The sequence below is a fragment of the Dermacentor albipictus genome, chromosome 2 (assembly GCF_038994185.2).
Source record: "Dermacentor albipictus isolate Rhodes 1998 colony chromosome 2, USDA_Dalb.pri_finalv2, whole genome shotgun sequence".
Classification (NCBI taxonomy): Eukaryota; Metazoa; Arthropoda; class Arachnida; order Ixodida; family Ixodidae; genus Dermacentor; species Dermacentor albipictus.
In genome coordinates, this window is record NC_091822.1 from 172,461,130 (window position 1) to 172,533,218 (window position 72,089).

General features: G+C 47.0%; 1 protein-coding gene, 1 long non-coding RNA gene and 1 pseudogene across 2 annotated transcripts; 1 reads left to right on the plus strand and 2 right to left on the minus strand.

The window, feature by feature from the left end:
• Nucleotides 1-3,182: 3,182 nt before the first annotated feature.
• Nucleotides 3,183-15,043, minus strand: LOC135900881 (endothelin-converting enzyme-like 1). Its single transcript, XM_065430475.1, has 3 exons — nucleotides 14,509-15,043; nucleotides 10,681-10,868; nucleotides 3,183-7,414 (listed from the first exon to the last, which is right to left on the minus strand). The coding sequence occupies exons 1-3, from the start codon at nucleotides 14,948-14,950 to the stop codon at nucleotides 5,495-5,497; spliced, it is 2,550 nt and encodes an 849-aa protein (XP_065286547.1). The 5' UTR covers nucleotides 14,951-15,043; the 3' UTR covers nucleotides 3,183-5,494.
• Nucleotides 15,044-18,327: 3,284 nt separating this feature from the next.
• LOC135900917 (uncharacterized) lies at nucleotides 18,328-51,366 on the plus strand. The gene is made up of 4 exons (XR_010563977.1): nucleotides 18,328-18,511; nucleotides 18,789-18,977; nucleotides 37,029-37,201; nucleotides 49,991-51,366. It is a non-coding gene; the product is annotated as an uncharacterized lncRNA (long non-coding RNA).
• Nucleotides 30,962-32,028, minus strand: LOC135900916 (peptidyl-prolyl cis-trans isomerase NIMA-interacting 1 pseudogene; annotated as a pseudogene).
• Nucleotides 51,367-72,089: the final 20,723 nt, after the last annotated feature.

The window sequence follows — 72,089 nt, forward strand, 5'->3', positions numbered from 1 at the left end:
AAGCTATATTTTCCGCCTGGCAGTTTGCCAAGCTAATGGCGTCGAAGTCATTTTTGCAAACATTAGGAAAAATCACAGTTTTTCCACGGCCTATTACACAAAAGAATGTATAGCGGAACTCTCGTACTGGGAGCCATGTGCCAGAGACACGCACCAGCCTGTGCAGCTGTAGCAACGCCTTCATTTCAACCGGCACCAGCCTGTGCAGCTGTAGCAACGCCTTCATTTCAACCGTGACCCGATGTCGCCATATTTCTGCAACGCAGAGAAACTCCCTTATGAATTGCAAAAGGGCCATTAGACTCAGTTGCGCAATATCCGCTGTTTAGAGAGTAATTCCGGGCACACAGATGGTGGGAGTTCTGCTCGCACGTTGCGTATACAAAGTTCAGATATAATCTCCGCAGTGCAGGCAAGCAGGCTATTTGCACTAATTGCAGTTCTCTTTTTTTTTTTTGCTTAAGTTGCTACAAGTCATTCTAATGAATAATTTTAAATAAATGCGCGCATACATGATTCATGCATAAACCGAAGCTTACACGTGGGCATTTCATTCTCGGGTGCTCATAAACGATTACCACATGCGCCTCTTTTGCAATGAGCAGGAGGAAAGAAAGAGGAAATAAAACGATAAGTATATATATATATATATATATATATATATATATATATATATATATATATATATATATATATATATATATATATATATATATATATATATATATATATATATATATATATAATGGGCGTCGGTTTCACACACGCTGGTCAGAGCACTCCAAATAGATAAGAGCACGATTCCGAACTTGTTTTGTTAGTACATGAAGTCTGGGTATAGAATTGTGCTAATTCCAAAAGCGTATATATTAAAAGCAGAAAATACTAAAGCAACTAACAATTCCAAGTCGAGTAAGAGTCACAAAGTGTTGAGAACGGCACTGGTGGAATGGTGCAAGCTTCTTGTAGCTCAACCTAAGTTATAGTGGCTGAAGTTGCGTGTACTCGTACTGTGACAAAAATTTTGCTATTTCTTGGTAAATACGACGACTCTTCGTTTCTTTAAGTTCGCCTCTTATATAAGGAGCAATTGATTGGCCGCTCAGGGCACTCGAAGACGATGAAAAGCGAGAAAACAGGAAGTGCCGCCCGCGGGCGCGTATCGGTAAGTGGAAGCCATAGGAGCGCATCGAGTGAAACCATCGCCAGAGTGATTCCAATAAACCGGATGGAGTATGGGGAGCGAAACGGAAAAGAAAGTGGGCCGATGGCTACAGAAAAAAAAAACATTCAAGAAACGCGCACCTAAAAAGTGAAGATCACTTCCAGCTAAACGGAAACGCCATTTGAAAAAGCCCACGTGATCACGCTGCAGAGGGGAAGTAAGCTACGAGGTGCGAAGAGCAGGCAGAGGAGGGTGCTGTATAGAGAGCCCTGAGGGCGAGTAAATGGGGAAGACAGCACCCGTGACAGGATTCGAGGGGGCCACCCACTGACGATTCCAGAGGAGCCTCGATGGCGAGGTTTAGGTCAGACATGGGAAAGCGCGTGGATGTCAAAGTATAAAACGCAGCCACCGCGACTTTCCATTAAGGCAACGGAGTCAACGAAATAAAAAGAAAAGAAACGCTCAGCAGTAATGACGACGAGATTCTTCACTTTGCCTTTTCACTTCGTTTCACATGCACTAAGCGGTGCCCGAGGATTTTGCCAGCAATATAACATTTAACGAATAGTGGCGTTTGAGAAAAAAACGTGCGTTGTCAAACAACGTGAAATGCCGAGTTAAGGCGAACAAGGATCACGATAGGCGTTTAGGCAGATGAAGCAAGCACAATCTTCGTGATACTGTTATGTAGTCAATTTTGTGCGTCCGTACGTCCGTATATTGTGCGTCCGTACGCCCGTATATATATATATATATATATATATATATATATATATATATATATATAATGCGCTGAAACAATGCATACTAAAGGACGCGACTCTTTCATTTTGCAGCAGAAATCTGAAGGTCGCCGTGGTAACAATTATTGTGTGACTGCTAAACCTAGGAGGACGAAAAAACACTCAAAGAAATGAAGCTGAACACCACAGAGTTCTTGCCAACTATTTTATTGGGAAGAGGCACCACCTTTACCCATTCGTACGTAGGTGACATTCTTCCTGTATATATTACCCAGTGTATCTTCCCAATGAAACTGTTAGAAGTAAAGCGCTGCGGTCTTGACCTCTGTCTTTATTCTGTTTGTTCCTTCACGCTCTTGGATTTAGCAATATAGTACCAAAATGCGCAAGCGTTTACTCGATCGTTTTCTTTGATATTTGCTTAGATAAATATCTTTGCTACGAGTGACCCGCGTTTACCGTGTAACATTGACCCTTAGGCAAACACTTTGTTTCAAGGATTGAAAAAAAGCACAAGATATTTATTCTTTTTTACCAGTTACATGTGATTTTTTTACAAGTTACTCACAATGAGAGCTTTAGTGCAGTTCATTAGAGCAGTAAGGGAGAAAAGGGCAATCCGTATGACGGGGTGTAAAAGGGAGAGGTGAGGACCTATCCCAAGCACCAAAATACAGAAGATGCGGTAAGAACAAGCACAGAATAAAAATGAATCGGGTCTAAATGACCCCATTGTCGTTGAGACGTGCATATTCATTACACGTCCTTCACTTTACTCGCAACACCGGACCGGTTGAAAGATGATCCTCGTGTTCCGCTCTCTTGTATGCGCCGGTATTCGCTGCTTTACACCCACACGCCACATGGTAAATGAACACGGTAAATGCGACCTCCCGGTATGCCGTCGTCAGACTCGGCAACTTAACTAGCGCCCATGAGACCCACGTGGACAGAGCACCTTCCGGTGTTCAGGATCAACCCCCTAGCTTGACGAGGGGCGCGTCGTGAGCCAGGCTTATACCAGGCTAACGAATTCACATGCTTCCACGCATAAACGGCGCGCGCTCGTTTCCCGCTTGCACAACTGCATTAAGAAACCCGGCCCGCTGCAGCTGCATAGCGTCCTGAAACTCGCTTTGTTTGGCGCTGCGTGGACAACGATAAAATTTTAATCGCACGCCACGCCCAAGGTAGCCGGCGTCTGACAGGGCTATGCGAAGATAGTTTAGCTTTACAAGAACAGTCAGTGTCATAGTCGCAGTACAAATCTGTAAAGAAAAAACTATTTCATTATTTATTTTTTGCTTGCTTACGGGAAAATGAATGCTTACGGGCGTATGAGCCATTGATGACGATAGTTTTTCTTCACAGAGAACAAAAATGCGCGGAACCATAGCCATATTCAGCTTCGCTGCAAAATATCGACTGCGACACACGCGACACTGTATTCCGGTTTAATTACAGAAACTATAAACGACATGCCTTTCTATATATATTTAAGTCAGCTAAGTCGGTAAGCAAGAACGAACTTGCGTTGTTATTCCGCTGTATATGCCACTTCGGTGAGAGCAGCCATGGCAACGTGCAATAGCACACTTGCTATTCCATATGGCATTCCGCAGAACTAATGGCAGAAAGCTATGCTAGTTGGATATCTGATAAATGATGCATTTCCAGTGCTTCGAAAGAAACAAAGAAATCGGAGAGTAGAAGAGAACAGGACAGGGAGGACGCTGGTGTTCAACTGTTGAAGACAAGTTGTGTGCCAGCGTTCTCCACGTCCTGTTTAGTGGTGTGGAGGACAGCGCTCCCCGATATTTTCTTTTCCTTCCGAACCCAGCAGGGACTTTTCAATAAAGACGTCTTTCCACTCTCTCTTTTCCGAAGCGCTATAAATAAAACCGTTGCTGATAAAACTATTTAGGCAATGTCATTTGCAACGCCATCACGTGGTGCGCAAGCCACATTGAACGGCGCAGTAATTAATTTCCGTGTTAGTGTATTTTGTTCAGTTATGCTACGGTAGCACATGGAAAAGTCAAGCTCTTCGAGTCAAGCTCACATATGCAGGGTTGCTTCTTTGTTCTTGAATGATTCACCGAGAAACCGAGAAATTACTTGCACGGCAACACACACACGCCTGATATGACTGTCATTTTCTCAGCGTGTCTTCCTGTAGAATAGCTTCGCTACCGGAGTGGTTGAATGCCACGTATACGGTGAACAGCAAGCTCGTATCATTTCGCAACAAGCCGTCCGGTTGCTTGGCAGTTCTCTCACAATATCAGTGCAGTCATCTAGTACACAAGCTTGATGACGGGTACGAAATATGTGCGATGATCACTAAAACTAACGAAGTTCACACAAGAACGCGCACGACAAAAACTGTTTACATTCCCGCAACAATGCGCTTTTAGTGAGTCCTAAGTGAGTCCTTTTCGCAGAGCCCTAATGCGTAAGCCACAATAACTAGCTACTTTGAACGCGGAGAACGACACGGTGTGTTTAGCATAATCCCGTACAGCTAGCAAGTGTAAAGTCACCATGTTGAAAAGTCGCTATGAACCTGTAGCGCCACTGCTAGTGTGTGTGGTAGCCATGAAGACAGTTTGCCCTGCACACGGTGGAGAACACGCTCGGCGTCCGGCTAGACGGTCGCGATATTCGCCGATTCCTCGGCTGGGTTCAGTGCGTCCGCTTCCATGGCCAGGCTAGCTTTCTGAATAAATCTGGCCGCTCATCGCACCTCAGCCGGAACCTAAATGGAAACCAGAACTTGATAATTAGAACGCGAACAAGAACCGGCTCGGCCCCGCCAGCGACTCAAGCCCCGCCCGCAGCTATGGACCAGCAGGAACAACAGCGGCGCCTGCCGAAGATAGACAACCCTTGGCGTTTGCAACTGTGATCCTGCCGTTCCCACAGTCATATACCGTGCGATTCGCGCAGGTAGACGCACAGTTGTACGCCGGTGGCGTGTCGTCGCAGCTCTGGAGATAGCTGCTTCTCAAGCGACAAATCCCCACGTGTATACGAAGGCCTCAAGACCGCTTTCTTTCTACACTTGGGCGTACCAGTTCCCCATCAACTACGCAGCATGTCACAGCCTCCTTTAACGGCTGATGCTTCTGAAGGAACCGGTCAACCTAAGTCATCCTACAGTACGAATTGATAAACGAACGAGATACAGTACGAGTTGATAAACGGCCGTGGGTGGGCACGAGCAGGCACTCCTCGAATAAATGTGTAGGACTCCATTGCGACGTAAGCTTTTGTTACCCATGTACTCGGAGCATACGAATTCAACGACACAATTGGCGCTTAAATTGATCTGAGAAAGCCTGGTAAGCGTAATGTGCAGTTCATTAAAAAAAGCACTTACGAGGTAGGCACTCTCACTAATGACGTTGTCTCTGCAGGCAACGCGGTAAACGAGGAAATAACACTTCGGAGTCAGTTACAATATGCAAATAAATAAAAAACGTGCAGTGCAGGGTGCGGCGATCGGTAAAAGCAAAGGTGAGACACTATGGAGTGAGACACTTGCCGCTGCGTGCACGATCACGTTGAGTTAAGGCCACGGTCAAGGCACTTGGCAGCGTTCCGGCGGGTTCATGGGCGCGTCCGGGGCACACCGGAAGGCATCGGCGAATGCCGCGACGTTGCGAAGTGCCGCATCGCAAATGCCCGAGCCGATGCGACCATTCTCACAGAGCGCGAAGCAGAGGGACACAAACAGGAGCTGGGCTCCGGTGAAGCGCTCCAGGCCTGGCAGAAGCACGGGCAGAGGATCGTCGTCCACGTAGGCGTCGAAGAGCGCGGCCGCCGTGACAGCCATGGCTGCGGTGGCCTTGGCGTGCAGCTGGCTGGATTCCGCCGCCACGCACACCATCATATTCCGGAAACGACCAACGGTGTCAAAACCGACGTCGTCTGTGCTGTACGCCTCAACCAGGAGCTGTCCCAATGCCGAAGCGACCTGGCCGCCAAGTCCGCCGAAATTTACCGCAGTCACGAGGCTGACGTCGAAGATGGGAAACGACAGAGCCACGGGCAAGAGCTGGAAGGTGCGCGTCTCGTGGAAAAGTGCCAGCAGCGCGACCGAGTCAATGGCCTCGATGACCGTCGAGTCGCTCGCGCTCTCCGGAAGCAGCGTCGACTTTCGCCAATTTTCGACGAACGAGTCTGTCGTCATGTCGTAGCCAACGATTCCGGGCGTTCGGTCTTCGGCGTCGAAGCCGAGCAAGTCCCGCGACAGCGCCGACCAGTCGGCGACGAACTGGACGCCCTCACGGTAGAGCGGCCACGAAACGAGGCGGCGGAAGAGCGCCTCGACCACGTGATTGGCCACGCGCTCCGCGTCCGCGCGGGTGCTGCCTCGCATCACCTCTTCCATGTAACGGAGAAACACGGCTCGGCGAGAAAAGGCGTACGCGGCGCCGACGCAAAACGCGCCGTGGTAGGCCACCGCCCGTCTCGCGCTGCCGCGGTGGAAGTTGACGATCAGCTCGCGGCTGGCGTACAGGGCAGCCACCTGTACCACGGCCCAAGAGGTCAAATAGTGCGCCTGCGTTTCACCCATAGACTCCCAGACGCTGAAGAATTCGACCACGTAGTCGTGCGCCGTCGTCACGAATTCCAAGTTGCGCACATGCAACGTCAGGTTGCTGAGGGCGGCCTTCCAGCGATGTCCTGCGAGCGGGAAGTACGTCGCTTCGGACAGCACTTGGCGCGGAGTCCGAAGCGAGTAGGACGTCGTCAGGTTGCGGCGAATGATGTCCTCGACGAGCAGAGTTTCCGCAACGTTAGCCTCGCCGTGGTCGCCGTTTCCAAAAGCTTTTCTTAGTGTGTTGAAGTAGGTGTCGAAGGCCGCGCCCTCGCTCGGTCGCCGCTGTACAAGGTGCCGGAAAGCCCTGCCGGGGTTCACCAGCAGCGTCGTGCGCTCTTCGGACAAGCGAGGCGTTAGGCGCAGGATGACGTCCCAGCCGAGCCTCAACGAGGCGTACAGGAGCGTGTGCACCAGGTCTACATCGGCGGGATCCGAATGCCTAGGCCATGCGATGCCAGCCTCGGTCAGAGCCCGCTTGACAGAGACGACTTCGTCCGCGTGGCCCCGCAGCACGTTCACGCAGCTGCGATACACAGCGGCGGCCCTCTGGACGCTGTTCTGTCCCGAGGAAGGCACCTCGATGTCGAACAGGTGCCGCCTCATGCGTTCCACAGCTCGCACGTACAGAGTCTCGCGCACACTCAGCTCGCTGTTGCGTTCCCAGCGACCGCACACAAAGCGCGTGAAGTTGTGGCAGGGACTGACCGTGGTGTCGACGGAAGACAGCAGCAGCTTCGCGTACTCGCGGCACTCGTGCGACTGGCACACGTCTCCGGCGGGAGCGGACCTCTTGGCGAAGAGCACCGCCATGAGCAGGGTCGCTCCGATGGAGGTTGTTATGTGCGCGCCGATGATGACCATAGCGAACGGTTGCAGCGTCGGCCGTGGATTTACCTGAAACGAGCGCGCACGAGTTATGGCTTCAAGCGTGGCCGCGGTACGCGTGCTTTGTGCTGTGCCTGGCTCAGTGTGCACGTGGTTTTTCAACATTCGCTTGAAGCTGTAGAAATGGCGCTTGGCTGTACGAATCATTATGCGCCACATTAAACAGTGTCCCAAAACTTGCTCCACAGATCTTATTCTTTGCTTTACCGTACACTACCAAAATTACTGACACAAGTCAATAATCCCGGACCAGGACGAACCAGGACAATAGTCCCGGACCAGGATGAATTTTTCTTCAACTCTGAGGCTTTTCTTTCGAGGAACCCGAATGGGTTTCCTTTGTAGCAATTGCTACGAACGGGTGGATGTCTGGTTATTCCCTTTATTAAGTCAATAATCACTGCACGTATTCGTCGAGCATTGCTTCATATTTTTAATTTAATACTTAAGTATATATACTTAAATACACTATCTCGAGGCTTCCTTGCTCAAATCATATACATAATTTGAGCAAAGTGCTCATATATATATATATATATATATATATATATATATATATATATATGTCCTGTGTTAGAGCCAATCTCTAACACAGGACACTCCTTTCCGTAATAGAAGTTTCTCGAACGTTATCGCTGGTTTGATCCGTTTCGTGACCGAAACTCGTGTAATCAGAATGTATGCACGACACTAATTGTGTGGTGGTTCCTGTAAGGCAAGCCGGCACCATGCAGCGGTTCTGCTGGAACCTTCCACGAGTAATGTTCGACGAGACGAATCGACGCGCTTGACCCGCAGACCAGAATAAAACGATCGACGAGTGCGCTAACCACTATCATTGTGGCGAGTGTCACTATTTTTGATGGACACAGTTTCGCTTGATAAACAGTTTCGTGACTTGCGTTGCTCCACTGTAGTTGTACATCATCACTACAATGAATGAATGAGTGAATGAATGAATGAATGAATGAATGAATGAATGAATGAATGAATGAATGAATGAATGAATGAATGAATAGATAGATAGATAGATAGATAGATAGATAGATAGATAGATAGATAGATAGATAGATAGATAGATAGATAGATAGATAGATAGATAGATAGATAGATAGATAGATAGATAGATAGATAGATAGATAGATAGATAGATAGATAGATAGATAGATAGATAGATAGATAGATAGATAGATAGATAGATAGATAGATAGATAGATAGATAGATAGATAATGGGTGTGCGTTCAATTACAGGTCACGTGATCACATTTCCATGTGTGTACGTTAACGAACACCCCGGTAACCAAATTAATCCAGGGCTCTCCACTACGGCGCGCGCCCTCTCATAGCCCCATAATTCATAGCCCCAAACAAACCAAGATGGCCTGCTTCTTTTTTTTTTTACTTTTCCAAGGCCTTTGAAAAAGTTAATCACGCCTTACTACTGTTTAAACTCTACTCACTCAATCTCGACTTACCTACTGTCTTGGCTCGAATGCTTTCTAACAAACCGCCTGCGGTACGTCGCAATTAATGGTCATAACTCATCTGAAATAAATGTAACATCGGGAGTACCCCAGTGTTCAGTTCTAGGCCCACTTTTGTTTTTAATATATATTAAAGATTTGCCTAACTGCGTTTCTTCTGGGCATTTGTTTGCCGACGCCTGTGAACATTACAGAGAAATACCTAATGATGGCGATAAAAATATCTTGCAGACAGACTTAAATAACATTGCAAGTTGGTGCGTAACTGACTCATGAATTTAAATCCTAACAAATGCAAACTATAGAGTGTTTCTCGGCAGTACGATAGCTCCTCAACGTACAAACTAGGTGACATCGAACTCGACCATGTATCATCTTACCGGTACTTGGGGGTTACTACTACCTACAATACAATATGGAATAGTCATATTAATACGATCAGCAACAGTGCTAACTGCACATTAGCACTTACGACGTAACGTTAATAAAGCTACACCTCCGCTCAAAATGCTTCCATACAAAACCCTGGTGCACTCGAAGTTAGAATACGTCGCTGCACTCTAGAACCCTCATCACGCAAATTTAATTAGGTCTCTAGAATTATTTCATAATAACGCCGCACGATTCATTCTTTTCTAATTACTATCGTGCATGAAGTATAACAGCAATAAACAAGCCCTATCACTGCGTCGTATTTCCGCCTTTGCCTCTTTCATAAGGTCTTCCATCATTCATCACTACGTGCCGAGCTTATCACGCCATCCACTTATCGCTCATCACGGATTAACCATAAACACAAAGTGAAAGGCATTTTTTGCAACACAAACATTGTATTTTTCCTTCCTACCGCACACATCAAACGATTGGAACCACCTACCTGACGACATTGTTTCCATTTCTGATCATTCTCTTTTCTACCATTCTTTATCTGCGCACCTGCACTGTGGTAGCCTTGCTTAATCATCTCGTGTATCTCTCCTGCCCACTCCTTTCTTTTTCTTTTTACGTGTGTCGCGATGTCTGCAATATTTTTTTTTTGCTTTCTCAAGGTATTTTTTTTCTTTCTCCTGTTTTCTTTTCTCCCTTTCCCAAATTTCTCTTACGCTCATACTTTGCCACCAGTATTTTATAATATGCTGTGTTTCATTTCTGTTCAGTTCTGTTATATTTGTTTTTGTACCATTCTGTTATATTTCATTTCACTTTTACAATATGTCGCTAATACTGTATAACGCTGCACGTTTCATTCTGTTTTTTTTTTCTTTCTTTATACATTGTCACCCCCTCACCTCTGCAATGCCTCGGCGATTGAGGGTATCGAAAATAAATAAACAAAATAAATTGCACTGCGGCCAAATGCCATGAAACAAGCATTTGTCAAGGGCGTGCAAAGGTCTTCCCAACCTAAGCTATGAGGCTTGTCGTGGACGCGAGTTCACAAACGAATTCTGTGGAAGGAGACGTGCCAGGGTCCGGTACTGTGTCTTTAGACTCGGTTTTGGTCGGCTTGAGCTTCTTTTATTTTTCCCCTACAAGCAGGGAGACGCGCTTCACAACCGAGCATCACTCGGCCGTACAGCGCATTCGGGGAAAGCCGCGAGACTACACCACCACCAAAAATAACGTACAGCGCGAAGGACAAGGACAGCGATAGACGACATACACAGCGACATATAGCGCTGTGTATGTCGTCTATCGCTGTCCTTGTCCTTCGCGCTGTACGTTATTTTTGATCATGAATTACCAACTAGCCAAAGCAACCACCCTAGTATACCACCCCGCTCACGCACGGGTATGGGCTGGAAGTGGCCCTGCGGCGCCTGCCTGTGGCCGCTGTCTGGGCCCGTCGCCGACCTGGCCGCGCTCAGCTCCGTGCTGGGCATCACGGGCGACACTCGGTTCCCGCCTCGGCCCGCGCGAGGTCCGTCGGCCGTGCTGCTTCGCGACGAACGCGCCGCTGTCCTGCTCAAGGTCAGGCCTGCGAGAAAGTGGAAAGATCGGGGATCACTCGATGTAGGGTTTTCTTCCGCTAACGCATTTGTATTCGCTTTAAATCTTGGAGGAAGTGCCGGCATAGAACGCACCCAGGTTCTTTTATGCGAAGCATACTAGCCGCACAACCACGCTCTTCCTTGCTGCGCCGCGCGCGGCCGCGTAGCTACCATATGACATCATAACAGCTGCAAAAGCGGAGGCTCAACTCGTGCGCTCGCTTGCGGCCGCGTAGCTACATAGCCGGGTCTCAGCTCGTGCGCTCGCCTGCATGAGGTGTTTCTTCGTCTAGCCGAACCAAATATAGCCAAGCAACAGCAGTTCACCAGGCTAAACAGTGGTTCAACAACTAAAATAAAGGCTAGTATGCTTCGCATCCTGGGCTTAACCTTACCTAAGCTACAGCCATTTTTTTTCTTTTTCTTTTTTTCTGTTTGCTGTTTTCGTGAAATGTTACCAGATGGCGCTTGAGTATTTATGACAACGTATGAGATGGCGTATGAGATGACAACGCATGACATGACAGATGGCGTTTGAGTATTCATGACGTACAAAAGCGCAGTTCACAATAAGGGATCAGAAAATTTGGTTGTGGGAGTTCATAGTCTTTTTTTTATTGTTTAACCTAGGTAAGACATTAGGCAGTATAATAGCAAGAGCTTGATGGCGCAACCCACCACCCCGTTCCAAAGGGGACGCTCATAACATCCATCCATCCATCCATCCATCCATCCATCCATCCATCCATCCATCCATCCATCCATCCATCCATCCATCCATCCAATATAGAAAGTCGCAGTTTCGCCCGAAAGTCGCAGCATCAATTGCGATACCAAAATAGTAGACAACTACGAAGTAAGGATAGTAGTTTTATCAGCCGCATAAACTTGTAAACATTCGCTTACTAAATAAATGAATAAGCGTGCTGTCGCAGGCGCGCAAGCAAAGATGAACAGATCTCACTCAATTACCGCGGAAACTCGCTGTCAAAGTTATAAAGGACGCCTAACCTTCGCCTTTAAGAGTGGAACGCGCTAGCATTAAAAGATCCCCGACTGCGTCTCACGCTTCACGGCAAGTGGAGTGTATGTAACCGTAATGTTTACTGGAATACATTCGCCGCGAACGCTATGCACAAAAGCGGGCTTTCTGGTAGAAACACGGCCTCTGCCGCCATCGGGCATCGAACCCGGGACCAGAGGTGTCGTTCTACCATCAGTGCTAAACAAAAATGCCGGCATATATGGCAGCGTGAGGCCGATATAGTCAACTACAAGCGCAGGAACATCGGTTAAGGAAATCAGGCCCCATATTCACAAAAGTTCTTACGCTAGAATAGCTCGTAAGAGAAAATTTTAGCTAATCCTGGCATTAGACACGTCGTTACCGATGGTGACTGGCCAGTGGTATCCCTTACGAAAGAAAGCCTTCGTGAATTCGACCGCAGTTCTGAAGAAATTCTAAAGATGGAGAGATTTCCCCGTGAGAAAAAATTTTTCCCCACCGTGAGTATAGCATGACTTTTCAAAAAAGTAAAGAAAAAAATACGAGTTTTTTTAGAAACAAACTTCATCCAACTTCACATGAAACTACCTCGATCTTGCGAATCTCTGCGGATCTGGGACCCTATTCACAAACAAATCTCTTACGCTGAAACTGTTCTTAAGAGCCAGTCACTTGTGATTTCGGACATATTAGCGAGGACAGTCTGCCAATGAGGAATGCACTTATGAAAAAAAAATATACGTGGCTCTGCTATCGCAAACACCAGAGACCAGCGGAGCTGGAGGAAGTTAAGGCTTCAGAAAAATTCATGCCGTCTTCCTCTGTGGGGGTTTCGGTTGGGACGGTGCGTCATTTGAGGCGCCCGCCACAACAGAAGCGATTTGCCGAGAAACCATATGCGTCGGTGTACTGTGCCAGACGCTGCACTGATGCGACGCGGCGGCAACCACCGCGCCTTAGCTCTGATGCATGCTAGCTCCGACGCCGTGTACTTGGTAGCTTCTTGAAATCCGCCAAAGCGAGCCCGCAGGCTTTTATAGGAGAGCAATGACGTCACACCACCTGTGTCGCCGCCACGCCGCTACTTCTCCCCCGCTAGGCTCCACCCACCCTCGCCGCGTCGCTATGCTGCCCGATGCTGCTTTTATACTCTGCTTTCACTTTCCCTCGCTGAAGCTGCGAACGTCAATAGAAACCCAAAGAGGTTCCAAAAGCTCCACTGCAAAAATATCTTCCGAGTTCGGCTCTTGAGTTAGTGGATCAAGTTCTGTTACAATAGCAACTTTTTTAGACGAAAAATGATAGGAATGTTAAAAAAATAAAAAGAAAGTTAACGCGGGCTTAGAACACGAGATATCACCTTGATTCTAAAAAACTACATAGCACACAATATTTCAGAGAAAGCTCATACGCCAGAAAAGGCTTTCTTTAAGACCGTCAGTACATGTTTATCATTATCATGTCATTCATACCGAAAGCTTGATCAAATGGGGACATTCTTCTAGGACCAACAAATACAATGAGACCACTTACGCGATAACCCCAATTACAGTATGAACCTTAACCAGCTACGCCTGACTAGTGGTGCACGCGATACGGCTGAGTGATGCACGTGGAGAGTATCGCTAGTTGCGCAGTGCTTAGAGAATACTTAAACATACCTGTCAATATCAGTAACAAAGGGAATCGTAATGCATCACCACACATACTTCACGTGAGCAAGGTGAGAGACCGGAAAGAAACGCTTCTGACACAATTATAGTGGTTCGACACGGACCCTTGCTGAGATGCATACTAATGAGAGATAATACTGCGCTAAATTCATTATGATCAAGTTCCGGCGACTGCTACGAGATTTGCGAAGAGCTTCTCCTGTAATTATACGGAACCGCATTTTAATGCGACAGCGTTAAGGAGCTCGTGTCGCAGAAAAGCCGGTGTCGTTGGCGTCGGCGGCGTTGGTCGTGAGCTATAAATCCCAGAAGGCACTTCCTAAATAAAAAATATCTTGCAAGAAGGGCTGGTGGGAATCGAACCAGGGTCTCCGGGGTGTGAGACGGAGGCGCTACCACTCAGCCACGAGTTCGTTCCTTCAAAACGGGGCAAAATTGCCTCTAGTGAATGCGGTGTTTCCTTAGAAACGTACCGTAGAAGGTTATACTGCGGTGTATATAGGTAATTATGGTCATGTAACTTACAGAAGTCGCAGTTTCACGAGTAGCGAAGTACGCTTCCGCTAAATTTCTTCTGCGCTCTGCGCACACGCAGAGCCATCTTGAGGCAAACACAGAAGACCCCCTCCTCGCAATGTACGGCGCTGCCCCGACACATCGCGCGCCACTCGCCCCATGACCGCGTCGGCCTTCATGGCGCGTCGGGGCCCGGCTATCTCTGCCGATCGCGACATTTGGCTGGCGTAGCGCGTTTGAGTAGGCGGTGCGAACGGGATGCGATAACGCTATCGCGTTACACTCTTGAAAGCGAAGCTTAAGCGTCCTCCAATTTTTTCTTCCTTTTCTTGCTTTATCTTTTTCGTGGAGGAAGAAGCCCGTATTCGAGGTAATCCATGGAAGTGAATCCGTCCGCTCGATTTCGCGACGTTAGCAGTAACATACTCGTACCTGTCATATGTAACCTGGAAGGCCCATCCAGTGTCGCAGCGCCGGGGTTGTGGTAGTGCGGTGCGTCCGGCGCTGCGTGCTCCTTGAGCGATCCCGTTTCTCCAGTCCCCGGCCCGACGGAGGTTGCCGGACACGAGGACGCCTTGACGGCTGGCCTCGGCACGTCGGTGCCGCCTGCGCTGTCATCGAGGACGTGCTGGGAACGCCCAAAAGGCGTCGCGTCATCTCGCGGCCCGTCTTCTCTTCGGTGACGAGCGTCTTCGTCCCTGCCGTGCTCGGAAACCTCGCCGACCCGGGGCGAGTCTCTTGGGGCGATTGCCGCGGCAGCCGCGCTATGTTCCTCCGCGCCTTGGGGCGTCTTGGGCGCTTTTATCTTCCTGCCCCTCGCCATCTTCCTCCGCACCGGGGTCTCGGCCGTGTGTGAAGGCTGCTCAGGATCCATCGGTGGTCGGCGCTATACGTACAACCGAGGCGACGAGTGATCTAGGCTGGCTTGCCGAATCCGAAGACCTATTCTCCTCGCGCGCTTTCTTCTTCTCCTTCGTCTGCTCACACGCTTCTTTCCCCTCGTCTTCTAGGTCTTCTTCTCGACATTTTTAAGCCTGGCAGGAAATTATGTGGGTCCCGAGCGCTGTGGGCATCTGCTTAAGGCAAAGCTTTCTTGCTTGTTTGTAAGTAGCGCTGTTCTTTTTTTATTTTTGAGACTATTTGCAAGTATACACACAGCACGTTGCAGTTGAACACGTTCTCACCGGGAAACGCCTCTCTCAACGTAAACTTGTATCCCTCGAACGCCGCGAGATACGTCCGATCAAAACCACGCAGACTACATGGCACACACTATAGTAACCGAACTAATGTCGTCCTATACACAGTGTTCTTCAGCAGCTTTTGCACCCGTAAACGACACGGTTCCGTTACGCTGCAGTGTCATCACTGTGCATCCACACCACCATGGAAGAAGGAAATAATAGGCCGGACACGTGGTATAAATGTTAGAGCGCGCGGTAGGTCTTAGCACTCACCGTTGATTTTTTTTTTTTCGGTACACATTGGTCCATGGCATTCGAAATAATTTGAAACTGTTCAAACAAACAAAAACGCGGCCACCAAACGTTCGTGGGCACACGAACGTTTATGCTCCACTAATTTCTGATATTGCATCACCCCGTCTACCCTACATAGGAGTGACCACAGCTTAAAGGTAATTTATTAACCACGTCCATACGGCATTCAGCAATCTTGTTGGTTTGTATTACATACCATCTGTCAGGTATTTTCTTGCAGTTCGACTGGTCTTTCTTTACCGGGCGGCGCATATATTCCTTCACTTAATGTCAGCGGCAAACTCAACGTTTACCCCGTATTCCCTCCCTGCATTCTGTAAGTGTATGTGACAGAGATTGAATGTAGGGGATACTCACGACTCGTTTCTTCTTACTCTTAATGCTTTATGCAATCATGTGCGAACTGGAAGAAATTGTGTGGAACGCTTGATAACGTGCATGAAAATGTTTCTATGATTGACGAAGTGACGCTGTCTTGCCTTGAGCATGCGCAGATAGGTTTTTATGTCTTCATTTTCGCCACTGTACGACCTCCCAATTGATAAACGGTGTTTGGGCGGTCTTTTTTTTTTTCTACCTGAGTCTGTGCTAGCACGCCTGCCTTTCCCGTGATAACCAGACCGCAATATTGAAAACACAAACAGAAGGAGTGCGAAAGTAAAGTCGTTCAGTCAACAGCATCATGTGTCTCATTCGATCATTCATAATGTGAAAACGAACAAAATTATAAGCGTCAACGGCATCCGCAAACAGCTTCATCTGCTCGTTGACACGTGATATCCTCCACACCGATGTTTATGACAGCGAAAGTCATTTCTCGCTCGCAGGGAGGACGATTACTATCACAGTCCCTGTAGCTATAAATCATCACCCATGATCGTTCCATATCTTCTTACAATTTAAATTGCGTCTCAGCGCGACTGCTTTTGTAAATGCGGAACGAAGCATCGTAAATCATCGCGCTGTCACGGATGTTGCGAGCATAAATTGTACGGACGTTTCTTTCAAATCAGAGCCACGGGTGGACCATCAGTGTCAAGAAGAACAAAGCGCCTTTCTATAATACAGTGATACCAATGAAGCAAGTGCTTCTGAGAGCCTTCAAGGCATGTGTCCTTTTAAAGACTTCGTGGCAAAAACTTCTTCATGGAATCACAGGGGGAAGGGTATTATGCTGAAGTTTAACTGCATACTCTGAATTGAGGAAAGCGATAAACTGGGCTAGTTTGTATTCATTCATTTTTAAATGCGCCGAGCGAAACTAACCACGGCAAGTAACACAAACACACACACCAGACAGGACGAGAGAGTGCTCTCTCGTGGCTGCATCGCGCATAGCGACTGGTCAGTAACCCAAAGTTCCAGGGGAGGCATTTGCAGACCTTCTCGTCTCTCGTATGTCCAGTGATACCACAAATGGCGACGTTCCGGCCTTCTTTGACAAGTCAAATGCTTCCTATGGTCCTGGCTGCCATATGGACGAGGCAAATTTCACTCTTTAGGAGCTGCGACACGCTTTCAGCCTCTCCAAACGCCGCACAGCCCCAGGGGAAGACGGTGTGACATAACAAGCATTGCGGAACATTGATAAGAGTTTTCATGACCGTATATTGAACGACTATATAGAAGTATCGAGTACCTGCGTAAGCTCTGCCGAATTGAAATCGTCCCTATTTTAAAGCCCGAGCGTCCTGCAAGACATCTCAAGTCCTACCGGTCAATATCCCTCACTTCAAATGTCATCAAGTTTATGGAGCGAATGGTCCTGTTTCGCCTAGATGTCAGGCTAGAGAAGCTGATTCTTTTCGCTGATAATAGACAATCAAACATCGAACTTGTATATTAAATGTCTCCGATCAAGGTTTTATCAGCTTTCCCCCGGGCACAGCCTATATACAGAAAATCCAGGGACAACGTTCTGCACTCTACTATATGTATGATTACGAAAATTCAGCGCCAACACAATAATAATAATAATAATATTTGGGGTTTTACGTGCCAAAACCACTTTCTGATTATGAGGCACGCCGTAGTGGAGGACTCCGGAAATTTTGACCACCTGGGGTTCTTTAACGTGCACCTAAATCTAAGCACACGGGTGTTTTCGCATTTCGCCCCCATCGAAATGCGGCCGCCGTGGCCGGGATTAGCGCCAACACAAGGGACAAAGAGGGAAATGCACTTTTCTCTGTTTTTTCATCTTCTTTTAAACCTGAGGTTAAAGTATTACGCGTAGTACTTTTAAACGTTTTCGATAAGTTTCTTTTTTTTTCGCGCTTTCTTCCTTCTTTTATCTGTTTCGACAATCGTTACTGCCGGTCTGCCACTGGGAATAATCTTAGGGTTTTTTTTTAATTCTTAGCTGCGCTCGCCATTCTTTTCATCCTAAACTGACGTACTATATATACTAAAGATATCGCGACTCCCACTTACCCTTTCCTCTTCTTTTAGATTAGATTAATTCCTGCTAAGTGCACCCACTCGACGTCCCATAACTAGAAGCTGACAGGACGCCAAGTACCACTCAGACTACACGAAAAAGGCGATATTGAATTAAAGCGTGCCGTAAAAGCCCACTGCCGTTGCGCGGCCCCTGGCGTGCGATCGAAGTAAGTTCCAAATTACATCACCACTAATCAAGTCAAAGGATAAATGTACTTTAATTCCATTTACCTCCCACCACGTTGCTCATTTCATGCGGTTCCGCCGTCTCAAGCGCAGAAAAGGAGAAAGAAACTTCCCAATTCTCAAACTGCACTGACAGGGACATGCCACGCGAGCAGTCGTGTGTGGAGGCCTTCGGACGTGCTTGCAAGCACGGAGTCTGCTTCAGTGTCTCCGTGCCGACGTAGTGGGACGCTAAAGGTCCCGTTATGAGACAGTGCCGTTAATTCTGCAAGAAGGCAGTAGCAGTCATCAGAGTTCCTGTGTGGTGTGTGAGTAACCGTATTTTGCAGCCTCGTAATCAGTGGACTATGCGTGCACGGATGTTCATAATCACGCGTTTTCAGCGCCAACTAAAGATGCGTGTCATACATGCGTACGTGTGTAAGGCTACTACCGAACGTATGGCTGCTTTGTGTACAGCGTCCATCAGATGTAGATACGCTTCCTACTTTCGATTGTGTAACTATCTCTGCTTTATATATATATTACTTGTGAATTATCCCAGGCAATACATATTACAATCAAGATAATTTTGCCACTGCGCAGCGTACACCAGCCTTATGTGGACAGCAGACAGGCAAATTGGCAAGAGGCAAGCAACTCGTAGCATGACCGGCTATACACACGAGGCTGCGGTGCATGTAAGGATCCACGAATTGCTGACAGCCTCCTCCTTTTCTTCCTCTGCAAGGGATCATCAGTTCCCACCTGCGGTGATGCCATCTACTGATGCTTGTACGTATAGTTACTTTTATTAAATATGCTTTTAAAATGTTGGTGCCTGCAGGACACGCCGAATACTCCTCTTCTCAGTCATGTAGTACAATGTACAAGATGTTTTGAAGACGCATGCGCATCAAAGAATTCTTTTTCGATGGGGCAGACGTAGGAAGACAATATAGAGACTCTCTTAGACCACCCAGCACGTGGACACTGGAAGCCGAACAGGGCCCACACCCAGATTTATACATAAAGCTAGTCTCAAAGGAAATTCTAGAGTCAACACGGCATTGCCTCAAACACAAAAATTTTTCCCATTCTCAGCAGCAATTAAAGAACTCGCGGAAAGAAATTATATTGTAATAGATGCAGCAGACAAAGGCGGCAGTATCGTAATCTGACCTATCGAAAAGTACAAAAGTGAGGCCTCCAAACAGCTGAGCAACCACACACGTTACAGAAAACTCAGCTCTAACCCAATTTGAAACTATACAGCAATTTCGTTCAAAGCACAATAGCGGAGCTGCTGTCGTTCGAACTAATCACGCAATCTGAATATCGCTTCATGATATCCAAGAACAAAGAAGCAGGCCGCTTTTACTTTCTTAAAATACACAAAGTTCTCCTAGAAGAAATATTCACCGCAGAAATTAAAGGCCGACCTACAGTGTCTAATAACAACACACCTACCGAGTCACTAGCTACATTTTTAGATCGCCGCCTGTCAAACATCCTCACCACCCTCCCATCTATTTTTCAAGACACGCCCCACTTCTTTCGAATTATCGATGGCATTAACGCTAACCAAATCCTTTCCGACCGCGCTATTCTAGTCATTTTAGATGTTCCTGCCCTTCACACAAACATACACATGAGTGAGGGAATTGAAGCCGTATCGAAATCCCACGCAGTCAATCCCCAAGCGCCCATTCTTGAAGTTTACCTGTCGCTCCTTAGGTTACTTCTTACGCTCAACTATTTCGATTCTATTCTATTCACTACGTGCAAAGTTTTGGCACTACCATGGGAACACCATTCGCTCCCACGTATTCCACTGTTTTCATGGGAAGCTTGGAGCAAACCTGATAAAGTCATAGCCTTTAAAACTCCACACCTATCTGCGTTACATTGAAGGCACATTTATAACATGGGAACACGGCACAAGCGCGTTAACCGGCTTAATTAGCCATTTCAACCACTTTCACCCGGGTATTAAATTTACTGCCCACCACTCTCATAGTCAAATCAACTTCCTCGACACGACGGTCTACACAGGAAATGGAAAACTGAGAACGAAACTTTACCGGAAGCCTACGGACAACCAGCAACATTTATATTACAACAGTCATCACCTGCGACACTGCAAGCAAGAAATTTCTGTCGGACAAGCGAAAGGAATAAGAAAAATTTGCAGCGAGTATAACGATTATATCCACCGCCTGAATGACCTTAAAGCAACGCTAGCAGAAAGAAACTATCCACAAATTCCTCTCGACAGAGCTTATGACGTCGCGTCAATATTGTAGAGGCAGTCGGAATTAGCTAAGAAACAGCCTACACCAGAATATGAGGGACCACCAGCCTTTATAACAAAATATTCTAATGCCCTCCCAAACATAAACAACATCCTACAAAAATGCCACCAAATATTATCAAGTAACGAGCGTCTGAGAAAAGCGTTCTCGGTGGTACCAAGGGTGACCTATTGCCGCAACAGAAACTTTAAAGACATGTTAGTGCACACGAAAGTCAACCAACATCATTCCCCCGTAATAAAAGCATGTTGTCGCCCCAGGTGCAAAACCTGCATGCACCTTCAAAGTGACATTGAAATTGAAAGTACCGCAAATAGTTATACACACGAAGTGAAAACCAGCTTTACTTGCGCTAGTTCCGATGTGGTTTATATGCTTGAATTTTCCTGTCATAAGAAACAATATATCGGTGAAACGGGACAATCAATGAATGTCAAGTTAAACGGGCATCGCGCGGACACAGCTAAAAAGCTTCCCAAAGGCGTCGCCAAGCGTTTCAACCAAATAGGTCATAACTTTGATGAACTTAAACTCTACGTCCTACAGTCAAATTTCCGTTCTGCGCAAGAGAGAAAATACAGAGAATCATACCTCATCCATAAGTTCAAAAGAATGCAACCAATAGGCATAAACGTTTGAAAGGTAGCTTTAGAATCTATTCGCTATGCTATATTTCAAACTATTGGCAACAGCACTTAGTTATTTTTATTGGGTTGCTTAGTATCTTAGTATCTATCACACGGCCAGCTGACACACGGCGCTACCTCACATTCCTCCACACACGTTGAATACACTTAGCTCTTCAATCCTACACCCTTCCCGCTAACAGACCCTGGCCGACTCCCTCTCCCTTTTAGAAGAACGTACCTATATATATATATATATATATATATATATATATATATATATATATATATATATATATATATATATATATATATATATATATATATATACATATGTATATATATATATATATATATATATATATATATATATATATATATATATATATATATATATATATATATATATATATATATATATATATATATATATATATATATATATATATGCGGGTCCAATGCCCTGTGAGAATCAGTTCAGGCGAAGTGTTCACTGGTGTTTTCGAGACACGCATCCATTCTTTAGCTACAATGTACAAGTACAAGGCAAACGACCGAGTTGGACACATCTTCATCGGAAAATACCTCCGTCAACGTAAAATTGTGGCGCCCCGACATGCAGTTCCCACGCGCGACGACGATGCAATGGTAATGAATACCGAGGAGGGCGATGGTATGACAAGGACGGTACGATGAAAATAGTATGACAAAATAGCACGATGAAAACAGTACGACAAAGAAGAAATAATGACTACGAAATGAAGGCCAAGAAGTGACGACAACGGCATAATGATGACGGTAGCACAATTACTAATACAAGACGACCACGCAGTGACAATGCCAAAACGATGATCACGGCATGACAACGAATAAATAACGACGGTGGGAATGAACAGCCTCTCTTATTTGGCTGTATACTTTCTGAACCAGTTCTCGAGAGTGCCGCGTGCGTTGCTCCACGAGTTCACGTCGTGCAAGTGGCCGAGGGTCGTCGTGCAAGTGGCCAAACGTGACACGTCTTGTGGCCCCTGCGAAAAAAAGGACAAAGTGTCACAACGAATGAGCTCCTGCGGGCAATTCTACTGCGGGCAATTAAGCCTTTCCGACAAATGGACCAGTAGCAAATGAGAGAATATTTTCCTTTACAAAATAATCGCTATCGTGGTATACTACACGGTTTATTACACCATTTTTTGCACGCACTAATACTTTTAAGTATAGCTTTTTCCCTAAAACAATTGAAGCCTGGAATTCGCTACCAGGAACCAACCGTTCCCTCCCATAAAATGAATTCTTGTCTGTACTCCCTCAACACTGCGCCTAAACTTTCTTTGTTGCCTATTGTATTTCTTTCATGTATTGTATTATCCACTCCTGCTATAGCCCCAGCAGGGGCTGCAGTATGTGTAAATAAATAAATAAATAAACAATGGAATGGAAGTTGTGAGTTCTTTTCTTTTTTTTTCTTTTTCTTTTCAGGATATTTGTCCCAAGTGAAAACCGCTCGAACGAGAGCAATTTAGCTCGTTACAAGCATTTGCCAACGTGCACTGACAATTTTTCGTGAACCTTAACTGCGCTAGGTACGAGACACCGAGGTAGAAGAAGACGGGACACCCGCCGAGGTTGCTCAGTGGCTATGGTGTTGGGCTGCTGAGCACGAGGTCGCGGGATCGAATCCCGGCTACGGCGGCTGCATTTCGATGGAGGCGAATGCAAAAATACCCGTGTACTTAGATTTAGGCGCACGTTAAAAAACCACAGGTGGTCGAAATTTCCGGAGTCCTCCACTACGGCGTGCGTCATAATTAGAAAGTGCTTTTGGCACGTAAAACCCCATAATTTAAGAAAACGGGACGAGCGCAGACTAACAACTGGTTTATTGAAGTCACACAATGCTGCCTCTTCGAACAATGCACAAGCCCAAGCCAGACCATAGCCGCGTAACCATACAACATTGAAGTCGATGAGGATAGCAATAAGGGCTTGTTGGTACGGCATATCTTATTTTGTTATATCGCAAGCTTGACACGGACAACAGAAGCTGTTTTAAAAGAGAATAAATCTGTTGTTGAAAATACGGCTGTGTGTGTCAGATGTGCCTTCTGTTGTCCGTGTCAAGCTTTCGCTATAACAAAGTAACATATAACGCTCCCTCGCCAAGCCCCTATCTACACCAAAAAATCAAGCTCTTGAAAAGATACACTGACGGTTCGCTGACGCACCTATCTGGGTCATGTCTTGCTATCAAGAAAGCTTCCAAGATTTCAGGTGCACTTTAGTCCTTTGCTCGTCTTCTTCTACCTCGGTGTCTCGTGCCTAGTGCAGTTCAAGTTCACATCAAAATGTCTTACCAACTAGCCTCCCAACACACTGTCCTTGAGTGCCCCGACAGGCATTATGGGCGGCAAACTTGTGCCTCGCCCCCTTCTGCCAACTTCCGTAACAGTTGCAATTAAAGCGGGGAATATCTACCTCCGTGCACCGCGAATAAAATAGATCTGCGCCATGTCGTCTGCTACTAAAATCTCCCGTGATGCTCGCACTTGCTAAATTGCGAGTGCTGGAATACCGCGAACTCGCGTTGAGCTGGTATTGCATCGAGTCGAATCGAAGAACGCAGCAAAGGCGGCGCCCGCTGCGCTGTCAAATTGAGTACAAAAGTGATGCACTGCCTGAACTAGTGCAGGAAGTGCAGCCAAATGAACTACACCAGAACGCAACGAAACGACGACGAAGGCGTGTTTGTTAAGGTATGAGGTATTACGTGCCAAAACCACTTTCTGATTATGAGGCACGCCGTAGCGGAGGACTCCGGAAATTTTGACCCCCTGGGGTTCTTTCACGTACACCTAAATCTAAATACACGGGTGTTTTCGCATTTCGCCCCCATCGAAATGCGGCCGCCGTGGCCGGCATTCGATCCCGCGACCTCGTGCTTAGCAGTCCAACACCATAGCCACTAAGCAACCACGGCGGGTGGCGTGTTTGTGCTCGAGTTCATGTTTGTGCTTACATGGATCACCTGCCACCCCAGACCACGTCGCCTTGCGCTGTTCCGGGTTCGTACCGGTTGGCGCTGTATCCTAAACCGGCTAATCGTGCAAGACAGCAGCCAGCATCCCTTATAGAGAACGAAGAGACAAGAAATGCTTCGTTTAAAACACATGTGTACCGTGCATCTGAAAAGCAACAACATAAGCAAGCATTCAGTGCCGACTAAAGATTCCCAGGGTAGTAAAATCATTCCAGAACCCTCACTAAAGCGCCATCTCATAACCCGTTTGTATATTTGGGATGCTAAACTGTCATTCAGTCAATCAAAGTCACCAAAGCGAGGGAAACAGGCTGAGAAATGAGCGATAAAGACGCACCATTCGCAGCAATTTTGGCTCGACAAACCAGTACGCGTCCTGGCGGGTCGTGGCTGAACACTGATAAGGCGAACAATGTTTGCGTCCATCCGTGAAAATTGATGAGGCAGGCACCGACCTGAAGAAATGGAAGATCGATTGGGGTCTGTTCCTTGCTGATGACATGCAATACAGCGCAAAGAAAGTCGAGCTCTGCTAAGCGGATCGTGACAGATACCCAGCAACTAAAGTTATCGTACAAGAACGGTAATAGAGTGCGCGAACCCGGAGTTCGACATCAACTAAATCTAAGCGCTTTTAAAACAAAAATATGCGGGAAACGAGAAAGGACTCTTGACTATGAGATTTTAAAGAATACGAAGAATGTGTAAGTCGGAGTGACGACAGAAAAAAAAAATTGATAAAGGAATTGAACAGTTCGGGGATGACAAGTGGCTTTGAAAGAACGGAACGTTCAAGAAGCGCTGGCAAAGAACATTTTCTATGTAGCATAACGTGCAAATAAGTAACGTGTACTTTGTTGAACACATTCTGTCATGTCTAGCGGCTTAAAGAATAATCCACGGCCGTATAGGCAAGCGGCATAATAGTGAAGTGAACTAAAGAAGGTTCACAAAATCCTCGGAAACGGCAGCGTGCGATGCGATGTGGTCTGACATTTAAAAAATCCGAAATATGGAATACAGGAGAATACAAAATGTAGAAAAGGTGGAAATGAAGAAGTACGTTGACAGCGTCTCACCAATTCCGTGCAATTGGTCCTACTGTTTTATCAACGAGCACGGGCATTCAAAAGGTAGAAACAGAGTCCGAAATCCATGACGATGTATCTCGAGTGACTATTCATCAAAATGGCTTCTCTTCATTATTGCATCTGTGAACGTATTATTCAAAACCATGAGCTTATTATGAGGCACATGGTTTTGGGGAGGTCTTCGGGTTAATTTTCCCACCTGGGGTTCTTTAAAGTACACCCTATGCACGGTACACGAGCGTGTTTGCATTTTGCCCCCATAATAATGCGGTCGCCGCGGCCGGAATAGAACCCTCGACCTCGAGCTCAGCAGCGTAACGCCATGGAAACTGGGATACCCCGGTGGGTTCCACATTCGACAACAGTCTTTCCAGAAAGTGCGTCGTAGAAAACGACGATTTCTCTATCCTTTCATTGCTCTTTTTTCGATCGTTACGATTACCACGGCTTCTTGTCTAAGCTTGCAACATCACCCAGGCGATGATGTAAGAAACGTTAAAAAACTTCCCAGACAACCTAAATTATTCTGAAGAGGATGGCCGTTACGAGTCAACGACTACGCATGGGAAGATTGGCAGCCACTTCGCTGTTTTCATCGGCATTGCGCTCTGCTGGCGCCAGTGCGTGCGCCATTTACCGGCCACTGAGCGTCCGTTGAGGAGCGCCGTTATAGTCCTGGCTAATGTGTGGAGTTATTGAGGCTTACCGAACCTTGTCTCGCAGGAATGGATGCAGTTAAGAGCGCACTGACCCTCGACCAAAGCTCGAAATGCAGCCTCCGGATTCGCTGAGCTGAACGACGACGGAGGAGCTGAAAGGTTAATTAATATAGCGTGCGCAGGGGCTTTCACTATTTATCGCCCAATCCGATCCAAGTATAGTAACAATAGTGACTTCGGGAAGAACTGCCTCAATTTCTCCACGTGTTGCCCCCTTGAGTGCTTCCATTGGACGAGATGTAGTAGGAAGAGCGCTTCAACCGTGATTGCGACGTTGATTTAAAACGCCGTAATTGAGCAGCTCATCCTCGTTAGCTGCACGTCGTAAAACGTCGTCCGCATGCTTGCACCGAAACCTACAGCTTTACGTCCAACTGTCTGCGCACAATCCCTCGCTCATTCAAGTTAATGAGTAAAAGCGAATAAATTGTCTACGATCCGTGGTGCCCGCGCTTCGCCGATCGAGAAATTCCTCGAAGGAATGCTAACGGTAAAAGCTAAATAAACTTGTTCATTAATTAGATCAACATTTCGGTGATCTGTAGTGTTTGTTTTGCTCCAAGCAGGCTCGTTAAAGGATGAAATTCTTATCCGCGATATAATTCTCACTTTTCCATTCTATCCCGAATTCCAACTATGGCACTGGTTTCATCGTGGTATATGGCGTCGATGATTTTGTTATTCCCTAACTATTGACAAGCTAAATGCTTGTGAACGAGGAGACATTATACAGGCACAAAAACAGCAGACGACTGCTCTTCCTCTACTTCTCTATTCGTCACACACTTCAAACAAAACTATTTGCAAATGTAATTACGAACTTGTCGATTATTATTGTCGATTATTAATTACGAACTTGTCGATGTCGAAATTATGACCAGTAATAATGATAACTTTATTAGCCCCCATGCAATGTTGCAAGCAGCACCACTGAATCTTTGTGACGTAGCAGTTTACAATATTCTCGCGCTCGTGCAGAAAGAGCTGGTGGGTAGCATGCTAATATACGCTTCCCAAGGCGCCTCCCGCTAAACGCAGCCTCCGCGTCATGACGTCGTACTAGAAGGCCATATTTTTCGAATTCGCCATGACGTCAACATTGATGGGATATCGGTGCACCAACGCCGTCGTCTCTGATCGGCTCAAAACGTCAACAACGCGCAATTCATATGGCGAAATTCTGTATCGTCCAGGACATCACCTAAGGGTCTCCGTATCGAACGCGCACTCTAGTCCTCGCGCATGTCTTGTACGGTCCAATGTGTTGCGGCGTAGCTGTGAAACAGAGCACAGCCAACAAATCGAGGTAAAAAAAAAAACTGCCCGGGACTGTACTTGTTGTAAGATGAGACGAGACGAAATAATTCGTTTCCGGGGGTCGGAATGGTCGGAAGGCTGAGGAAGAAGCATCCGCTGTTGCAGCAAAGCCACTTTTGCGGTGGCAACGAGAAACGCGATGATCAAAACGACAGGTTTAGGGAATACGATGATGCAGAAACCCGAGCTTGACATGCATCCCCCGAAGCATGGTACAGCCAGGGACATCTATTTGCAAGATGTGCCACACAGAAGGGCAGCGCATGCCCAACGAGCGGACGAACAGAGGGAGTCCTGTTCTTACAGCGAGGTCAGTTGAGAGCCGGAAATGCATTTTCCCTCGGGCGCGCAGCACTGGCGATATTTCGCATGGGCTGCAGCTCCTTATTACGCCTTGCAGAGTCTTCGTAGCATAACTTCCGCGGGAGACGATGTACAGCTTGTGATCATCATCCTCCTGACATTTCCTGAAGGACCTTTTTGTATGGGTGTTTTCAGCTTTGCACACTTACGTACTCGCAGGTCTCTTTGTTGCCTTTGAATGTCCTGCGTTTCTTTTCTTGCTATGATATTATTATGTTCAAGCATTTGCTTTGAGCGGCCATGGGCAGCCATCTTCAGAGCAGAAGGTATTACGTGGCTGCTTGGTTGCTTTCAACAAAAACAAAATAAAGTTTTAATTAGATTTTGCGTTTGTTTGTTTGTTCGCTTGTTTGTTTGTTTGTTTGTTTGTTTGTTTGTTTGTTTGTTTGTTTGTTTGTTTGTTTGTTTGTTTGTTTGTTTGTTTGTTTGTTTGTTTGTTTGTTTGTGTGCGTGCGTGCGTGCGTGCCTGTGGGTGGGTGTGTATGTGCGTGCGTGTGCGCGTGTGTGTGCGCGCGTATGCGAGCATGTGCGCGCATGCGTGCGTGCGCGTATGCCTGTGTGTGTAAAAAAAGTGTTGACAGATCCGTTGGTGTGGCTGCACACGCTCAGATACCAGTACGTGTATCTCAACGCAAGCGTTCTCATTAGCCGTTGCGCGCCAAGCCGAAAGCTTACCGTTCGAACGCTCTACACACACCCACAACCTCCCTGTAGACTGTGCAGCGGCCACTTGATGGAACTGGGCGGCCGTGACTGGGTTGAAGAACCATCACTAGCTCAGCCTGATAAAAATAAAGGTAGCGCCATGCTCTAACAGGATGATCGAATGGGGTGTGATTGCGTCCAGAGGCGCACTGAGCGCATGTACTAGCTGCTGACATGCCGTCGCAAGATCAGCGCGAAAGCATAAATCGATGAAACGTGGAGCCATGTTTTCGTGTTCAGACGGCACTGCGGGGCCCCGCTAGGGTGGCTTCTGTGCACGTCATTCTGTGCCGCTCCTAAGTAAATTGGTTACGGCAGGCACGCCTCGTCCTTGTGGTGGCGCGTAACTTGATTAGGCCGGTTATTGGTCATCGCGAGGCTCCGACAGCGTGAAATGCCTTATAATGCCCAAGTTACACGGTTCACTCACGCAAGAAACGGAATCAAAGCGAGAGCCAAACAAGCGAACAACCACTGCGAACTGGCTTACCTTCATTAGAGTGACTGGATCGTGTTCGAGCTATATTGAAGGTGGTACGTCTCAAGTACGAGCTTCCCTACAAGACCTGAACTGTTGGTAGAAATACGAAAGGGCCTTGTATGTGCGTGTACGCTTGTGTAGCAGTGATTAGGAATTGCGATGTGTGCGTGTTTCTGCAGACTTCGTAAACGGCATCGCAAGGCCGGCACGTAGAGCTTCGTTGCTTAGAACGGAGCAGCGGTCAGTCGTAGCTCGGTCACGGCACCATTCGCTGATTGCGTTCGCAAAACTGCATCTGCAATCAGGTGAAAAAAAATTGTGCCAAGCAAAGCTTGTGAATATCCTGCTCTGTGAACGCGAAATTCAAAGCTCCAAAGTTCCAAAATGTAGTCTGAATTTGCGTTTGCAGACTCCTCAGCATGCGGTCGTCTGGTCAAGAGGGCTTGCCCTGGGCTGTGAAAGAAAAATACTTTTTTTTTTGCTTCACTCCCTATCCACAAGCTTTTTCTACTAGTTGTTCATGCACAGTCTAGTTCATTCAAATATTCCTATTCAGGGTTAGGATTCTTGCAGTGGAGACGGCACCCAGATCGGTAAAAGGTACATGGCATGTATAGTTATCAATGCATGGCAATATTTTAGTTTTAAATTATAGCGACTCAGGTGGAAACGTGATCAGATCACTTCTACTTATTCATACTCATTCTCTCTCTCTCTTTCTCTCTCTCTCTCTCTATCCCTCAAAATGTTTGTCTTTTTATCTCATTTTCTTACTGCGCGATGTATTTCCGCTGGTGTTTTGGCATGCTCTGTGTTTCACGAAACTCGGCTTATTCGCACTGATGACGGCTGTCTGTGCGCCGTAGGAGGGACATGTGACCGGCAAGCGAGAGCTGTGTTGTCGTGTTTGCTGGCGAGGAGGCTCATGCACTGTCCTAAGAATAAGGGCGCGCGGGATTCTGTTTTTATGCGAAGCATATTACGAGGGCTCAACCCAGCTCCTCAGGCGCGGCGGTGTCGCCTTGAAACCACGTGACACCGTGACGTCACGACAAAGGAGAAGTGGCTTCGGCTCAACTCTTGCAAGATGGGCTGGGTGGGAATCGAACCAGGGTCTCCGGAGTGTGAGACGGAGACGCTACCACTGAGCCACGAGTACGATGCTTTAAAGCGGTACAAAAGCGCCTCTAGTGAATGCGGTGTTGCCTTAGAAACGAGCTGTTTCTAAGGCTCAGGCGTGCGTCGCTTGCTCAGGCGCACATTTCGTTGCCGCGCCGAACGCTGCGTTGCTCGACGCTCACCGCGTCCAATGCGGGGCGTCCAAGGCTAAGCAGAGTAACGCATGAGTTGTTTCTTCGTCTAGCCGAACCAAATATAGCCAAGCAACAGCAGTTCACCAAGCTAAACAGTGGTTCAACAACTAAAATAAAGGCTAGTATGCTTCGCATCCTGGGCTTAACCTTACCTAAGCCACAGCCATTTTTACGTTTCAGTCAAGTGAAATTTGGGGCTGGACCAACTTGAAATATGAAGCTGGCCCACCCCGAAATTGAAAGTTGGTCAACCCTGAATTTCACTTGACCCACCGCTGCCATAAGCTTCCCCATATATTTTCTATGGAGCCATCCCTATGGGTATTCTCTCTGATCAGCTTTTTATCGGTTTAAATCGTTCGTAATGGCTTATAAAGCTGCCAGTCAAATATATTCACACTAATTTAACAAGTAAATGTCTTCACAAATGACACATTTTTGTGCAGATAAAAGGCATTACACTTGTCGCGTGACGGAGCTGGGTTACTCGGCAAAGAATGCTTACGCATTAATAAACTCGAAGTTCAAAGCGCATCCACAGCTGCTTACTAGTGCCCGCTAGTACCTAATGCTCGGTGCATAAACGCCCTTATGCTCAAGTCCTATCACAAGCAGACACATTGCGGTACGTACAATTAGACGATATGCGCATTTGAGCGCAACTCGATCGGGTTACAAGCTAGCGGTGAAATTCTAGCACAACCACACGCAGCGACGCGCCCATGAATATTTACGGCGTGAATTTAGCATCGAGACACGTGTAATGTAATGCATGATGTACACCCGTGAGTAAATGTATGTGGACCACAGGGTCATCGAAAAAAGGGAATGCACAGCTCCGCTGCTTTATTGCACACCACATGACTCAACGAGCAGTCGCATAAGACCACTCAGCACCGCAAAAAAAAAAAAAGAAAAGAAGAAGAACACGAAGAGAGAACACACCAACCAAACCTTGAATTCGATACATGAAACAGCAGTTACACGTGTATGCGAACACGGCGATGTCTTCTCGCAAGGCACCTGCTGAGTGTGAAGCACTCGGGCCAGCCCCAAACGGAGAGTCGTTCTTAACCCTCGGCATCTTGCTGCGCAGGACCTGTCAGGAGACGCACTCGGTCGGCCCAACCATTGGCCCAACACGCTGTGTCGGCCTGGAGCTGTCAAAAGTCACTGTGCAGCCGAGGGCAGGAAAAGTCCTAGGCGGTCCGCAGGATGAGGTGAACGCCGGACTCGGTGAATACGGGCTCGGAGAGCTCGCCCACATTCAACGCGAAGGCTGCCTCCTCGAAGCCCTTCTGAGTCGCGCCACGGCCGAACATACCTAAGTCGCCCTTCCTCTTGGCCGAGCTGCAGTCGCTGTACTGGCTGGCCAGCTCTTCGAACGTCATCTTGCCGGATATTATCTGCTCGCGGAAGCGTTTGATGAGCGCGAGCGCCTCGTCCCGCGTCCGGGTGACCTTTTGCTCGCGCCAAGAGAAAGGCCGGCGCGATTGATGGTGCTTGACGAGTAAGTGCGAACACCAAACATGCTCAAATCCGATCAGTCCCAGGAATCCGGCTTGTGCAGGTTGTTCGGGAAAGTCCCACTGGCTCTCCTTGGTTAGCGTGTTCAGATAATACACTTCGCCCGTCGATCGACTCATCCGCTCTTCCCAGCCCGCCGGTAAGGCACGCAAATCGCCGGCGTCTGCCATCTTTGAAGCTTTCTGATCTAATTAGTACTCCAACTTCCTACAAACACAAACGTTTAAGTACTTCTAAAAAGAAATAAGTTCAATCAAATATCTATTGCGCCACTTTCGTCAGAACATTAAACTAATCTTTTTTTACTTGTTTCAACTCGAGCGATAAATGTTAGCTTTTACAGTCCTCCTCTGCTTGCGCTTTGTTCAAAAGAACCTGCGCGCGCGCTGGGTCATTGTAATTATGGTGTTATTGCACAGATTGTTACTCTGGGTGTACTAAATGCGAAATAATAAATATAAGGTTCGTAATCGAATTCTAAAAAAAGTAACAAAACGCACACGCAGCAGCTGTATCTGTTGCATAAAATGAGCCCCGCAGCAATCGCATGCGATGCGCGCGCCAACTGTAGACGTAGCGGAGATCACGCCTGTATAGTATTTGAGATTGGGCATGATTGCGCCACGTACTTAATTTCATTTTTGGAGACGCTACCATTCTACGGATTCTATTCGAAAATTGCTTCATGCCGCGCTCTTTTGCGTGCATACTACGATAATTCTTTAAAAACAAAACTTATCTATGTTATCATGCGAAACATCTGGAAAACAGTTTCACGAAGGACACCACAGCGTCAGTGCCACATGAGAATGTATGGTTTTGGGGCGCTTTGTAAGTGAAATGTGGCGGTCTTTGTAAATTCATTTCATTATTTTCTCTTACTCATTGAAGAATATGCACCCCGTTATGTTCGTGGCCACAACATAGTTAAGCCCAGGGGTCGCCGCAGTTACTGAAGTCGCTGTAAGGCAAAAGTGAAAAATAAAAATATGCGTAATATTTTGAGTAACTTACATGGGAACATAGCTTTCATTCACGTTTCCAAGGCAACATTAGAAATGTTTCTTGAAATCCATCAGGCAAATTTCAGATGAAGATGTTGAAAAATAACGCTATGTAGCTCAACTGGTGTGTTTCAAGCTTACGGCCTACGGCTACGGGTCCAAACAGTACGGGACACACTTTTAGTGTGTTTTCATGGATAAATAAAGAATTTGAATTTGAATATTACAAAAAAAGGGGGGGGGATATGAACGCTGTGCTCTACAGGGTGTCCCATTAACTTGTGCCAATATTTTAAAAACGAAAGGCACGTCGGAAACGAATCGAACCGAACGCATACTATTCGCGATAGCCTTAGTACCTCAGGCATATTTTCCCTTTCCTCGTGACTTGTTAATTAATTTAATTACCCAATTTTTTCATTATTGGCTGAGGACCCCAAGTACGATACGCAGATTTGCAGAGCACTTTCAGAAACCACTGATCGAGTTGTTTCCTGTAGGATACGTCTCACGTAGCGTTCTTTTTTTTTTCCAGGTTGCAAAAAAAAAAGCTCGCGAAATATGAAAAAAATCCACGTGATGTAGCGATTGCGTAATGGTATCGTGCTGCTCTCAAGCGTTCGTTCGGTGAGCATGGTCGGTTACATCGTGACTGGCGACGGGGAAGCGGCAGGGAGTTCTGTATCTCCTCGGCGGTGCTCCGCCAGCAGGATGATTTGCGCCGTCATCCGACTCAAGTTCCCTTCACTAAGCTCCTAAAAGTACCTTGTCTATGCAAGCGGGAGATCACCGTCTTTCCGATTCTGGTTTGTTTGTTTGTTTGTTTGTTTGTTTGTTTGTTTGTTTGTTTGTTTGTTTGTTTGTTTGTTTGTTTGTTTGTTTGTTTTTATAGTCAGGGATCCCAAGATAATTGACTTTGTAACCATTTCTTTTCCCTGGCGATAATTGAAGCCTGTAGGTCCAGTTGATATCGTGCTGCGTGGTATCTGCATGTTTAGCGAGTGCATTCGTAGCGATCTTTTTTCTCTTGACGCCGCTCATGTGCTCCTTGAGGCGCCTCTCTAAAATGCCGCTTCCGCCAACGTAAACGTGATCGCAGTCTGCGCAGGATGTCCTATAAATAACGCCGGGGATAACTTATCCTTGACGTTTATCAGCTCGTGGCGTAGCTTGTGGCGAGGAACTTGGGCAACTTGCACGTTATACGTACGTAGGGTACACGCCAAAGCTTCGCTGACACCGGGAACACATGGAATGAACAATTTCGGTTGGCGTTTTGTTTATTCTGTCTAATGTGTTACAAGTCATGAAAGGCGAAGCAGATATGCAGATATAGAGGGGAAAAAAACGAAAAATACATGCAAGCAGACGACGAACTCAGCGCAGCTACGTACAGAGACTATGAGGACAACCGATGACCAATACGTGCTTAGGTCTTCTTATGACTCCCCCTTATTTTTTGTGGTTATGCTTCAAGAGTGTCAGGTGGGACTCCCTCCTAAGCTTTCTTTTTTCAAGTTTTCGTGTGAGAAAAAAAGAAAGAGCTGGGCACAAGCGATAACATTCTTGTGCGGATCTGTATATATTAAGGACACCTTGAATACAATGCCACAAAAAAGAATCGCGAGGGTGTAGCGATGAGATGAGATAGAGTATGAAGAGCTGAGGCTGGAGCTCCGAAAAGACGGTGCCGACTATTCAAAGATTTGTCCGACCCGGAACCGTGAATTATGCATAAATGAATGTTCAGTGAGTCTCACTTAAACTTTTCCAAGGCCTCACTTTGCGCAGAAGTAATCGGAGACGAAAAGAAGATCGCATCAAGGTAACTGCTTAGACCCCCCCCACCCCTGTCTTATCATGTAAAATATGCATTTCTGTGAGCGAAGGTGTCCTGATCAAAGAAGAAATAATTAAGAAAAAAAACCCACGGTATATCAAACAGAAACAACATGTACTTGGAAGCCAAAATCAAATGACTCGCTCAAACTCTAGATGTTCAGATCGATGATAATAGATTGCTTCCATTTTCGTCGACTCGATAACGTCGTTACATATTCTGTCAGAAACTCTGTCGTTTCTTATTTCTCGTTTTTCGTCGCTCGATACTCCAACAAGAACGTATATATGCTGTCGGAACGCACAGCGGCACAGCTTCTAAAGCTCAAAAATCAGGGTTCACGATGCACGCTACGTGCACAAATGACTAGGAATATACGGCCTGCTGATGCAGAAATGTAAGACCCAGAACAGCGCCTTGTAGAACTCCGCGACCCGTCTGCCTCAAAAGCACCAAGAACTTTACCGATTCCTTTTATCGAGCTTTGTTTGTCGATAGCCTCGCGCTGATCGGAGTATCGTCAGGGCCACACCAATATTTTATTCCCACGGTGATGAATTTATGCGTGTTACTTCGAAGCACCAATCGATCGTTCCTGGAGACTTTCGATTGATCGGTAAAAAAAAAAAGAAAACAGTTTCTCAAAGCAACACAGTGGGATTTGCGGGACGCCGTACATAAGGTTCTGGATTAGTTTTGACTGCTTGAGTTCGTTTTTTGCCGTTCACCTATAGAGCACGGTGCTCGAGTGGTTTTGTATTACACTCTTATCGGATTTCAGCCGCCGCGGGCTTGGAATTGAAACGTGACCGCTTATTTTCTTAGCAGTGAAACGCCATAGCACATCTACCACTATGCTACGGATATTGCTAACCTGACGCTATGCGGAATGCCAGAGCAGCGTAGACGTCAATGGAGGCAGCACACGAAGTACTAGAAGCGCCTGCTCGTGGCACTTCCTTGTCAGCAGTTCTACTTTTAGGGAATACGTATTGTGGTGGGTCTTATTTTCACTTTTTATGCAGTGTAATACAATGAAGACAGTCAATTTTGAAAACAAACGAGCTGTACCATTTCGTACTGTTTCCCAGTGAGCCCCTTATCAACCCCATATACGAAACAGCGCGTACCCCCGTTATTGGCGCTCTGCCTATTGCAGATTAGTGCACGGATAAGCAGCCGCGTTCAATAAGGCAAGAAGAAGAAAAGGCAGTGAAAACCCGGATAGGAATAAAAGAGGAGTGTTAAAAAGTGCAAAGCGGCACACAAATTATCAAGAGACTTTATGATGATACCCCTTAAATACTAGATTCTACACTTACGCATGCACAGTGAAAGAATATTAACGGGAAGCATACACTTAGAAATATACTTATACTACGCGCCATTACCTCTCGCGTGCGCTAATAATAGCGCATTACGTCGAAGCTCTCTTGGTCGACGTGGCATACGTTATTCACCGTAGCTTGACATGTTCCGAGAAATTAGTTCACCCATATTACGTGCTGAGTGTACAAAGAACCAAAAAAGAAGAAACCTTTCTCTTTTTTTTTTTCAAGCTGGAAATAAATCGCCAGCCGTTCTATTGGTTTCCTATCAATTCGTTGAAAGTCGCACACACTGTTCGGTACGCTTTCTTTTCCACGTCGCGAGCAGCCGCCCCTCTGAAAGCAAAGCATAGGGACGACAAACCACCGCAGCTCAGTAATAGAAAAGAACTTTGCCTGAAAAGTGCTTTTCAAAAAGGTTGATTCTCGTTCTTTGTGGAAAGAAATGAAATATCCAAAGCTAGCCAAATGAAGTCGATGTGCAACCACGAGCCTCTGCATCGCTCTTTCCCCTTCGTCTTTCCTGCTTCCTCGCCTTACTCGTGAAGCTTTTGAATATGTGGTACATACAGCTCCTTCTTCGCGATCCCCGGAGAAATCAAGCCGAATCGCGGCTGGCAATATTACAAAATGATGATGAGGAGAGAAAGAGAGAGAGAGAGAGAGAGAGAGAGCACGGCTGTTCGACCAAGAAGAGGTTGCCGTCTCTACAGGCTTCCTTCCAGCGAGTGGATCACGAAAACAGCGCAGTAAGGTGAAGGCTACAGACGCAGGCGTCCACCGTGAAAGCAAACGTGCGTTGTGTTTCTATGTAATTTCCTTCGAGTATTTAGACGTTTGCTCGCCTTTTCATTGAATGTAATCGACGCTGAGGTCTGATTATGTTAAGAATATTCTATCGAGGCGACGAACACGCAGAGCCATGCGCGTTTGCAACAAACTCAATTATTTCAATTCATTAAGAGCAATAGAGTACAAATTTTAGTGATATGCTGCAGATGTTAGCCTGGCTGGTCCCCTGGCATGCTACTCCAGGTGCTGGGTGACAATTACGGTACACACAGGGATCACGCAACAGCACATAGCGTTATACAAACACACTGGAGATATTCACGTGGTTTTGTTGAGACTTGTGGCCCGCATGGACATACGCAGCGCTTTCGGGGCGTGTAACGCGCAGGTGCTGCTTTGCCTCGGACCGAGAATGTGCCGCAGTTCCAAGCTTGAGTCGCGTCGCAGGTGTATTGCCGCCTTCGAAGGCTGTCTCCCTGACAAGCATAGCGGCTTCAACCGCGCGGAACGTGTCGAAGGTCATCATCAGAGGCGTTGCAGACAGGGCACACTGGCGAGACCGTGAGTTGAATCTTGCACTTGAAGTGGCTCGCGTAGGCCACGTTGAGTCTGGTGCGGTGTAGGCATGTTATGACTTTTCTATTGAGACCTTGAGAGCTATGGAAAGAAGAATGATAGGTGTAACGTTAAGGGATAAGAAAAGAGCAGATTGGGTGAGGGAACAAACGCGAGTTAATGACATCTTAGTTGAAATCAAGAAAAAGAAATGGGCATGGGCAGGACATGTAATGAGGAGGGAAGATAACCGATGGTCATTAAGGGTTACGGACTGGATTCCAAGGGAAGGGAAGCGTAGCAGGGGCCGGCAGAAAGTTAGGTGGGCGGATGAGATTAAGAAGTTTGCAGGGACGGCATGGCCACAATTAGTACATGACCGGGGTTGTTGGAGAAATATGGGGGAGGCCTTTGCCCTGCAGTGGGCGTAACCAGACTGATGATGATGATGATGATGATGATGATGATGATGATGATGATGATGATTGAGATTTCGCGACATATAAAAGTCATAAGGATGGGTGAATACTATATAGAGGTCCGTAATAGTGGCGTGTATTTTTTTAGAGGGGCCGCTGTAAACGCCAGGCGCGTGCGGATACCAGTGTCGCCACGTCTTTTCTCGAGACAGGTATATGTGGACATTTTCTCTCGAAGTGTCACTGCGCAGCTTTGGTAGCACAGTCAGCCTGAACGTGGAACGTCATTCATAGATCTGTAGATGTTTGTGCATAAGTATTTACAAACTCCCCAAGAGAATCCCGTCTGACCCTCTGGAACAAGCCTTTATATTTAGCGGGCATGAAAGGGAACAGTTTCCAATACATAAATCACCAGCTGCCATCGCGCTTGCATTAAAGGTAATTACAGTTGTACAAATTATGTTCGAGCAAAATGTGGAAGGAATGGTGCATACATGACTGGACTTCATTAGCTCTTACATGTCACGCGCCCATTAAGTGCGCTTATTTTCCCTTCTTCTTTGTGTGCGTGTGTGTGTTTTATAATGGAAAACCATGACTACTCCGACCTTACACACTGCACAAGTGTTACACCTCGTTATAACGAAACCACTTTATCCGTAATAATGTTTTCTTCAATGCTCTACGGCGTCCCGGCCGCAGTGCATGATTTTTTATACAGGATTATTATTAGAACCGCAGTGAGCGTGAACTCAGCTTCGTGCGAAGCGGCAAATCCGGGACAGATCGCGCGCGATGCAACACACGCCGTCACGTTTTGCGCTTATTTGTATCAATCTGTAAGGGCAGGAAGTGCGGTGGAGGTGACTACCTTCACCGCACCTGTTGCCGCAGCTGTATACTGACGAGACCGTCTGTAAAGTCACTCCGCCTGCCAGTAATTCCAGCACAAGGGATTCGCGACAGAACGAAATTTCGCCATAGTAGACACACGGTCCCTGGAATCTCAAGGTCTATCTGCACGCTTTCCCGCACAACCACACACCGCGCACGTACGGCAAATTTATTTTCAAAAATAAATCATAGGCTTTTACGCGCGAAAATCAATGCATGCTTATGAGTCACGCCGTAGTACTGCGGATTAGGAACGCTGAATGGATCGATAGTATAAATTAGTTAACTAATTTTGACCGTCTGCGGTTCTTTAACGTGCATCTAAATCCAAGTACACGGGTGTTTTTGCATTTCTTCCCCATCGAAATGCGGCTTCCGTCGCTAGGATTTGATCCCGCGACCTCGTGCTTAGCAGCGCTACAGCGAAGCCTCTAATCAACCACGGCGGATATACGAACGAGGAAGCGTCGCCATATAAGTCGGATAGACCGGCTTGCGTTCTTGGCCGGCGATTTGGTGACAAAAGAAAGGCTTGACCGTATAGACTTCGCGCAGTTTTTCATAACCAACGGAATCGCCCAACCGCTGCCAGGCAGACAGTGTTATTAAATTTCACTCGACGCGTTATGAAGCCGGAGTGTTCAATATTGCGTCCTCTGGCACCGAGACGCTATATAAGCCGTGGGCTGCAGGCGCGCCTCATTTGCACGAACTCTAGCCGGAATAGATCTGCATTATAACTACACTGCGCGCGCACGCGCGTTGTTGAGGAACAACAACGCGGGTCGCGCGAATGTTCGGTGCCGCCCGAGAAAAATCAACCGACGCGTGCCCGAGCGATTGACGCAAAAACCATAGCGTGAGCTGCGATGAAAATTGAGGCGCATACGCGTCGCTGGCAGTCGCGTGCAATATGGTTCCATTAGGAGACGCACGCACACGCATAAAAAAGAAAGAGAGAGAAAAAGAAAACAGAGGTCATGAAATGGTTTACGCAGCGATATTGAAAACTCTGACTCGATGAAATGGCTCGGAACTGAACAACAGCCCACGGCTGAAATGAACAGTCGACTTCCCTTTCACGTCCGCGCCAGGAAAATAAGCTTCAAGCGGGACAAAAAAAAATATATGTGCTTTGAATTTCCTCTGCTCTTTCGTGCCGTAATGATTATAGCTCTGAAGTAAACAGCTCAGCGTATACTTACTGCACGCAGGGGCAGGAATTCGCTATGTAGATATTAAGAAACACGGCACATCTGATATTCGCCATGTGTCTTATTAGGAATGCCTGCTAAAATTGATATGGAAATATCTAATATACATGACATTAGCAGCTACTTCAAAAAGCAATGCGATTATGTACTGTCATTTAGGGTTAGAGAAAAACATGGTTTCGTGGGATGGAAAGCTTATTTACCGCGAAACGCAGAGATGAAGAGACGTCACACTGAAGGCAGATTATATACGCCCTTTACTCTGATCTATGGAAAGGCTATATGTATGCATATCGATAGGTGTATTTTTCTGGCATTCAATACAAGCAAAGCTGTGAGAGAAAAAAAAAGAAGCTCTCAACAAATGGGTTCAAGTCTGCATACCCATACTATAGGCGCAAGGTAACACAGTGGTCGGGAATGCACCTCTAGGGTCCCGCCTGGGCGCCAGTAAAAGTTTTTAGGAGAACGGTACTTCTTTCGTTGAGACGAAAAAATGATCAGAGTACATCGTTCGGTCGCGATGAGTGAAATCTCAGTGGAAATCTCACGCGCAGCTCGTAATTGGCTGTTTCGCGAGAAGCTGTACGCAGACAGGGGTCGCAGGGAGGGGCTTAACCATCTGATTTATATCCGAAAAGCTGTATCTTCTTCACATGTTATATGTATTCACTCTGTGAGGGCGTGAACTGCCAGCCATCTTTCCTTTCCATTCTTGATATCCCCGTTCCCACGTGCATGCAGGATAGCCGAGCGCCCTTGTCCTTGTCTTTGTCCCCTTGTCCCTTGTCCTTCTTTTTCTTTTCTCTCTTTTTATATTTTCCGATATTTGGCTTTCTTTTTATTTATTTATTTATTTATTTATTTATTTATTTATTTATTTACATGGTGTAACAGGAGAGATCGGTGCCTACAGGTGGCACCGGCTTCGTCTCGTTTCTTGGCAAAGAAAAATGTTCTCACAACATACGCAGCAAAATGTTATATTCCTATGCTGTATAAAGCCTCGTTCGCGTATGAACTGAATCACAGTTTTGTGCTGCCTAGTCGTTGTTTTACTTTAGTCCTTGAGATCTGTCATTTTGTTTCAATTCCGCACTCTTCCCTTCCATTCCTCGTATAATCCGCTTTTACGTTTCCATCATGCCCCTCCGTCTTCAAGAGTTAGCAGGCTACGGAAAGAAAACAGCTATACAGCGCACGAACCACAATGGGCACCAAGGCAACGACGACACTGCAGCGTTGAAATAACAACAACTTTATTGGGAAATGCGATATATATACACGTGATCGTGATACGTATACTCAACACCGGATATCTGCAGTCCATCAGTTTATCGCGCAGCGCCTGAAGATTGATCTGAGAAATTTCAGTTCTTTATTAGATAACAAAAGGGACAATGAGCGACATCCCACTCGCCTGATTTATGAATCATTTCGCCTTTCATTAGTTCACGCACGTGCTTGCTTTTATGACTGCCGATTATTCCTGCTTCATGGAAAAGTGGCTGTTATGACAGTGTAACACAAGAAGTCCATCATCATTTGTCTTCTTCTTTCTTTCTTTTTTTTGCTATTGCGTTCTCTGAATCTTTCACTAATGCATTTGCTTCGCGTATGGGATACATGTGTCGTCTCCGCTTTGGTTCCTGTCTTTGCTTGTGCGCAGTTTTCTTTCCGTATTGAAGCACCAATAAGCTCAAGTCTGTACTCTTCTGGAGTAAGCAGGCGTTATCGTGCCTTACGATGGCCAGTTGTCAGCCTTCTCATTAACTTCTTTTCCTCTGTCAGTTTCTATGCATGCGTTTACAAATCAAATTCACAGGTTCTCTTATGTTGTCCCTTGGACACCTTGAAGGCGAAAGCGCAAGTGCCGAATTACGTACACAAACCTATTAATTCGCTTAATCTACTTCACTTAGTCATTCCCTTAATTTGTTTACTCATCTTCTTAGTTCACTTAGCTAGTCATCCCCCTCAATTCGCTTAGTGCACCTCGCTTAGTCACCCCTCTTAATTTCAAGGTCGAGGTTTCGAGTCCCACCCAAGGTCGGGTGTTTGAATGGCTTAACTGCCTCTATTGAATACACTATGCCTTAACTAACGTCGCCTTCATGAACACCAAAGGTCGTGGGTCCGACTCCCACAAATGGTAGGGGTTCGACTCCCACCAAAGGTCGAGGGTTCGTAGCCTTTTTGTACCTCTTGTGTCGTCGACGCGTTTTTGCTCAAGGTCGACTGACTGATGAGACATATAAGCCTTTCGCCTTAATAATAACAGGCGTCTACCTATTCATCATAGGAAAACAACTGCCGCAAAACCATCTTATTCTACCTATTCGTGAAGTTACATCAAAACCACTATGACTAAATAGAGAGGCGGTGGATAAAGACATATATTCCATCTAAGCTGAGGAAGTGATAAGAATGTGTCGATGGTGTATAAGCAGACCTTCTAAAAAAATAGTGCAAGTAAACAATTTCTACTGAGATCAGTGTCAAGACTACATAATTCTCTTAGTGGCATTTTTTTTCGTATTACTTTTCCGATCGGAACAAACAACAATGACCCAAGAGGAAAGCAAACTCCTCGGGGACCTTGAAGACAGGGAGGGAATTGATTAAGCATGCTAGCCATCGCGTGGTAAGCCCAACCATGGATAAATAAACGCTCGAGGCGAAAGTAAACGTTGGTGGTATAAGTTAGTCAAGCGCACCGCCTGACTCCAGATCTGCAGTTTGGCTTCGTTCGTGTGCATTGCGCCGAGGAGCCAGATCTCTAAGGATGCACTGAACGGGTGAAAGGCAATCCGAGCAAAGGCGGTTCTATGCACAGAAGCATTGCTCCCCTTTTTTTGTTTTTTTTTTGTTTCTCGCTGGACTTCCCTGTTTACGGAAGCCCAGGAATATATTCAGTTTGACGATCCCAAAGAGACCGCCAAATTTGGCGAACAAGAATTACCTTGTAAGCAAGCTTTGTAGGGCATTTTTCGTTTACAATGAAAAAAAAAACAATGCAACTACATTGGTACAGAAACACAGACCGTCGTATGGTATCTGTTCTGCCGAGATAGCTTTGTGGATATCTCGACTTCTGAGCGTGAGGTCGTGGGCTCGACTCTCCGTCGCAGCTCTGGCATTCGATCAGGCGCGTAATAGTAAGAAAGAAAGAAAACTCTGGATAACTCCAGTGTGTCCCACCGGTCGTTCATTCGTTCGTTTTCTCTATAGATAACGACGAAACCTTTTCCACGTCAGGCACGTAGCTTCTGTTAGCTCTGAAACTCATCAGCCATCGCAATTCTCGATGTAAGACTTAACGTTGCGCAAGGCATTAAGGGGCCGACAGGACAGGCTGTAGACACATCAAGCTGAGCACATACGTCGACACAAATAAAGCGATGGCGACGCATTTGCGCGGGTACTGCTCGAGAGACCGGATCGAAGATGACGCAGTCAAGTGGGTGCATTCATCTGGGTGTAGTCTTCAGGCGCAGCTCCTTGTAGGTACCTTCTTCATTATTTAGCCTAATCTGCGTCTTCATATCTATCTATCTATCTATCTATCTATCTATCTATCTATCTATCTATCTATCTATCTATCTATCTATCTATCTATCTATCTATCTATCTATATATATATATATATATACATATATATATATATATATATATATATATATATATATATATATATATATATATATGTGTGTGTGTGTGTGTGTGTGTGTGTGTGTGTGTGTGTGTGTGTGTGTGTGTGTGTGTGTGTGTTTTCACTATTTCGCAACGTGGCTCGCTAACAGCGCACATTCAGGCATGCTTGGCAACGAATTCTCACAGCTATACGTCGATCCACTTGTTCCTGCCGAGCACCCAACACTTCCAGGTTGTAACGTGATTTCTACACAACACTGGGTGAGAGGGACGCGCACGCACGCACAACAGTTCTTACTGTTGCTGGGGAAAAGCAACTGGCCGAGCTATATGGCATTAACGTTTGGCTACCTGAAGTTTACGAACACTCTCTACCGGAAAGTACGAAACTGCTTGCATGCTTAGTAAATGCAAAGTTGGTGCGTATAGACACAATGGGCAATGTGCAGGAACAATAAATAAAACATAGCATGACGGCATGTACCCGCTTCTCTGTCATGACGTCACGACACATACAGCTCCTGGGAAACGAAACTTCTTGGTTGCTGCCTTTGAGGCCTCGCAAGTGAACGCTACGCGTCAGCTTTTTAGCATGAAAATGTGCTACGCACATTCGATACAGAAAACAAGCCATGGTTTCAGAACGGCCTATAGTGCCTGTTGCGGCCCCTATTATGCCTAAAATGAGGCTTTAAGTGCCTGAAATTTTTAATAAAGGTGTAAGATTTTTTTAGTGCCATAAATGCGGCCTCTAGCCATATAGCTTTCACCACCACAGGGTGCAAACTCCTACCGGGCCTCCGATGGGGTGACGGTAAAATGCGTCGTTAAAGGATTACAGACTGCTGCCTTAAAAGAGAGAGAGAGAGTTAGAGAGAAAGAGTTACAGTGACGTTTCACTTCGTGAACGCGGATTACGCGCAAGGTCATGGGTGCTATTCCTTTTTCCTGCGTTGCGCGTAGAATGTCTTAAACGTGATTTTATTGTGTGTAAGTGTGGCGGTTTCTTCAAGGCTTGTTGTTCATTTTGTGTGCTTTATATCAGTTTTTTAAATATTTATAATATGTAGGTTACCATTAGAAAAGATGGTAGGGCACTGTGAGGAAATGCACAGTTTTTATTACTTCAAGCAGTTTGGTAATGTGCTATTCACACTATTCATTTTCCCCTTCTTCCTCTTCTGGAGTCTCCTGGGCACCCCAAGCCCGCGCCTTTTCCCGGACTTGCTCGGCTCGTTCCCGGCGCTTGGCCAAGACTTCGGGGCTGGTCGACTCGCGCTCAGCCTGCCGCCGCTTGCGTCGCTACTCCGTCCTTCTCGCTCGGCTTCTCGATCAGGAGACGAACCCAGTGCGGCCACAGCGGGCAGAGAACCCGTAGCAATTGCTAGAGGAGATCAACCCAGCGCACCTCCACCTACTCTCCTTCTCCGCGACGCCTCGCTTTCTTTCTGCTTCCCCGCTTCGCTCAACACCATCTACACTTCCCTCTAGGCGTCATTCCTTTGCCACGCGCTCAGCGCGCTCCTTCAACACCTCCGGGCGCCTTCCTCCTCCAGCGTGCGCTTCCCTCGCGGTGACGCACATAATTCCGCCGATTTCACAGACGGCGCACAAAAATGCGCGCAAAAATGAAAACGTAAAGGATCGACGATGGTTGTCTGTAGCGGCTGGCTGACCTTAATTTTATTTTATTTTGTATTAGCGATAGACGGAGCGTGTTCCTTTCAAGTGTAAATTAGATAAAAGGTTTATGCTGGGTGCACAATTTCATTACGCCACAGAAACTTTTTTTGGAAAATATTCATATTTAAAGAAAGCATTGTAAAAATTCCACGTAGAAACGTTGAGAAACTATGAAGGTTATTCAAAGTGGTATCTCGTGGCCCTGCCGTAGTCATTGGCTTCATTCGCTGCAACGACTCGGTCGCCGCGAAGATGTGTTCCGCTACAATTCTGTATATGAAAGCGAGGTAAATACCTGGTAGCGAAGCTTCCATCGGAGCCCATACGTTCGAAACGTGGCGGCTTATAAGAGACGTTCATTTGAGGGATCGCCAGCATTTTGTGCGCAGGCGCGAGTAAGAGCGGGCGCGAGAGAGAAAATCTGGGGGCTTTTGCTCATTCAATATATGACACTGCCTAGGTACTACCGCGAAGGTTTCCTAGCACGTATTGTAGGCGTTTGTCCCTATAGGCGTGCCGGCATTGCGAAGTGGGGTCGAGTTTGTTTACTGTCGGACGTTGGCGTCCGGCGCTGTAATATAGGCGAAGCAGCGGGCATTGACGCCCGATTTGGCGACCGCTGTGTCGGACAGACGTATCGCACCTGCGGCGCTCGTGCTAAGTCAGTCGTGGCGGATCATAGCTTTCTCGCGCCTTACGGTGATGTACCTTGTAAATAACATCACAGATGTTTTTTTTTTTTTTTTTGTGGGAGCAGTAGCGTCCGTAGTAGAGCCCGGGCCGCATATACTGAAAAAAGTCGCTGGGCGCGGTAGTGCTTAACTTAGCGTCACAAGTTGGCGGCTGGACGTATTTATTCAATCGTTTTTTTTTTGTTTTTTTTACTAATTGTAACAACGTGTCATTATTTCGCATTATTGGCGGCGCCTTCACGACACCAAAGCTAGAACCCGAACTGGTCCGTGGTTTGGAGCTCGCCGAGGCCTGCGCGTGCCAGGGGTGTATAAGATCGGCTGCCCGCGACAGCGGACAGCCAACTTTTTAATGCAAACACCCCCGGCCGGCACGCTTCGGGCTCCACGGCCCCAACTCACGGGCCGCCCTGCTTCCAGCTTTGACACCCCCGCTACACCTTGGGTGTCCTGGAGATCCTGCGCCGCCTGCTTTATATTATAATCTCAGGTGCTCTCCTGAGGCCTCCACTTGGGGGTTACATGTGCCCTCCTCGAGCAGTGCTTGTAAAAATCCAATCTATCGTCGCGACATAAATGACCCGCGACTTATGCAAACCCAGTCAGAACATTTCCCCTTCAAGCACAGCGATCACCAAGGGGCGTCCACGCCCACTGCCTCACCGCGCTGGCAGCCAGCGGCTGAGCGTTAACAAACTCGACCGTACTCCGCAATGCCGGCATGTCTGGGGACAAACGAACACAAGGAACGCTAAGAAACCTCATCCGTAGTGCTAGGCATAGTCATATATTCAAAGAGCTAAAGCCCCCAGATTTTTCTCTCTCGCGCCCGCTCTTACTCTAGCCTGCGCACAGGCGGCTCAAATGAACGTCTCGTGCGGTTCGTGGGACTGAACGCCATCTGTATGAGGAGGGAACACTTCCGGTGGTAGAAAAAATAACGTGACGCCACATCGGTTCAAAACAGAAGTTATGTCATTCTCTTTTCGAAGGCGCGAAATTTGTTTTGGTGGCCTGCCTTTAGAGCCATATATTCAAATGACCCGCCATTCGACTTGATGGGCGTTTCGAGCTTCCAGCGCGGAAAGCGATGCAGGGAAAGGCCAGCCATAGGGTTGTCGAAGTCGCATCCCTGCACAGAACATACTTTGTTTGGAGGCCGACGAAAGCTTTAGGTGTAGAATGCTGGTCCTATCGTCGGACACAAAGACCGTCGACCAGCACAGTCGCACAAAAACAACTAAACAAGTATCTGGCGGTCGTAACTCACTACTTTTGACTGAAAGCTACCCGCGTCGCCAAATTCAGACAAACGTCGACAAGCAAAACGGCACAACGTGTGAGGGGGGCGTATTTCAACAGGTGAACCTAAAGACAGAAGATGCCGCTGCCTGGCGTAGGCTCCAGACAGGCACTTACACGAACCTGCCACATATTACATCGGATGCACCCCACAGCCTACAGGGACGAATGCCCATGGTGTGGGGCCACACCAACCCTATACCACATTACGTGGGAGTGCACACTACACAACATAGAACACCCAGACACGAACACAACGAGGGAGCAATGGGAGGCACTGCTGTCCAGCTCGGCCCTCGACGACCAGCTCAAGCTGATTAAGAGAGCTGAGAAGATGGCAAGAGCCAGCGGAGCCCTGGACTAAGGGCCCCGACCATTAGCGGTTTTTCTGATTATTCTTTTAATAAAGTTTATCTATCTATCTATCTTCTGCGCATTTCAAGAGCTGCATGGCAGTGCGAGTGATAGCGGCGTCAACGCCCCCTCTAAAGATGTGCGTTGAAAAAGAAGTACTTATTAATAATAATAAAATTAAATAAACCTTTATTTTCTTTACGCGTCACGAATATATAAAATTGACCAGGAGTTTTATTTTCGCTGAATGAATCTAACTGTGTCTCACTTGAATTCAAAACGCGTTTTTCTTTCCCAATATTTGTTCTCTCTAAACATAGTCGCGCGTCAATAGCTGCTCCCATAACCAGCCTTGATGATGTGATACTACCGATACAGAGAGCTGTGTTTATGGCTGTACAGAAATCGCAAGGCAATGTGCCCAACAATGATGAATAAAGAAGTTTGATAATCCTGCATAACTTATGGTATATATCATTGATAAGCAATTTGCATAACTACACAAGGCACACGTATAGCATAACCATAAGCTAACCAAAACATATCCATAAGTTAAACCGTGAGCATATCCATAGGCTAAATCATAAAGCATAACCATAAGCATCACCGAACCTTTTCGCTTAGAGATATCCAGGCTTAACCTTAGCTAAGCCCCAGCCAATATTTTTTTTATGGCCTACGATTTGGCCTTGTTGCGCGAAGAGAACTTGCGGAACCCATTCCAGGATCCTTCACTGTGGGAATCCATAGAAAAAATGTGAACTTTGTTTTTGAGAAAGTGTTCAGTGTGCGCTGTTTGCGCGCACACGTTACGTCACGTTGGCGAGAACAACACCGTCTATGGTTCGACCGGGTTCGACTGATGGTTCGACGCAGTGGCGCACGCGGCCGACGCGCTCCGACGCGCCCGGCGTCTAACAACGCCCGCCCGCATACGTACGTGGCATGTCCCAATACTTAAAGATTGGCACTCGCTTAGGTCGGCTATGCCAGGATATATATAGCGAAAGCTAAGGCATAGCATGGTTAGCCTTGGTTAATCTTGATTGCAAGTACAGGTTAGTCTGGTTGTCTAGTTATGTTGCGGCGTTTAGCCAGTCGTTCGGCGCGCTGTTCGTCTGTTTCCTGGGCGACTCGTTTCCTCTTCATCTCGTTCCGATGTCGATTCCAGGCCTCCTCGTGCTTATCAGAATTGTTGCCGTCCATACTGCCGCCTCAAGTGTGGTTGCGTCACATTCGAGCTCTCCTTTTCAGTCCTCCGACATGTTATCAGGCATGCGACACAGCTGGCGAAGCGAGCGGAGACGAGCGCAACGACGAGGAACGCGGTGGGACGTCATACCAAGCGGCGGAGGCGGAAAGGCGCTGTGCTGCGCAGCAGCGGAACACCTGTGGCTCGGTGCTACTAGTGGCGCAGGCGTAGTAGTGACTAGGGAGCCAGAAAGAGAGAAATATCCGCGGCGAGGCGCACGTTGTGACGTCATGTGCCTCCTCGGAGCACCGCCACAGCGAAATCGCAAGTTCGCGGCCAGTAAAGCTTTCGCTTTAAAAGCCCTGAAGTGACACGCGCTGCTACGTTCCGCAAAGCGCTTGCGTGCTGCGTACACATCGTCATGGCACAGTACTAAAACTGCCTAATAACTCGTAGGACCGCTCAGCGGCGTTCAATTGGATATTAATGTTGTTTTTTTGCATTTACAACTCATAAGAAGTGTATAGTTGCCCTCGGACTTTCTTTGTGTGTGTTTCCTCATGTCACTGCATTCGTGTTCGTGTACTTCATTCATCAAGCCTTTTAGCCTCCGTGAATAATTATCAGTGCTTAACAAGAAAGGGAGAGAACACACGCGATTAACGCCGCGCACGTGTTCTGGCGCATTCTGTTTCGCGACGATATTCATTCAGAACTGATGTATTAACTCGCTCAAACAACCACCCTTATGACCTCCTCGCCTGTGCATTCAAAGCATTCAATGCATTATCAACTGCATCACATGTGAACGCAGCTGGTTGCACCCTCTCTATATTATCGTCGCCATATTTACCAGGCCGCAGATGTACTTCCAAGACCTCGTCAATTATTCTTTCAACTGTGTTGGCCTTGTAGGTTTACACGTATGTGTCCCCAAATAATCTATTCGGATCTCGCGTCGCTAGCAGATCTGCCTACTCCGAGTCCGTCGACGTCGGCCTCTCGCTTTACATAGATTCCAACACGTGCCTTGGGTCTCCATATATTATTATTTTGTTTTCTTTTCTTATTTCTTGGGTCAACGGGAAAGCAACCAAATATTCAAGGATTGTTGATCTTGTTCTGCCCCGAAGACACGGAATAAAGAAGCGGAAGGCGAGCATACGAGACAAAGGACGTGGCGCAGGGCGGAAGCTCCACGAGGGCATATGGCGATGGTGATAGCAATAAGCACATACTAGCGAAAGCGTTGATTCGGGTTTCGCAATGAAAACAGCATGCACAACCAACAAATACAATATGTATTTATCGCGCAACTATGCCTGTTATGTAATCGATCCGCAAAGTAGAATGTTTTTCTACATCTCTTCATCTTTTTCTACCCGCAGCACGAGATCGTCGCAGCGCGTGCTTCTTTCAAATGTGTCGGTCGGAACCTAGCAAGCCACGTCTGTCATAGCCTGTCCACGTCTACAGTCAGCAACGCCTGCCAGTGGTAACACGCTTGCCCACAACGTCCAAAGGACCAAGGGTGTGCCAAGAGCAAGAGTACGGTCCTCCTTCGTAGGCGAGTTCCAGCCTCCGCTGCGCAAGAGGTGTGAAGATAGAGACCCAAGTACGGGGCCAACACTCCATTGTCAGACAGTCCTTTGTCGGAAAACGAAGATACCGACATGGTGGAGGCGCGACCTTCACTTGACTGGGCCAAGCTGCTTGCCAAGAGAGATGATGAGGAAAAGATACGCCGGGAAGATTTTTCGCAACCCGGGAACATTTTTGGCGCCGAGGATCCCGATGTTGAACATGTGACTGCTGAGAAGGTGGGTGAATTCAGGTCAGCCAACAACGACGGAGTTCTCAAAGGTCCGGGAGCGCAGGAACTTCCACGCCCAGGCATGACAACCAACCCCGTGCCATCATTGGACGAGGCATTTGCAAGGTATCCAGAAATCTCGGACCGAGTTTGTAGGAAGAAATTCAAGAAACCGTCTCCGACGCACAACCACGCCTTGCCAATCCTGCTTCAAGGTAACGACCTGATTAGTGTCGCACAGACGGTTGGAAGCAGGACTATTGGCTGCATCTTACCAGCTGCCTTGGATCTAGCTGCCAGCCACGTTCATCAAAGAGAGGGATGGTAAAGCCCATCCTGTCTCGTCTTGGCCCCAACACGCGAACTAGACCAGCAAATAGAGAGAGAAACGAAGAAATACCGCTACCGAGGGGCAAAATCCGTGTGCATTTACAGTGACGGCAGTCGGCGGGTGCAGACTGACGCACTCAAGCAAGGTGCCTAGCGCGACTCCTGACCGACTCAACGACCTGCCCATGAACAAGGTCAACGACCTGCCCATGAACAAGGTCATCGACCTGACACACGTCACATTTCTTATTACAGATGAAGCGGATCGCACACGCTTTGATGACGCTGACATTTAGGTGGAGATTAAGAAGGTGATGTTAGAAGACATCAGGCCAGACTGTCAGACAGTGATAGACATAACCGCCGTGCCCACTCCAGCCGGAAATCTTTGTTTCGCTTGTACTTCTTCGCCACAAGACCTTTCCCTGCGCTTCCTTACTTGCCTTTACTATTTGTTATAATTTCCGCTTGTTTATTTTTCATATTTTGTGTGACCATTGTGCTTTCTTATTAATTTTACAAGTTATTTATTGCCTACCTCCTCCGCTCGCAGTGATTCCTAATGACGGTGTACGTATAAATCTAAATATTATTTAAATAATTAAAAGAAAGAAAATGGGAGTAACTTCTGACCTCTTGCGGCCCCATGTGGCCCCAGTGCATTTCTAGGCAGAGAATAAGGAAACTATTTTATGAGACTCTAGCCCGACACTCTAAAAAAACATTGCACCCTTTCGTGTGCATATCTGCCACACAACGATAATCGTCATCTGCCTTGATGATTTTCCTTTCTTGAAAATGCCGCGCCCGCTACTTTTCTGTCGGGAATACTATGTCACGCTGATAACGCGCATGCCGTTCGTTACGGGAAAGTACCGGGCTCGCAGCGTTAAGAAAAGGAAACGCATCATGGCCGATGACGATTATCGTTGTGTGGAAGATATACACCCCAAAGGGTGTAAACTTCTTTTACAGTGGTGTCTTCTTTGTGGAGGTGGCGCTTCCCGATGATGAATCGGCGACTGGTGCCCTGGCTATGGTGAATCGCTTGACCATAGAGGTTCATACAATAGTTACTAGAGGGAACTCTGGCGCTGCAGTAGTTGATGTGCCACCATGGGAATGATGGGAAGTACATGGATTTGTCTGATCTTCGTGCTAACGTATTCAGACGTTCTTGTGGCTTTGTATATTACGCTATATAAATCCCGTTGTAGCAAATTTCAGTGCAGTCTGCACTCTTCAAAGTGCAGAAGACGTCGCGAACACGTACAATTGCTGTTAATTGCAGCGCTTCAGCTCCTCCGAATGGCCAAATCGAAACGCGCCAAGCGTCTCAAGGCACTGGCATGCCCGCGATAAATTCATAAGGGCGTTTCATTCACTTGTCGATACATGCGCCCGTGGCCTAATGGTGTCGATATCAGGCTTCTGTGCTAGAGTTCCTCTGTTCGAATCCTACCGTCAGAGGATTTTAATGATGTTTATTTAATTACTTAATGGAGTACATTGTCGAAAATGAAGATTTCACAAAGCCGCTTGAAGCCGAAACGAAGTAGTTTAGGCAAATCCATGTACTTCCCATGATTGATGCTGGTACAACCGCTCTCATTGCAGCTCCCGTAGACACTAGCGCCAGAGTTCCTTCTAGTGTAATTACTGTATGGAACTCTATGCGCTTGACGAATAAAATTGTCCTGCCTGGCATTGACTGAGATTCCATTCAGTCATCTACAGGGAGCAGTGCGATTGCTAATCAGACCCTGAAGGCTTTTTGACCCGAAAGCTGCGAGTCACAACTGTTAGGGGCGTTGCCCTATAATTGTATAGACAGCTGCATAATCTTTAGCTGTAAGCGCACATAACGGCGTGTCTTTCTTTTGCTATTGCTAAACCACGAACGCTGTTGTGTCCCGATGATACGGAATGAAGCGGCCGAAAGCGAGACGTTGAGTCAAAGAACGACGCCGTGTCGGATCATTGCGCGCGGAAAAGCAAATGATATAGAAGTTTCCGCGCCATAGTAACGGAGAATTCGAGAGCCGCATAGTTGTGATGCGTAGGGTGGATAACCGCTGGTCTATTATGTAGGCATACAGAATGGGTACCAAAAGAAAAAAAAAATCGCAGTTCCACCCTAAAGCGAGGCACCGATTGCGATAGCAAGTTAGTAGATAAGCTGTACGAAATGAGGATAGTAGCTTTATCGGCCGTATAAACGTGTAAACATTCGCTTACTAACTAAATTAACGATGATAGTATATGTAAACGCACGTGACTCAACGAGGACGTCGAAAGAAACAGACACACAGAGACAGCGCTGTCTTTATTTGTCTGCTTCTTTGTACGTCCTTGTTGAGTCGCGCGTACACATTCTATCATGCATTCAAACCAACTAGCCCGCCAACGTGCTTTAACTAAATTAACCAGCACGGTGTCACACGCGCACAGGTAAACATGAACTCATCTCGCTCGATGAGCGTGGAAACTCGCTGTGAAGATTCTTGTGTGAGGAATCGCGGCAGCAGCAAGCGAATTGACCTTCATGCATGTCTCGCTTCAGCGCGAACGAAACGTCGAAAGCACAGCGCATACGAAGCTGCCGCCACTATGCGCACTCTGCAAACATCGCAGATCTCTTTGAAGATGAGGCCCGCGCGGGCGCGCACTTCAGCCACGTCGCAGACCGCTTTCGAGACGCACGAGCGCCGGCAACGCGTCCCTACGGCTTCCGCCAAGGGCGTCGACAACGGCGTCCGCGATTCGCCCGGCCAACATCGTAGTAAACGCCGCGGTTGCCTTCACCCTGTACGGAGCGGCGGGTGAGGAGGACATCAACGCACCTTAGCAAGCCGCCGGAGAATAACGCCCTTCCCCCCTCGCCTCATTCATCTGCCTCACGCACCACAGAATAGGGCACGCATCCGGGCCGCGTTCGTTGTTCGCGCACGCGAGATTGAACCGCGTTCGCCGGCTCACCCTCACACACTTCGACTCATGCGAGACCTCACGGCGACGGCAACGGCGATGCCGACGGCAGAAATGCGGCTAGAGTATCCATATAATTGCTGTCGCAATAAGAATGCCTCAGCTCAAAGGTCTCGTGGAACCCACCCGCCCCACCCTATCTAGTACACTCTAGTACAGATTGCCCTGAAATTTACGACAATGAAGGCATATAAAGCGTCATAGACAAAGCCACAAAAACGTCGGAATGCACAAGCACGAAGATCAGACAAATCCATGCACTTCCCATCATTCCCATGGTGGCTCAATGAATGCAGTGCCACACTTCCCTCTAGTATATTGCAGGAGATTCTATGTGCTAAGCATCCCCGCGCATGCTGCGCATGCGCGATCAGTAGAGATACAGCCCGACGACTACGGAAGAAGCGTGGATGCGGTTCGAGCGACCGTATAATTGATAACGCAGCAAAAATTAAGCAAAAACTATTCAATGCTTTGTCAGCTGCATCACGTGTGAACGCAGCTGCTTGGACACTCCGTACATTATCGTCGCCATATTTACCAGGCCGCAGAGGTACTTCGAAGACCTCGTCAATTATTGTTTCTACAGTGTTGGCTTTGTAGGTTTACACGCCATCGTCGATAGCGTAGATATGTGTCCACCAATACGCCATTCACATCTCGCGTCGCTAGCAGATCTGCCTCCTCCGAGTCCGTCGATGTCGGCCTCTCGCTTGTGATGAATTCCAACACGTGCCTTGGGTTTGCATATATTATTTCTTTATTTTTCTATTTATTGAGTCAACGGGAAAGCAACCAAATATTCCCAGATTACTGATCGTGTTCTGTCACGAAGTCACGGAATAAAGAAGTAGAAGGCGAGAGTACGGGACACAGGACGTGGCGCAGCGCTGAAGCTGCATGAAGGCATGTGGCGATGGTGATAGCTATACGCACACACTAGAAAGAGTCGATTCGGGTTTCGAAATGGAAACAGGGTATACAATTAACCAATAGAATACATATATTTATCGCGCGACTGTGTCTTTTTTGTATTCGATCCGCAAAGTGGAATATATTTTTTTTTCGTCTCTTCATCTTTTTCTACCCACAGCGCGAGCTCATCGCAGCACGTGCTACTTTCGAACGTGTCGGTCGGAACCTAGCGAGCCACGTCTGCGCCATAGCCTGTCCACGTCTACAGTCAGCAACGCCTACCAGTGGTAACACGGATGCCGGCAACGCCCAAAGGACCAAGCGTGTGCGAAGAGCAAGAGTGCGATCCTCCTTCGTAAGCGAGCTGCAGCCACGGCTGCGCAAGAGGTGTGAAGATAAGAGACCCAAGTACGGGGCCAACACTCCATTGTCAGACACGCCTTTGTCGGAAAAAGAAGACCCCGACATGATGGAGCCACGACCACCGCTTGACTGGGCCAAGCTGCTTTCCAGGAGAGATGAAGAGGAAAGGATACGCCGGGAAGATTTTCCGCAACCCGGGAGCATTTTTGGCGCCGAGGATCCCGAAGCTGCACACGTGACTGCCGAGGAGGTGGGTGAATTCAGGTCAGCCGACAATGACGCAGTTGTCAAACATCCGAGAGCGCAGGAACGTACACGCACATGCGCGACAACCAACCCCGCGGCATCATTCGACGAGGCACTTGCAATGTATCCAGAAATCTTGGACGAAATTTGTAGGAAGAATTTCAAGAAACCGTCTCGGATGCAAAACCGAGCCTTGCCAATCCTGCTTCAAGGTAACCACCTGATTAGTGCTGCACAAACGGATGCAGGCAAGACTATTGATGACATCTTACCTTCCGCCTTGGACCTAGCTGACAGCCACGCTCATCAAAGAGAGGGATGGTAAAGCCCATCCTGTCTCGTCTTGGCCCCAACACGCGAACTGGCCCAGCAAATAGAGCGAGAAACAAAGAAATACTACCACCGAGGTGCAAAGTCCGTGTGCATTTACGGAGACGGCAGTCAGCGAGAGGAGATCTACGCAGTCAAACAAGGTGTGTAGCGCGACTCCTGGCCGACTTAACGACTTATCCATGAACGAGGTCGACGACCGGACCCACGTGACTTTTCTTATTACGTATGAAGCGGATCGCGCACGCTTTGATGACGGACGCTGACATTTAGGTGGAGATCAAGAAGGTCATGTTAGACATCGGGCCGGACCGTCAAACTGTGATAGACATAACCGCCGAGCATACTGCAGCCAGAAATATTTCTTGCGCTTGCTGTTCTTCACCATGCGCTTACCTACCTACTTGTACTATTTTTGCTAATTTGGGGTGGTTTCTTTTATATGTTTAGTGTGAGGATTGTGCTTTCTTGTTAATCTTACGAGTTATTTATTGCTTCCCTCCTCCGCCCTTCTGTTATTCCTTATGGCGTTGTACGCAGAAAACTACGTATTTAATTAAAAAAAAAGGGAAACGCAAGTACCTTCTGACATTCTTCCGTGCCGCGTGTCACCATTGCCTTTGTAGGCGTAAAATAAGCAAGCCCCTTTATGAGACTCTAGGCTGAGTCGTCTTTGTGGATGTGGCGCTTCTTGATGGTGAATTGGCAACGGGTGCCCTGGCTATGGGGAATCGCTTGACGAAAGAACTTGTCTTGTCCGGCATTGACTGAGATTCCATCCAGTCATTTACAGAAACAGGGAACAGTGTGGTTGCTCATGAGACGTTGACCTTTTGAAGGGAAAGGTGCGAGCATTTACTATTACAGGCGTTACCTTATAATTATATAGACAGCTCGCATAACCTCTAGCTGTAAGCACACATAACAGCGTGTCTTTCTTTGTTATTGCTAAACCACAAACGCTGTTGTGTCCCGATGTTGCGGAATGATGCGACCGAAAGCGAGACGCTGAGGCAAAGAACGACGCAGCGTCGGATCACTGAACGCGAAAAAACAAGCGATGTTGAAGTTTCTGCAGTATAATAACGGATAATTCGCGAGATGCGTAGTTGTTGTAATGCGTAGGGCAGATAGCGGATGGTCTATTATACAGAATAGGTACCAAGAGAAAAAAAAGCAGGCAAAGTCGAGGACGGCAGCGAACAAGGCAGTCCTCGTGGCTCTTGGTCTTTTTGGTGTTCTACGGACGCTCTCCCTGTTGCGGTGTATTGGTCAATTATCGGGAAGTTTATTTTTTTAGTATTTTCCTTTTATAACCTGGTTGATTTCATTGTGAATTCCTAGTGTCTCTTTTTTCTTCTGGCCAGCGGTCTTTCCTATGGACGGCTTCCCTTCCCCCTAGTGATGTCCCTATAGATGCTTTCTTGCACAGTGGCATTCACAGCGTTCCAGTTACCCTAATGCCGACCAATGGGGGATTCATCCGCGTGAATAATCCAGACACTATTCAAGAAGAGTTGCGAAAATTAAGCTACCCCGCACTTCCAGAGCATATACCGATGTCCGACAAATCGGCAGACGGGGCACCTTATGTTGTTCGCCGGACCAGACCTGTGTCTCCAACCTTCTAAAGAGAGCAATGTTCGCGTATCACCCGGTCAGCCCTTTTATTCCTCCTCAAAGCCACTCGGCGTGCGTGGCATAGGCTGCAGCCATCGCCTTGGCCATTCAGGACGCCGAGCGCCAAACCAATTCGGCTATTATATTATCCAACTCACAAGCGGCTTGCCGCCTGTTTCTAAATGGAACGGTACCCGAATCAATAACCAAAATTTTAGGCAATCAACTAGAAGGGCACCACACTATCATATGGTGTCCGGAACACGAGAGACTGGCAGGAAACGCGAGGGCAGACCGTACTGCTCGAGAATTCAACGTCCGAGCAACGGCATGGCCCAGCGACGACCTTCCACCGAATTCTCATGGCATCCTCCTACACAGCAGAGGCAGGAGCGGAGACGTTTTTGACATCCTTACTACAATTTAAACAGCCAACAGGAAATGGACTGGCGTCGTATTCAGACGAATACATAACCCAACCTACAACACCTACACAGAACACACCCCACGAGGTTCACTGACGAGTGCCCGTGGTGTACAGACAGATCCGCACTAAAACATACCACATGGGAGTGCCTCAGGAGGCCTCCTCACATAGACAGCCCCATAATACACCGACATCTATTAATGAGGAATAGGCAGTGGGAGGTATGGCTTGTGGACGAGGGTCGGGAGAGCTAATTGGCTCTTCGGGACCAAGTCCAGCGAGCCGCTCGTGCTAGTGGGGTCCTTGAATAGGGGCCGCAACCATCGTGCCTTATTTATTTTTAATAAAGTTTCTACTCGCTCACTCATCCAGTTTGCATTAAGGAGCTAGTTCGGGAAGTCGACCCGAGTCTGTATGCTTCCGAGGTGCTGCAAATATTTTCCACGGCAGGTGCCATATCTGTCTACCGATGTTCAAGAGTTTCGTAACATCGCTGCCTTCTCTCTTTATTTCCTCCTCCTCCTTCACGAGTTTCTGATAATCCAAGAGTGCCTACAGAGTCGGTCATCGTCACTTTTGATGGCACAACTAGGCCGTCAGAGATCAGGGCACGGCCTTTAATATAAAATGTCGAAGAACTTTCTCCCCGCCCACTGCAATGCGTTCAGTGTTGGCGATATGGCCATAGCATATGGCCATAGCGATAGCGATACATTGCGATATGGCCATAGCATAGCATAGCATAGCATAGCATAGTATATGGCCGTAGCATAAGGAATGTAGGTCGGAGCTTCGGTGCCACATTTGCGGAGAATGCCACGATGCAAAGACGTGTCCCTCTCAGAGCGAGTAATGCTGCTTGTGCGAAGGTTCTCGCGCTGCGGTCTGTTCGAAATGTCCTGCGAGAGACCAAGATCTTGAAATTCTACAAGTTATATAACGGAAGTGATGTTCGCGTCGTGAAGCTCAGTTTATTGTATCAGAGAACTTATGTGGGTACGCTGAAGCTGCTGCTCGTCACTCAAGCGTTATAGATGCATCTCTTGTATATGTAGCTGCCACTATGGAGAAATTACGCTATGGCAAAACCCCTTGACAGCCACTTTTCGAACCTTTCAGAGACCAGTGGGCATGTTTTCACTACTCACATGTCACAACTTTTGCCAGCTGATGCGCGACCAAGTGTTACAGTTTCTCACGAGAATATGGGCAAAGACCTATCGGCAGAGGCCTTGCCTCGCAGTGCTGATGGCACTGAACCTTCCCCATCTCGTGTCGAACGCGAGGATGGTAACAGTTGCGAGTCATTAAAAAAAAAAAAAAACATTCAGAACATGCATTTGGATGCTTGAAGTGTAAAACGTCGTGCTTCTCCGTACTTTCGAGAACTACTATCCTTCATAAACTAAAAACTGCAAAGAGTCACAATGACAACCTATCAAAGGGTAATTTTCTAAAAGATAGCATTCTACAGACGGCAATTAATACTGCGTGTATATCGTCAACATAGGGACCTTAAAAGTGCTGCAGTGGAACTGTCATTCCATTTTTGCTGTAGCCACTGATTTGTTATATCTTTGTGAAGAACTTTCTCCTGATTTTATTATTCTGCAAGAAACGTAGTTATCCGCAGAAAAGAGTTCTCATTTAAAGAATTACAGCAGTTTTCGTCTGGATCGCCCTTCTCGGAGAGGGGGTTTAATTTTTAATCATGTTAATCATTTTTAATCTCATCGAAAATTTGTCATAGAGCTAAGATTAGTCACCAGTCATTTTATGCAGAAGGCGAGATTATAGCATTGGACGTAATGCTACCTGGATGTGCCCCATTTTCGATAGTCAATGTTTATTTTCCTACAGGAGTTATGAATACAGGTTCTCTTGATGCCGTGGTCGCAGCGTGCAGAAAGGATATAATCATAGCTGGAGATTTCGATTATCCCCACATATCATGGGGCTATCGATCCGATTTTTGTGGCAAACGACTGTTAGATGGGACTTCGCCAAATGACCTTAATTGTGTAAATTCGAGAACCCCAACTTTTGTATCCGGAAAATCGCGTTTGGTGATAGACCTAACTTTGTCCAGTTCGGGTTGTGTCATTTTGTTTTGGTCTGCTATCACCTCGGCCACAAACAGCGACCATCGGGTTGTAATTCTTAAAATCGCGTGCCCAATAATTTGGTCAGTAAGCATGTCCGCACCTATGCTAAATATAGCAAATTGCAAGATTCATAGCGATCAGCTTTAAATAAACAGGTAGGACTAAATGATGAAGTAAAGTCACTTAATTTGTGTCACGTTACAAGTGACAGTTATAAAAAAGCCAGATTCAGTAAGCAGTCCACTAAAGATGGGACTTATACCCCTTGGTGGAATCCTGATTGTGAACGTGAATATAGAAGAAGAAAAGCAGTGTGGAGAAAGTTACTGTATAACCAATGTACACGTAACTGGAATGGTTATAAATATGTTGCGGCTACATTCAGGCAGACAGCTGACAAAGCGAAAGAAAATTACAACGCCAAACATTACAGTTATCAATCGCAATCTAGTAACGAAAACGCCTTATATAAGTTTCTACGATAATAAATGTCGAATGTGGTAGGTTAACTGTCACGGAATCGGTACAGTCACTGGAGGAGATTGCAAAATGCTTAGAGAGTCGATTTACGTCACCTCTACCCTATTATATTCCGGTACCTGAACAAGCTGTCACAGCAGACACAATAGAAGAATTAATGGAAGTGGTAAAGTCTGGTAAAGTCGCTGCCAGCTTCAGCTACAGGTCCTGATGGCTAACTACAACAACGATAAAAATAATATTCGAATTGTCTTCCCAGGATTTGCTTAAATTTATAATTTTTTCCCATTAGGAATGTATGGATTCATCCAGATTGGAAATTTGCCAAATGATTCCGTTACTTAAAAAGCAGGGCGGTGGATACACAATAGATAACATTAGACATATGTCTCTGACTTCACATCTTGCAAAGTTTTTTCGAGGGAGTATTGTATGGTCATATCAAAAGACGGATAGGCGACAACCAAATATTGAGTAACTCTCAAATAGGATTCAGGCCTGGGTGCTCAATTTGGTGTGTTCATGCTGGCTTGGAGAGTCGAATTGAACTCGCTCGCCGGAACAACCAGTACGCGGCTTTAGTGGCATTAGACATTGCGAAGGCGTATAATTTGCTAAGCGGAAGTACATTTTATTGCGATCAAAATGGTGTTTCTTCTCGACGCTTAAAAAAAAAAAAAAACCTATGGGTGTTTCTCAAGGCGCGGTACTCTCCCCCGCTTTATTTAATATTCTACTAAGTAATATTCCGACATACCATGATGTGCAGGTATACGTACACGCTGATGACATCGCATTTTTTTTCGGTATCGGATGATATACATATGTCCTCCATAAAACATTGCAGTCCTATTTGAATCAAATTGAAATGTGGCTTAAATGACTACAAATGTCGCTAAATGTCAACAAAAGTGCAATCATTGTTAGCTTCTTAACTTTTCCTATCCGGGTAACACTGACATAGGATTAGGAGATAATTTCACGGAAACACTCATTAATATATCTGGGAATGATTTACACAGAAAAGCTTACATCGCATATATAGGAGCACACACATCGCATATATAGGAGCACGTGCTGTTGGTGTGTTACGAATAGCCAGCACCAGTCATTTTGGAATGCGCAGGGAGACTCTGCTGATGATCTATTGCATGTATGTCCTCCCCACTTTAGAGTTTTGTTGCATTTTATTTTCTGGAGGCCCTGCTTATAAATTCGGCCCTCTCGTTCTTTTGGAACGCAAATCATTACGTTTATGCCTTGGCCTCCCAAAATTAGAAGTCTGACCTCTCTCGGTAAGACTTCTAACTCGATCCACTCACGTCGAGTTCGTGTAAGCGAAGCCGCATGCAGACACCAAGTTCATTACGCGCGAGTCGATGGGAAATTTGCACTCCGGTGAGGAGCTAAGATTGCTAGCGCACCGGACGTGAAACACCCAAGCAACGACAAAAATTGTTCAAGCTGATGGACGAGCTCATATATAAAGGACGGTTAGGCGAGGTTATTTATACATACAACTCGACAGGCATCACACTTGTGCGTTATTTGAAATCAAAATATGATGTACCAGCGAAGAGCGTTCTGTAATTACAAAACTAGCTATACAGCATAAAGAAGAAGAAGAAACAACAAGAAGAAAGCAGCAATGAATGCATGTAGCTGAAAAGATATCATGTCTCGGGCGCGAAAGAAGTGCTAAATATAGCGGGTGCAACGGGCGGCCGTCAAAGGCGTTCCGAAGATGAATCACCACTCTTTCATTTTTATTTTCGTCTTTCTTTAGTGGCAATATATGCGATTTGCACGACGCTGACAGACGACGAGAGGGCATAGCAAGAACGAAAAAAAAAAGTACGAAACAGAAAAGAGAAAAAGTTATCTTCATCGTCGGGATCCGCGTGCCTGCGGATGCTTTCATTCGCGCGTAATGCGGAACCCTGTCGCTTCGCCGATGTCGTCTCCGGAAATTCGACGGATGATAAGACCCCCCCCCTTTCGGGGGCTCTCAAAGTTTTCACCTTGCGCCAGCGCCTTTCATGATCCGCTCTTCTGTTCCGTCCATTTCAGGACACCGCTTTTGAAATCTCGGTAATAATCTTCGCGGATAAAGACGTGCGAAGAGCGGAAGAAAAAGAGGAAATGAGCCTATAAGGAAAGCAAAATAGGCAGAGCCCTTTCTAAATTCATTTGTCTTACTTCTGTTTTTAATTCCACGATGTTTATGAATTAATTCTCTCCAGTATATATATATATATATATATATATATATATATATATATATATATATATATACACGTTTATCTATCTACCTGTTCTAAACTTTCGTTTTGATTTCTTTTCTTTCACATTTCTTACTTTATTTCGAAGTTTCCCGTTCTTAGACCTCCAGTGGGGGTCTAAGTGTGCCTCTAACTCAAAAGGCTCTACACTACAGGCCTACATGCCCGCACAGGCAGCAGTATATTAACCAAACCATTACTTATGATTTATTTTACTGACCAAAAGGGATTTAACTGCTTCTTGAGGGCTGCTCCATGCGCGCGACGAAAGAAAGTAAGTTGGAAAACCGCTTCAGACAGGAGTCTTTTACCATCAAGATTTGTTATCCTGCGAAATGGGACATGTTTGAAAGCGATGGCTTGCTACAGCCTGTACCAGCAACAAATACTGTTTCACTTGAATAAGTAAAGAAGCAGCGCTCTTTTATAACAGGACATACGACAGAACAGGACAGACGACAGAACAGAACAGACGACACGCACGAGCGCATGCCGTACGTCGCCTGCTTGCGCCGTCTGCTGCTTGCATAAAGTAGACGACGTACAGCGCATGTGCGTCGTTTAATTGTGCCGTCTGCTTTATGTCCTCTGTTCTTGAGCTTTGACCTAGATTTGAGATACGCACGCAGTTTTAAACGTGCTGGTGGCCAGGTGCGTTAACGCGCGGTAAACCTTGCCGTAGCTGGCAAACTGCAGCGCGTGCCAAGCAGACCCCCACCCCCATTACGCACCGTACGACGAGGTCTTCCGAACTAGGGCAAGGCTAAAAATTTACCGAGCTGTGCAACACGTCTCAGTTGCTCAAAACACGAGATCTTACAAAAAGGTAGCAGGACAAACACTAGTCAATTTTCAGTTTCAATTTTAGTTTGGCCTAAAGCGTACAATGTAATTAATGAACTGTTTTGGACCTGTAACCGAAGGCTACAGTAATGGGTCCAATAAACATATACAAGTGCAACAGTGCACAATATAAAAATATGCAATGTACAATATAAAATATCAAAATATTCAATATACAATATACAAGTGCAACAGTGCCCGCAAGTATTGATTTTCACACCCACATTTAAATCATTCAGTCATAAGTAAGGTATGTACCAAGCTCACAACGTAATTATCTCGAATAAAGAGAAAGATAAAAGGAGAATGGATGACCCGTCCTGTCTCTTGTCCTGCATCCTCCAGGTTAGTTTTTATCTTGAGGGGCGTTAAAACACGACCGACTGTTTTCGTTTTCTTTGTTTTTAAAGCAAAGCTTTTCTTTTTCGCTACCTTTCCACCAGGATTTGGCGTGACTGGGACGGTCGGTCCACTTCTCGCCTTGATGGCTCAGTAAAAGCTGCCGCGCGATAATAATAATAATACTAATAATAATAATAATAATAATAATAATAATAATAATAATAATAATAATAATAATAATAATAATAATAATAATAATAATAATAATAATAATAATAATATGTACGATGGGTGGGATCCGTACCAGGATCCGTATCTTACTGCTGCGCGGGTACCCGCGCAGCAGTAAGATTATCTGCTCATATAGTATTGATCACTAGTTTTACTCATGTATTTACAGTTTATTTTTCATCTTGGATTATATATTTATTTTACTTTTGGGCTAGTTATTTATTAACCAAATTCTTTTATTCAGTCAATCATATTACCACCCGATTCGTGGCCTATCCCCCATAGTGGGTTTGTGCCATTTATTGAGGATTCATCATCATCCTCATCATCATCATAAGGCCCAGGACGCACGCATACAACAGAACAACAACCTGACCAGTCCTTCCGTCGTGCAAGCTACGTGGCGCTCCCAGACGCTTGACGGGCGGGTCTCGATCGTCGGATAGCAGCAGTTTACCAGTAAAATCAGAGCGCGCCAGTTTCTCCCATCCTTCGCTCGTGGCAGCTAGCGCTTCGGGATGCCGTGCGGCATTGCGCCGCGTTCGCGATCGGCCCAGGTCGGCAGCACAGAGGACGCGCCAGGCGTTGCTGCGCGTTGTCCACCGCCACTATACAGACGACAAAGGCAGGACACACGTTTGCGGCGAAGTTCACGCATAGCCGCGCGTATCGCTGTCCTGCCTGCGCTGTACTGCGAGACACAACCGTGCAAACCCGGCCGCTCAAGACGACAAAGCTTCATCGTGAGAAGAAAGGGAAAGAACTCTGAAGACAGACGAAGTTCACGTAGTACAAAATAGCTTACTCTTCGTTTACTTTGGCTCTCACCTTTGAAGGCTTCCGCATGATCTTTTTTTTAGATATATGTATGTCATCCCACACCTGCCTTGCGGGCTATGACATATGCCATATACAGTGAAGAGGTATGCGGATTAGACTTGACCACCTTGGTTTTTTTCACCGAGCGTGCGTGTAAGTTAATTCCACGTGCGTTACTGCGTGCCCCTCCTCCACGAACCCATCCTAGTGACCCGCGTTAGCATCTTTAAGCCAAATACTGCGGCATTACGTGCAATAACCACAAAGTGATTACGAGGCACGCCATATGGGGGAGCTATTTTCACCACCTGACAATCTTCAACGTGCACCTAAATCAAAGTGCACGTGCGTTTTTGCATTATGCTCAAAATGATGCATTGTGCATCAAAATGCGGCAGCCAAAACTTCCGAGTTTCGCAGCGCAGCGCAAAGCCACAGCCGCTAAGCTACCGCGGTGGGACACGCATTAGAAATCATGTGCTGTGTCTTTTCGCCGACAACACACAAGAAACACCACCGCGATTCCCAAGTTTATAATGTCGCGCGCATGCGTACGTATTTGCACCATGCAAGGCGGGAGCAGGTGCAACAGAAGCTGCGACTATACGCCCCCCCCCCCCCCCCCCCCATAGCCTTGTGGTATTAACACACCTACCTAGTGTTCCTGTATAGCACATACAGGAACACTACACCTACCGGACAACGTGCGCCCTCCGTTGTCGCGAAAGTGAAGTGAAGTGGAGGCGCGCAACGTTTGAACTTAACGGCCCCACGCCGAAGACGGTTGTAACAGGCACGAGACCACCAACTCCACGCGCACCACCCATAAAGTTTGGTAGCGGCACCCTGTAAAGCGTGCATCACCGCAATATTACAACAAGTTAGGAGAAGCCGACAGTTGATAAAGCAAGCGCTATACTATAAAACGTACTAGGGTTTCAGCTTTCTAGGCGTGCACGTTTGTCGCACGTCAAAAAACGTTTCACTTAGCGAGTGTGAACGTTGGGAAACAATCAATTTTAACGTGATGCTAAAGTTGGTCTAGAAGGTCCGCTCTTCCGTAAATGTTATTATCGCGACGTCATGACAGTGCAAATTTGAGTACACCGTGTCCTCAGCGCAAATTTGAGTACATCACGTAGGCGCTGATGTCCTGTATCAAGCTAGGTGCGATGGCGTTACTCGTAAAAATTACACGAGTGCTGGACCCACGTCTTCCGGCTACGGTCGCATGGGGCAGCGGCAGTGAATACAGAAACGGAGCGACCCAGAGTATCGCGACGTCATCACGCATCCACCTCCCGAGTACCGAAGCCGAAACAAGTAGATAGAAACAAGTATTACAGGAAATTATTTAGGCCGTTCTAGCACACTTAAGTATATTTTTCTTCTGTGGTTTAGAGGACTTGAGCCTTCGTTTAACAAACCCGCGCACGCACACGAAAAGTGAAATAAAAATGTAATGTCTCCATTCCTCCAAGTCACTTTCTGCAAGGCGCAAGAACTGCGACGTTGGTTGAATGGCTGCAGCTTCTCGTTGCAGAAAAATGGCATCACTCGCCCTTTAATAGCGATTCGTTGCAGAGCATCTTACGCCGGCAAGGCTACAATCTCCAAGCACTCACTCCCTTCCCATCTCCTATCATCTTTCCGTCACTTTTCTCCTCCTTCCCCACACTGCTGACCCACGTTCGCCAATCGGCCACACACTGGACATTTGCGGTGCGGTCAGTAGGCTTTCCTCTTCCCTGAAACCAGTCTTTCTCTATCTTTCTGTATAAAATTCGCCGCCAAAGGAAAAGATGGCGGGCAAAACGTGTTGAATTACGTCCGTGCGTTGCCCTCCGTGTCCCGCTCTTGCAAATGTTCAATCAGACAGATATATATCTCTTCGTGCTGTGATGCGCATATATCTTCGTGCAGTGCAGCGAAAGCTAGAGCTCGCGCCAGCCTACCAGTAGCAAGCACCGGTTCCGTTTTAAGGAAAGCCGCCACGCCCATTGTAAGCCATTCATCCTTGCGTGACCGGATGGATAGATGGATGTTATGAGCGTCCCCTTTGGAACGGGGCGGTGGGTTGCGCCACCAAGCTCTTGCTATTATACTGCCTAATGTCCTGCCTACGTTAAACAAGGAAGAAAAAAAAAGAAAACACTATGAGCTCTCACAACCAAATTCTCTTATCCCCTATTGCAAACTTTGCTTTTGTACGCTGTTACGAACTTCAACCGCTGCACCACGATAACGGCTTTGTGGTCCCGTAGCGCTCGTCACCCGTTTCGTGACAGAGCGTTGGTAGCGAAGACTCCGAGCCTGGCGTCGATGAGAATAACAAAAGGGACTTTATACATTATATACAGGTTATCATACAGGACATGAACGGATCGGCACTGGGGCCGAGAGCTCACACAAACGCGACTGTTCTCGCACGACGGCGTCCGGCGAAAACGCGTGACACATCTCACCCCAGTCGGGGCGACACTCTCTCCCGGTGGGTTGGCGGATCCTGTTTCGAGGCAGCGCGTTGCTGCTTTTATAATCCCCGAGCACCATTGTCACGCAGACGGCCCAATACAAAGTCAGCACACGACGGTCGTCCGAGGGGTCCAACCAGCGACCGCGCTGGCCACCCGGTTCAAAGTTCGCGCGCGCGGTGACCTCCAGGCAAAGGGAGGTGCGGCGCCGGGCTGTCGGGCACACGCGGACACGTTTAAACACGCTGCTTCGCCGAGGCTTCTCCCGCACGAAGGCGCAGCATCTTGACTCGAGAAGGGAGAATTATGGCGCTCGCAGGATAGATTCTGCATCTTGCAGATTCGGGATCCGGGCTTGTGGTAATGGCACAACAGCATCCCCGCCCTCAGATAAGGCGCCGGGAAGACGAGCTGCCTCCACGTGGCTCGGATGCCAGGCGCGCACGTTCGTCAGGCTCGTCCAAGTTCACGTCCATTGTCGGGACGCCAGGTAACTTCACGTGCCCAGGTCCGACTCGTCAGGACAGGAGCTCTGCTCACCACGTCGTCGCCAAGGCACCTTGACCAGCTCCGCTCGGGTCGTTCCTAAGACCTTGCTTCTCGCCACTGGTCCCGCTTGGTCGTTCTGCAGCTTGCAAAACCGACCGGCAAAAGGCAACACCCAACACGAACAAGTGCCCTCTGTCTCCCGTCAAACACCAGACAAGGCCATAATTCAAATCAACCTAATTAATCGCTATCCCCTTTTGCTCCCGCTGCAACAAGAGGCAGGTGTACGATCTAGCACACAAGGCTCAAACAATCAGTTTTCAAATCATCAACATAACAAAATAGAAACAATTATTAATCAGCAATAATAATTACAAATAGAATGGTCCCCTTGAAATCGCTTTGGACCGAAAACATACTTCTGAGGAAGCAAATGAGGTCATTCATTTTTCCCGGCGATATTTTCGCGGAATCTGAAGCTGCTTATATTTGTGACCCTGCTTATCCGTGTAGCGGCGGTACAATAAGCCAGGTTCCTTGCCAAATGAAACCCCCTTTTTTTCCACTCCCCGTTTAACGCTCTTCCTCAGATCGGCTAATGAACAATCTTCCTGCTGCTCGCGAATCAGACTTTTTCTTTCAACTGCAGCCTGCTCCTGCCAGCTGGCGGAAACCGGAGCGAGTGTGGAGCCCGCGTCGCCTAATTGCGGCGTCGCGTCTCTATCGCGGCTAGCACTGCACGCGTCACTCCCACTCTCCTCCAGGACCCGCTCGCCTAGGCCAGCCTCCGAGCTCTGCCTCTCCCGTGACTGCTCGCCACTCAAGTTACCGTGATCGGTCCGTGTGCCGCACCGCCTTTCGCTCACCGACGCTAAGTCAAGTTCCCTCGACAGCGGGCGCGCTTTGGATCGCGTGGGGGCCATGTACGCCACGTCGGCAAAGAATGATTTGCCCTGATCCCTCAGCAGCTGCTCCGAGCTATTTGAGAAGAGGTAGGAAAATTGCTCCGGGAGGGCGGCTGACACAGCGGCTTCGGTGTTAAGTTTTCCAAACTCTCCTTCAATGATAACCGTTGCGATCGGTAAACAGACACTCTCCTTCTCGGCCACTTGCCGTATCCTAACGCACTCTCCCGTAAAATCACTCAAGGAGACGAAAGACGGGTGAACAACGTCCATAGTTGCTGCAGAGTCCCGCAGTGCTCGGCACTTCTTGCCGTTTACCTTAATTTCCTGCACATAGGGCTCCAATAGACGTATGTTCTTGTGGGTTTCCTGTATCGTTGCAAAAGCAATTCTCTCTGGGCAGCTTGCAGCGATGTGCCCTTGCTTTTTGCAATTGTAGCAGGTTAACGGTTTCCGTTTTTCAAAAGAACGCGTCATTTCGTTTCGCTGTTTCGGACTATCGTCATCATTCGGAGATGCATTCTGTCCATCCCTTACAGTTTCTTTGGGAAGGGACTCGTCTTCCCGAAACTCGCGACGCGTGATTTCCTTCCGTTCGTCGGGCTTCCCGTAAAACCCATCTCTTCTATCTGCTTTTTCTATGCGCACTGCCTTACTGTGCAAGCTGCGGCGGGTGTAATACTCTTCCGCTAACTCTGCTGCCTTGTTTAGCTTAACCTCCTTTAGCCTATCTTGCAGCCAGAGCCGGACATCCTCATCAATGCAACGGTAGAACTGCTCCAACGCGATGCATTCGACAATTTTGTCGCGGTCGTCGTAAACCTCTTCGCCCTTCAGCCATTCCACCAGGTCGGCTTTTAGACGAAACGCGAAGTCAACATTCGACTCCTTACCCTTTTTTGCATACCGGAACCTCTGCCGGAAAGCTTCGGGCGACAATTTGTACTTCCGCAGTAGCGCTTCCTTCACATCACTGTAGCTCTCAAACGCCTCTTTCGATAAGCAAGTTATTACGTCTGATGCCTCCCCAGGAAGCAAGGCTAACAGATTCTGTGCCCAAAGGGATCGCTCAATGCTATTCCGTTCGCACACGTGCTCAAATTTCACGAGGTATTTGGCCATATCCTCTCCGACGACAAAGGGTGGAAGTTGATCGCGTATTCTGGGAACATTAGAAGTGAGACTAGGCGCCGGCGAGTTATTTCGGATCTCCAACTCTTTCATTTTAAGCTCGTGCTCACGTCGCTCCCTCTCTCTCCTTTCCTCCTTTTCCTCCTCGCGACGTTGCTGTTCTCTCCTTTCCTCCTTTTCCTCCTCGCGACGTTGCTGTTCTCTCCTTTCCTCCCTTTCCCGACGTTCATTGATTTCCGCCCAGGCCTCTGCGGCTTCCTCAGCCGTTACGTCCCCAGTCCTCATGACCTCAAGGATCGCATTCTTTCTTTTGGTTGAGCCCAACTCAATGCCCAACTCCTCACAAATTTCGAGAAGTTCCTTCACCTTGTACTTCTCCATCGTTCACACTGTCCTCCTGCTGTTTACCCTTTTTGAATATACCTGCCGTACGCTACTATAACACTACTAGTAAGACATATGCAAGTATTTCACACACTGCCCTTTTTACCCCCTCAGCATCCCCTGGTTTTCAAAACACTCTTACTAGGCTTGAAACACACAAGGTTATCACAATGCAACACCAAATCCTTCCTTAAGCTACTATAACCTGTGTCAAAGAAAGTCTGGTGTTTGAGGTAAACTTCAGGCACTCACCGCGCCGAGGTAGCTGATGCCGGTCAATCCCGTAGCTGCCATCCAGTGTTACGACATCCAACCAGTGCCACCAGTGTTACGAACTTGCACCGCTGCACCACGATAACGGCTTTGTGGTCCCGTAGCGCTCGTCACCCGTTTCGTGACAGAGCGTTGGTAGCGAAGACTCCGAGCCTGGCGTCGATGAGAATAACAAAAGGGACTTTATACATTATATACAGGTTATCATACAGGACATGAACGGATCGGCACTGGGGCCGAGAGCTCACACAAACGCGACTGTTCTCGCACGACGGCGTCCGGCGAAAACGCGTGACACATCTCACCCCAGTCGGGGCGACACTCTCTCCCGGTGGGTTGGCGGATCCTGTTTCGAGGCAGCGCGTTGCTGCTTTTATAATCCCCGAGCACCATTGTCACGCAGACGGCCCAATACAAAGTCAGCACACGACGGTCGTCCGAGGGGTCCAACCAGCGACCGCGCTGGCCACCCGGTTCAAAGTTCGCGCGCGCGGTGACCTCCAGGCAAAGGGAGGTGCGGCGCCGGGCTGTCGGGCACACGCGGACACGTTTAAACACGCTGCTTCGCCGAGGCTTCTCCCGCACGAAGGCGCAGCATCTTGACTCGAGAAGGGAGAATTATGGCGCTCGCAGGATAGATTCTGCATCTTGCAGATTCGGGATCCGGGCTTGTGGTAATGGCACAACAACGCTTCCGTTTTTTGTCGTTTCCCTACTTCTACCAATCCTCCAATCGCTTCTTACTAATCCCTATTGCTGACACGTTTACTTTTCCACTGCTCTCGCTGAACCCAAGGAAACCTTTCCTTTCAAACGGTGCCGCACAGAGTGCGCGGCAATCAGCAGATGACAAGGCTCCTTTTCTCTGTTCCGGGTTAATGCTCCTCCATACACGTTTTCAACGACGAGTACCACCAGCCAACCCTCCTCTTCCGTGCTCCTCCCTCGTTCACTTCCTCAGTTTCCGGCGACAAGCGGAACTTACGTAATGCAAGCTTCTGGTTTCAAGAGGAAGATTTAGCTCGGGTGCTCCTATCTAAATACATGTAAAAGGAGAATTCGTTTTTCTCGGCAACCACAGCACCAAATTTGACGAGGTTTGTTGCATTTAAAAGAGAAACTTCAAATCCAGTGACTGTTCATATCGAATTTCCGATTTAGGTCTTCAATGTACTACTAAAATTGGCAAAAATCGAATATTTTTAAGAAACAAGACTATCAAGTTTAGAACTCCGTAACTCAGCAACGAAAAATGATAATACAATTCTGTGAAATGCATCTGATAGTACATCTAAAGCGGACAAAATTGATATATTACACATGAATTTAAAAAATTTATTAACATGGAAATACAGCTTTTGCACAACCCTTGTAAACAACGTAACAATTTCACGTACGTAAGATATAAAGTGACAGAATGAATTTGTCCGCTTTCATTGATATAATGGATGCCGTTCACAGAACAGCGATATCTGTTCTTGATGCAGACCTATAAATTTGTAAACTTCGTGCTTCTATATTTTATAAACTTTAGAATTTTTGAAAATTCTTGTAAGAAAATTCAGGTCATAAATCGAAATTCCGTTTCCAACAGTCACTTAGAATTTAACTTTCTCTCTCAAATGCAACAAATTTCATTAATATCAGTCTAGGGGTTATCTCAGAAAGAAGGTTTTTGCGTTTTACATGTATTTGAA

Coding starts and splice junctions, on each gene's coding strand:
- LOC135900881 (XM_065430475.1), bottom strand. CDS start 14,950: ATGGATCCTGAGCAGCCTTCACACACGGCCGAGACCCCGGTGCGGAGG. Junction 10,869..14,508: donor TTCCAGGTTACATATGACAG/GTACGAGTATGT, acceptor ACTTTCTCGCAG/GCCTGACCTTGAGCAGGACA. Junction 7,415..10,680: donor GCCACTTCCAGCCCATACCC/GTGCGTGAGCGG, acceptor CGCTCGTTTCAG/GTAAATCCACGGCCGACGCT.